The sequence below is a fragment of the Cnephaeus nilssonii genome (assembly GCF_951640355.1).
Source record: "Cnephaeus nilssonii genome assembly, chromosome: 21".
Taxonomy (NCBI): Eukaryota; Metazoa; Chordata; class Mammalia; order Chiroptera; family Vespertilionidae; genus Cnephaeus; species Cnephaeus nilssonii.
Genome location: NC_137092.1, coordinates 41,420,258 through 41,491,107, shown reverse-complemented (window position 1 = coordinate 41,491,107; position 70,850 = coordinate 41,420,258). Strand labels below are relative to the sequence as shown.

At 48.7% G+C, this 70,850-nt stretch overlaps 2 protein-coding genes, 1 long non-coding RNA gene and 1 pseudogene across 4 annotated transcripts in view; 1 reads left to right on the top strand and 3 right to left on the bottom strand.

Annotated features, from left to right (window-relative positions):
* Positions 1–11,629: 11,629 nt before the first annotated feature.
* TMCO1 (transmembrane and coiled-coil domains 1) lies at positions 11,630–42,151 on the bottom strand. The gene is made up of 7 exons (XM_079761966.1): positions 41,942–42,151; positions 41,475–41,552; positions 35,547–35,606; positions 29,547–29,593; positions 27,561–27,628; positions 25,428–25,572; positions 11,630–12,151 (listed from the first exon to the last, which is right to left on the bottom strand). Exons 1-7 carry the CDS (start codon positions 42,009–42,011, stop codon positions 12,053–12,055), a joined length of 567 nt encoding a protein of 188 aa, XP_079618092.1. The 5' UTR covers positions 42,012–42,151; the 3' UTR covers positions 11,630–12,052.
* A 16,184-nt stretch (positions 42,152–58,335) lies between these two features.
* UCK2 (uridine-cytidine kinase 2) overlaps positions 58,336–70,850 on the top strand; it is a 50,966-nt gene continuing 38,451 nt past the window's right edge. The window contains exon 1 of the mRNA XM_079760750.1: positions 58,336–58,512. Within this exon, the coding sequence (XP_079616876.1) occupies positions 58,417–58,512 (96 nt within the window). The 5' untranslated portion in view covers positions 58,336–58,416. The remainder of the gene's footprint in view (positions 58,513–70,850) is intronic.
* On the bottom strand, positions 63,395–66,358 carry LOC307093059 (M-phase phosphoprotein 6-like; annotated as a pseudogene). The gene has a single exon. The product of its transcript is annotated as an M-phase phosphoprotein 6-like (transcript).
* The window catches only part of LOC307093060, a 5,233-nt gene continuing 1,272 nt past the window's right edge, over positions 66,890–70,850 (bottom strand). The window contains exon 2 of the long non-coding RNA XR_013812921.1: positions 66,890–70,850. This exon is cut by the window's right edge and continues 222 nt beyond it. This is a non-coding gene — a long non-coding RNA (uncharacterized lncRNA).

Here is a 70,850-nt window from a genome sequence, read left to right as displayed (position 1 = left end):
GGAATCTCCTGGGGAGGGCGGGGCCTTCCGCGGGGGGGGGGGGGGGGGGGTGTCTGCGGGACTATTGGGGGCCCTCCCTTAGCCGGAAGTTTGGGGTGAGCCTACATGCGTTCTCTCTCTCTTTCTTCCCCTTCCTCCCCTTCCTTCTCCTTCTCTCCCTCCCCTCCCCCTCCTCCTCCTTTTTTTAAAAAAATACATTTTATTGATTTTTTTACAGAGAGGAAGGGAGAGGGATAGAGAGTTAGAAACATCATGAGAGAGAAACATCGATCAGCTGCCTCCTGCACACCCCCTACTGGGGATGTGCCCGCAACCAAGGTACATGCCCTTGACCGGAATCGAACCTGGGACCCCTCAATCCGCAGGCTGACGCTCTATCCACTGAGCCACACCGGTTAGGGCCCTCCTCCTTTTTAAAAAAAAAATATTTTTATTGATTTCAGAGAGGAAGGGAGAGGGAGATAGAAACATCAGTGATGAGAGGGAATCACCAATTGGCTGCCTCCTGCACGCCCCCCACTGGGGATCAAACCCGCAACCAGGGCATGTGTCCTTGACCATCCACAGGCTGAAGCTCTATCCACTGAGCAAACCGGCTAGGGCTTCTCCCTCTCTCTCTCCCCCCAAGAGGGCGGACTTCCTTCTTCCAAACCAGTACCTGCTGCTAGTAGAGGAGTTTCCGGCTACTTCGCTGCAGGTCACTGCCCTGGGATCCCACTCTTGACCCTACCTCCAAAGAAAGGGGAGGGTTGGGGTGCCAGGAACGTTACTTTGGGGGTTACTTCACTCTGAACCCTCCATGCCTTCATTATTGTGCAGACCACGGGCGGGACGTCAAGGAGACCCACGGTGTGCAACTGCTTTGTAAATTCCAGACCGCTCTCCGCGGCACCGCGCACAGGGAGGCCCCGGGGCGCCCGGGACGCACCGAGCAAAGGCCCTCCCAGCAGGCACCGCTCACACCCAGGGGTCGCTCCGGGAGTCTGAGCCCGAGTCCGTGGGCACGTCCACGAACAGAAACTGGCCATGCGGACACACAGCCGTACGTTCTTTCCTCACCGGGGAGTTCAGTCGTTCCCAGGGTCCGTCCTGTCCCGCCAGCACAATATTAGGGCGGTTTGCAGGGTTAGAGTAAAAGAAACGACGCTGGCCCCTTTTCCAGCGCTCTGTGCCACTCTGTGACCTCGCTCAACGCCACTGGAGTGGAAACGCAGTCCTCAAGCTCAGAACCCCGGGCCACCTCAGCCACTGCCTTTGCTGTCGGTGTCCATTGGAAAGGGAACGAAGCAACGAGGAGCTGGGACCAGCACTGCAGAGCTCGGGCGGCAGAGCAAGGGTGGTCGTGTGTGTGTGTGTGTGTGTGTGTGTGTGTGTGTGTGTGTATACAGACCACACACCTCACATCGGGCCTGGGGTGCAATTCCTGTTAAAATCTCTGCCCCAACAAATGCCTTTTGACAAATCATGATTCCTGAAGTTTGTTTAGAAATGTACTCATGATGTCCTTTGATGAAATTCATAGCTTATACAATGACAAACCTCCTCCCAAATATCTAGCTGTTCATCTTAACTACCTGTGCTTTTATTATTAGCACTAGAGGCCTGGTACATGAAAATTCATGCACTGGAGGGGGGGTCCCTCAGCCCAGCCTGCCCCCTCTCACAGTCTGGGAGCCCTCAGGAGCGGGAGGCGACCCAGTGATCAGGGGAAGGCGATGCCCCATCACACCTCTGCTGCTGCCATTGCCAGCAGCACAAGACTCGGCCGGCCCTGGTTACCTGAGCCTCAGGCAGCCCTGGGCAGCTGGGCATTCCCCATCCAAGACTTGCCTGTGCCTCAGGCTGGCCCTGGGCAGTTGGGCAGCTGCCATCCAAGGCTTGCCTGTGCCTCGGGCCAGCCCTGGTTGGCTGGGGACTGAGGAAACTGGGGGATTCCGGAGGCAGGTGCATGGAGCAGCTGGACCCACCTAGGGGCGGGTCTGGCTGTGCCATGCACCTGCCACCCCAGCAGCACTGAGGGGACTGGGCACCACCATCTTGTGGCTGTGGGCCCCGCCATCTTTGAGGATATGACAGTCAATTAGCATATTCCCTCCTTATTGGCTGTGGGAGCTGCCATCTTTTGTGAGGGTGTGATGGTCAATTAGCATATTCCCTCTTTATTAGATAGGCTTATTCAAGCATTACTAACAAAAGCCAACATGTAGACACAGCTCTACAGGGTGTGAAGCCCTCCCACACTTATTTTCTCCATTAATACTTACCATGACCCTGGGAAAGAGAAGGAGACCGCCCCAGGTAGCTCAGTGCAATTCTGCAAGGTTGGTTTGCTCATCGTTGGTGTAGAGGAGGAAACCAGCTCAGAAAGTTGACAACACCCCCACCCCCACCCCTTAGAGGGAGGACCTGGGGTGCAGTCCAGGTGCAGGCCCAAAGCGAGTTCCCCCTCACTGCAGGTCCAGATGCTGTCCTCATGAAGGCTGCCATCAAAATTCACTCTTATTTGGGTGGTCACTTATCAAAGGGAAGGGGAGTTTTGAAACCCAGAAAGCTGGCCCGGTGTGGGGGCAGGGGGGGAGATTTGAAGGACTTTACACTTCGTGAGAGGATCCGGTTGGCAATATTCCCAAAGCAGCTGAGAAGCCACAGAGGGTGGTGCTGCCCGCTCTGCAAGTTCAGGGTGAAATCCAGAGGCACAGAGGCCACAGGAACAGGAGGACCAAGGGAGCAGCAGGGCCTCAGAGGTGCGGCTGGAGGCCGAGGTGGGGGAGAAAGAATGTGAGACGGGCAGGCGTGCAGGTGGCTCCGTCACTTCTCGTCCGGTTCCAGTGGGGAGAGCTTGGCTGCATAGCCACACCGAGCTGCAACTCACGGTTACCTACCAGGAGAGCAAAGTGCAGCTCTGGGGAGTCAGGTTTCTCCAGAGAAGCAGAATCAATAGCACAGAGAAAGAGGGAGGGAGAGGGAGAGAGAGAGAGAGACTGGTTCACAGGACTGTGGAGCTGGCAAGCCTGGAGTCCGCAGGGCTGGCGGGCGGGCTGCCTGGGCGGAGGCTGAGGTGAGACCTGTGCTGCAGTCTGGATGCCAGACCCCACAGGGCAGCCCGCTGGAAACCTGGCCCCTGTTTCCATGTTTTGGAATTGAGGGAAATTCCTTCTTATTGGGGAAATCTCGGTCTTTGCTTTTCAGGCCTCAACTGCTTGGATGAGGTTCCAGTCCCATTAAGGAGGGTAGCCTGCGTCTCCCAGACTCTGCTGATTGTGAATGTTCATCACACCTAGACAGTGCGGGGCGTTTGACGGCACCAGGGCCGCAGCCAGGCTGCCAGGAGACAAACCCGCGTCAAAGGGCCTGCTCGGGACGGCAGTGAAGGAAGGGCCGGCACAGCGTGGGGAAGAGGAGTTGACTTCTGCCATTTTATAAAATTCTAAGTATTTGCATATATTACTTTCTTTTTAAAAACTTGTTTTTAAGAAGGGAGAGATTTTAACTGATGACTAAGTCTGAAAAGAAGAGAGGCTCTTTGAAAACTAGAGGGCGGGGCGCCGACCTGCCTCTGGGTCCTCGGGTGGGAACGCCAAGTCGGGAACAGCAGCCTCTGCTCCGGAGGGGGTGGAGGGCCTGCGCTCTCCATACATGCGGTTCCCTCCGGAGAACGTGGGTCCCCAGGGAGGGCAGGGGAACCCTGTGGCAGATGGAGGGGCAGCAAAGTCTCAGCGAAGGACAGGGCCGCAGCCCGGCCCCTTTGCTGGTTGGATTCCTGGTCAGAGCACGTGCATCCCCAGCAGGGGGCGTGCAGGAGGCAGCCTATCTATGTTTCTCTGTCTCCGCCTCTCTCAAAATCAAATTTTAAAAAATGGTTTTTAAAAATCAAGAAAGAACGTACTGCCTTTGAGACCCCGCTGCGGCTGCGCGTGTTGCTGGGAGTCAGGCCGCAGCGCCAGAGCACGTGTGTGCGCAGAACTGCGGCCCAGGCTCCCTCTGGCGGCCCTTCTAACCCCAAGCAGCACTGCGGCGCACACTGCCCAGGTCGGGTTTTCGGCGGGGGGGGGGGGGGGTTTGACTGACCCAGCCCTTTAGCGGAGGTCAAAATGCTCTATGGAGACATCGGGGATCCTGTGGGCTCTGCTCCCGAGTGCCCCACATTTCCTGTGCTTGCCCTGTAAATCCCTAAGTTAATCGGGGTGTGGGTGGCGGTAGAGAAAGAGGAGAAATGGGCTGTGGCCTTGAGCAGTTTAAGGGTGTGGTGTACTTGACAGGAACTGGCTTCGTCTTGATGTGTAAGAATTTAATCTGGCCTCCAACACCGCTGGTGGGAATGCAGGCTGGTGCTGCCACTGTAGAGAAGTATGGAGTTTCCTCAAAAAACTGAAAATGGAACTCCCATTTGACCCAGTAATCACACTTCTAGGAATATATCCCAAGCAATCAGAAACACTAATCAGAAAGGACATATGCACCCCTATGTTCATAGCAGCACAATTTACAATAGCTAAGATTTGGAAACAGCCTAAGTGCCTATTAGTAGATGAGTGGGTAAAAAACAAACAAAAAAACAAACTGTGGCCCTGGCCGGCTTGGCTCAGTGGATAGAGTGTCAGCTTGTGAAGTAAAGGATCCCAGGTTCAATTCTGGCCAAGGGCACATGCCTGGGCTGCAGCTTGATCCCCAGTGAGGGGTGTGCAGGAGGCAGCCGATCAGTGATTCTCTCTCATCATTGATGTTTCTATCTCTCTCCTTCTCTCTTCCTCTCTGAAATCAATAAAGAAATATATTTTTTAAAAAGCTGTGGTACATCTACACAATGGAATACTACGCTGATGTAAAAAAGAAGGAACTCTTAACATTTGTAGCATGGATGGATCTGGAGAGCATTGTGCTAAGCGAAATAAGCCAGTCAGAGAAAGATAAATACCACATGATCTCACTCATATGTGGAATCTAATGAACAACATAAAGTAATGAACAAAAACAGATCCAGAGACAGAGAATCATTGAACGACCATCAAACCTCAGAGGGAAGGCGGGTGGGGGGGTTGGGGGGGGGGGTAAGAGACCAACCAAAGGACTTGCATGCATGCTTGTAAGTATAACCAATGGACATCTACAGATACTAGGGGGGTGAGGGCATGTGCTGGGGGTGGGAGTGGCCAGGGAGAGGTCAATGGAGGAAAAGGAGACATACATAATACTTTAAACAATAATGAATTTAAAAAAAGAAAGAAAGAACATCAGCCACAGAGGCCTGGATGGAAACCAAGGAGGAAAGCGGGGAGTGGGGGGAGGCGGGGGGGCCTGGGCTGGCAGAGAGACAGAGACTGACAGAGGAAAGGCCATGGGTCCACTGCTCTCTTCTCCTATTTTTGTTTTTTAAATCCTCACCTGAGGATATTTTTCTATGGATTTTTAGAAAGAGTGGAAGAGAGAAAGAAAGAGAGAATATCGATGTGAGAGAAACACATCGATTGGTTGTCTCCTGCGTGTGTCCTGACTAGGGCCTGGGCCAGGGAGGAGCCTGCAACCGAGGTACGTGCCCCTGATCAGAATCGAACCTGGGACTCTTGAGCTCAATGCACTGAGCCAAACCAGCTAGGGCTGCTCTCTCTTTTTAAGGGTGGTTGCCATGTCAAGGGGGAAACAACCGGTTCTGGTTGTTGCTTGTTTTTATGGAAGGTCCTGAGAGGCTCGGACAGAGGCAGGGAGTCTAGGGAATGGAAAGCGTGGTAACAGCTGCGTGCACACACCATGTCTGGCTTCCTGCGCAGCCACAGGAGCGCGCCCGGCCGGGTCCGTCTGTCCAGGACGGAGGCTCGGAGAACAGCCCTCCACTTCCATCACGAGGGGCGATCACAGGTGAGCAGCCCTTGCCTGGACTGAAGGGTAAACGAGATTAGAAAAAGCAAACCTACAGCAAAGAAGGAATGCAAGGATGAGGGCCATGGGTTCAAATATCAATTGCATTTTGTAACATTTTGTTGATTTTTAGAGAAAAACTGACGTGAGAAATAGTGATCAGATGCCTCCCACACAAGCCTGAGCTGGGGATCGAACCTGAAAACTGGGTGCTGTCCTGACTGGGAATCAAACCTGCCACCCCGTGGTGTATGGGACAGTGCTCCAACCCACTGAGCCACACGGGCCAGGGCATCGATTGCATTTTTAAAATCTTTGCCACCAACTTGCTTTTCTAGTGCCCAGGACTTGGTCCTGATGGAAACATCCTGGCACCAGGGGGCAGCAAATAGGGTACAGAATGAGGGTGGGGCCACCAAGGGCCTGGCTGCCCCCCCGCCCCCCCAATCCCCTTGGTCCATTTCCACCTGGAATGGCCTCTTTAAACCATTGTCATACCCCTAATAGTTAACTTCTACCCAAAAGCCTTTCCAGGCTGGGGGGCCCTGGGGAGCCCTGGTTTTGCTCCAAGTGTCTAAGTCCCCCCCCCCCCCCCTCAATAACAAGGACAGATCTTGAGGACACAAGCCCGCCAAGGCGGCCATCTTCCCCTCAGCATCCTTAGGGTTGGGGTCAGACATGTGGCCAGGTCTAGCCATGAGCACTGAGGACGTTGAGGATCTTCTGGGAAATGGGTTTCTCAAAAAAGTCCTAAAGGAACAAAAGCCTTCCTTCTTTTTCCTGCCGGGAGGGAAAATAGGTTTCACCAGAATGCAGGAGGGGGAGGAGGAGTGGGAGGAGCAGTGAAAGCCACCCGGAGCCTCCGGGTCTGGGCCAGCTGCCTCAGGGCCCCACCGGCTACTTTTTGGAAAAGAAATAGCATAGAATATCAGAGTGCTCACAGGAGGCAAATACCGTCCCATGAGACTTCTGTGCCTGGGCTGCGGTAGGAAATGTGCACATGGCTGTGCTGAGCAAAGGCTCGGAGCCTGCTCCAGGGGAGCCCCCTGCTCCGGGGGAGCCCCCTGCACGCCCAGCCTTGCTTCCGGAACGCCTGTCCCCAGCGGAGCAGCTTGCAGGCTGTTCCACCTTCTTGACATTATCTCTGTGTGTTGTTGTTGTTGTAGTTTTATATGATCTCTGTTTTGATTGAATGGACTTTGTTCAGCAAACGGTTGGAGTAACTATTATAAAGCTAAAAATCGATTGTGTAAAAGTAGGCCTTGATTACATTCATGAGCAGCCAGATAGGCCTTGGATCCAAATATAATTTTAAGGATTAAAAAATGTGTTTAGCCTCGGCCTTCAGAAGGTGGCCGTTCAAAATATCATGTCTTAGTAGACAGTTCTAACTTAAAACATACATGCAGCCATTCACTTTGGATGTAGGGCCAAGGTTTGGGTTTTTTTGTTTTTTTTAATCTTCACCCAAGGATATGTTTTTATTGATTTTAGAGAGAGGGGGAGAGGGAGAGGGAGAAAGGGAAACATTGATTGATTGCCTCCCACAGGCCCTGACAGGGAGTGGAACCCACAACCTCTTGGTACGGGATGACACTCCGACCACCTGAGCCATGGCCAGGGCAGGACCCAGGCTTTCCCTCCAGCAGGAGTCCATTGTTTGGAGTCCCCTCGCTGTTGGCTGTTGTTTCGGTTTTTTGGTTGCTGTTTTTTTGCATAAAGCAAACCCAAAATGTATCATCTTCTTTGTTTGTCTGGTGTGGGTTTTTGTTTGTTTGTTTGTTTTTGATTCATCATCTCTGGCTCATTTATTGCAAAGAATCTTTCTTTGTTCTCCATGCACATGTTAGCATTAATACAATAAAATCAAACATTTGCAACTCAAATCAAGGTTCCAAAAATTGGAAGAATTTAAACAGAATTTGTGATAATGAAAACTCCATGTTTCATGGTAGATGTTTTCCTAAAATAAAATGTTTTGTGGGTTTTTTCTTTTTGTTTTTGTGGTTAATTCTCACCGGAGGATATTTTTTCTGTTGATTTTTAGAGAGTGGAAGGGAGGTGGGTAGAGGTAGAGAGAAAAACATTGACATGAGAGAGACACATAGACTGGCTGCCTCCTGCATGTGGCCTGACCAGGAGTCAAATCCGAGACCCTCAGGTCCAAGGGCCAACGCTCTAACCACTGAGAACACTGGCCAGGGAAAAATGTATTTTTAAAAAGCAAAATCTAGCCTAACCGGTTTGGCTCAGTGGATAGAGCGACGGCCTGCGGACTCAAGGATGTCAGGTTTGATTCCGGTCAAGGGCATGTACCTTGGTTGCGGGCACATCCCCAGTAGGAGGTGTGCAGGAGGCAACTGATTGATGTTTCTCTCTCATCGATGTTTCTAACTCTCTATCCCTCTCCGTAAAAAATACCAATAAAATATAAATAAATAAAAAAGCAAAATCTATCACCTCTGATTTCCAGTTTTGGCTTCTTTTATGTGGAGTAAGAACTGAAACACTAAGAGAGCTGAATCTCCGTAAATTTGTTTTACTTTTGCAGCCTCTGTTACTTCACCCACATATGTCAAAGCAACCATTGCTAGCAAGTTGCTTTAATCGAGTCATTCAAGTTAGTTTCCACAGGAGCCATTCTCTGCATTCATGGCCCATTAATTTACATACTATAACGTACATAATATAATTAACAAGCTGCAGTTCGCGGCCGCCGGGCGGAGAGCGCAGGGCAGGGCCGGCAGTGCGCTTGGTGGTGGGGACAGAGGGCCACCTGAAGACTCGGTAAGTGCAGGGTGGGTAAAGGACTTCTGAGGAGTATGGACCCCATTTTCCAGATGAGACTCAGAAAGCTAATAGACTTTTTTTTTTTGGCCCATTTTTAATGGGTGACTCATATAGGCCATGTCAAGGCCAGAGAAAACTTTTATGAGGGACGTGATGCTTGGGCAGAGTCGAGAAGGTAAGAGGAGAAAATCAGGCAAATAAGAGGAAGCCCATCCCAAGCAGACAGAACAGAGGCAGTAACGTCCAAAAAGAAGGTGAAGGATGCAGAATTTGACGGCTAATCCACCTGTCTCGACTGGTGTGTGTGTGTGTGTGTGTGTGTGTGTGTGTGTGTGTGTGTGTGTGTGTGTCGGGGGATTGAGGGCGCAGAACTGGAATGGTTTCCTCTGTTAAATCATTCACATTTCCTTAATGGCTACGGGAGCCACTAGACAACTTTCGTGGGAGGAGCAATGCGATTTGACTTCTTTTTTAGAAAGCTTGTCACCAGGAAGGCGAGATGAGGGACCCGAGTGCAGGGCCTGTTAGAGCCACTGCAGGGAAAGCCGGGGACAGTGATGAGGACGCAAGGGAGTGGGTGGTGACGCCCGCTGCTGTATCCTGTCCCCACAGGATGCCCTGCCTTCGTCAGTGTGTGGGGAAGGATGGGAGACAATGTCATGCAGGGCCTGCATCCCCACTACCGGCTTAAAATAAAATGGTTTCTTGCCAGGTCTGCGTGGCTCCATGATTGAGCGTCAACCTATGAACCAGGCGATCACGGTTCAATTCCCGGTCAGGGCTCATGCCCAGGGTTGTGGGCTCGATCCCCAATGTGGGGCATGCAGGAGGCAGCCGATCAATGATTCTCTTTCATCATTGGTGTTTCTCTTTCTTTCCTCTCTGAAATTAATAAAAATATATTTTAAAAGATAAAATATAACGGCTTCTGGTCATATCTGTTCCTGCCCATCTTCCCACATTTTGGGCTTATGAGTGGGTTCCACGCATGAAAGGAGTGTGATAATGGGCAGCTCGGTGCCCACCCTGTGTAGGTTAAATATACTTTTGTAGGCCAGCCTAGAACCCCATTAAAACAGTCTGTGTCATTCGTATAATTTAAAGAAAAAGAGCAGGCTCTAAAAGTTGAAAATAAAATCACACATATATTCATCCACTTGGTGGCATCGACTCAGAAAAGAAACTATCTGGTGACTGGGAATGGGGCTAACTGGACTGAACAGAGCGGGATCTGAGAGAACACCCACCCACCACACAGTCCAGGAGTCCTGCTGTTGGTAGCGATGTTGGGATTGATACTCTGAGACTCTGAAGTGGACATTTGGGATTATGCTAATAAGTAATTATGCAATATTCTATCATTCCTGGGACTGAAAACTAGGATTCTTAGCATCAGACAAGAGGTACAGATCAAACAAATTAAGTAAAAACTCCGCAGCCCTGAACTTAAGGGGGAGTAGAGCCTCAGTACTAATTCGTGATGCAGTTTATCTTGATGTAACGTTACCTTGGTCCACAAAGGCCTGGCCACCTGGCACCCGGCTCCGTGAGCTCCCTTGGTGCTGAGCCACAGGCCTCCTTGGAGAAAGTGCTGCCTTCGGGCAGGCAGGATGCCCTGGGCATCGCATGCCACTCAGCAAAGATCCACCAGTGACAGCGAGGGTCTCCTCAAGTGGACCCAGGGGCCATTGCAGACCCTCTCATGGCTGGAAAAGGGCCAATCGGAGCAGCCACAGGAAAATTAACTTCAGTGAGCTGAAGTGCCGCTCAGCCAGAAGCAGGGTCACGGCTGGCGAGCACAGTGGCAGTGGTGGGAGTCTCTCCCGCCTCTGCAGCAGCGCTAAGGATGTCTGACGGCTTAGGCCCATGAGGAGTGGGCCTAAGCTGTCAGTCAGCCATCCCCTGAGGGCTCCCAGACTGCGAGTGTGCACAGGCCTGGCTGAGGGACTCCCCGAGTGCACAAATTTTGTGCACTGGGCCTCTAGTGAGTTAATAATTGAAGTCGAATAGTGGGTATCTGGGTGTTCTTTATACTTCACTTTTAAAAACTTATATTTGTGAGATTTTTTTTTTCCATTCTAAAAGTTTAAAACTCAAAGGAAACAATAAATGAAAACCAAAGACTGTAACTTAAGCAGACTTAATCCAAAAGAGGAGAAAGTATGTGGTACTAGTACTTAGTTGAGGACAGTAGTGAAATACACGGAAGTGTTCCGTACACAGAAAGACCTACTACGTACGAGTTTGATTTGGGGCAAGGGGGTCCTGGGTGCCGCTTTAAGTGCGTGACCCGCAGAGGATGACGGGCCACACCCGGTCGGTCAGGGCTGAGCACTCACACGCGCTTTCCACCTTCCAGCTGCCTTCGCTCTGGGTGCTGCCTGGTGAGGACTCAGCCTGGCCGTACTGGGCAGACCTCTGCTACTCCTGCAGAGTTTGAGTGCACCCGGGAGCTACCGCAGGGATGGGTAGCACTTGACTTTTAACTGGAAGGGGACATGCTATCCTTACACAGGCCGAGCAGCCAAATCATGTTTGAGAGAACGGCGTCTCAGGCTGGGCATGTTAACGCCAATGACTCAGTGATGGTCTGCTTGGGTATCGGTCAAATGACTCCTCTTCACATTTTTTCAGGGCAAGTAATGAAGAAAACTGACAGGGAGGCTGCTGCAGGCCTTAGTGCCTCCCGCGTGGACCCTGCCGTGACGAGGCAGCTTTATTTCTTCTGTGTGACATCTTGCCAGGGCCCCTTAGGCTGTGCGGGTGGGGCACCGCTGGGGCGCTGCACAGCTACCCCGGGTTCCCTGCTTCCCTTCCCTTAGGGTTTCCGCTTCCTATGAAGGGGCGACTGTGAGTGTGGAGCAAATGAGCAAACATCTGAGCCAGGGCAGCGAACACTGCGTTAGCCCCGCTGGCAGTGCTTACCTTCACGTCCACATCACTGAGACAGGTACCGAGACACATGGCGAAACGAGACAGACCTCCCTTGTAGGTGAGACAGTGAAAATTTTGGCCTCTTTATTGATCACAGGTCATAGATTTGGCTTAAAACCCCACACGATTAAGAGTCATAACTAACTACCGGGAAACTGGACTTTCCTTCCTGACCGCTAAAAGCTCCGCAGCCGGCTTCCTCGGCACACAGCCGTCTCGCGTCGGTCCCACGGAAATGTTCGTGTAAACAAAACAAGAGGACACTTTCTCATCACAGACGCCCCTCCACTTTCTAGTGGACACGCTGCCGACGGGGTCGCTGGGTGCCGTGCGCATTCCATCACATCCACAAAGTCCAGTACAAAGCGAGGAAGTGGCCCGAGGGCCAAGGCTGCCGGTGGCTCTTGCTACAAAATAGTTGCTCCTCTGATTTGAAGGCCTTAAAAAGTGGCAGGAATTACAGGCTCTTCGTGATTCAGGAGAACTTCCCGGAAGGCGGTGGAGGGCCAAGAAACCCGCCTGCCTGCTTGGTGGCAGCTCGCGAAGGGGCAAGGCCGAGAATCTTCTGGATGTTCTGAGGAAAAGGAATGAAAGCGGGTTTTATTTTATTTATTTATTTTAATACATTTTGTTGATTTTTTACAGAGAGGAAGAGAGAGGGATAGAGAGTTAGAAACATCGCTGAGAGAGAAACATCGACCAGCTGCCTCCTGCACACCCCATACTGGGGATGTGCCCGCAACCAAGGCACATGCCCTTGACAGGAATCGAACCTGGGACCCTTCAGTCCTCAGGCCGACGCTCTAGCCACTGAGCCAAACCGGTTAAGGTGAAAGTGGGTCTTAATACGAGTTACAGAAGTGCCTTCCACAGCCCCCCAGGAAGAGACGCCCCAGCTGAGAGTGCCCTCATGACCGCCAACAGGATGACCGCTCTGTGTTGTTGTGAAGCCTGCAATGCAATGGGGATCCCAAAGCCTCTGGCCTGGCCGGACTTCAGCCCACTAACTCAGTGGTCGGCAAACTCATTAGCCAACAGAGCCAAATATCAACAGGACAACGATTGAAATCTCTTTTGAGAGCCAAATTTTTTAAACTTAAACTTTTAACGCCACTTCTTCAAAATAGACTCGCCCAGGCCGTAGTATTTTGTGGAAGAGCCACACTCAAGGGGCCAAAGAGCCACATGTAGCTCGCGAGCCGCAGTTTGCCGACCACAGCACTAACCAAAGAAGCTGCTTTGTCAAGTTCAGAATCACAAAAAGAGGTGATCTTCTGTTTTATTTTTATTTTTTTTTATTTTTTTTAAATATATTTTTATTGATTTCAGAAAGGGAGAGGGAGAGAGAGAAACATCAATGATGAGAATCATTGATCGGTTGCCTCCTGCATGCCCCCTACTGGGGATCAAGCCCGCAACCCAGGCATGTACCCTTAACTGGAATCGAACCTGGGACCCTTCAGTCCGCAGGCCAATGCTCTATCCACTGAGTCAAACCAGCTAGGGCTGTTTTTTTTTCTACTAGAGGCCAGTGCATGAAATTCATGCACTAGGGGGGGTGGGGGGTCAGGTGAGGGGTCCCTCAGCCTGGCCTGCGCCCTCTCACAGTCTGGGAGTCCTCAGGGGATATCTGACTGCCACAGAGGTGGGAGAGGTTCTGGCCACCGCTGCACTCACCAGCCACGAGCCCGGCTTCTGGCTGAGCAGCACTCCCCCTGTGGGAGCGCACTGACCACCAGGGGGCAGCTCCTATGTTGAGTGTCTGCCCGCTGGTGGTCAGTGCATGTCATAGCTACCAGTAGTTCCGCTATTTGGTCAATTTGCATATTAACCTTTTATTATGTAAGATTTTCGTTTTTGTTTTTTTCATCCCCACCCGAGGATACTTTTCCATTGATTTTTAGAGAGAGTTGAAGAGAGAGGGAAAGACAGAGAGAAATATCGATGTGAGAGAAACACATCGATTGGTTGCCTGACCAGGCCCCGGGCCTGGGAGGAGCCTGCAACTGAGGTACATGCCCTTGACCAGAATCGAACCTGAGACCCTTCAGTCCACAGGCCAACACTCTATCCACTGAGCCAAACCAGCCAGAGCTGACCTTCTGTTTTAACACAACGTGTTTTAACACTCTAGCTACTTCTTGAAGAGGCCTTGCCCTTGATGCGGGTCTGCTGCCTGGAGTTAGTCACTGCTGCACCATCTAAGCGGAAACTGAAATATTCCGATTCCATTTCTTCAAAAGAACGAGAGAACTTAGAATCCTGCCAAGGAACCTGAGTCCAGAACCCTCCTGGGTTTTGAGCACTGCCTCTCAGCTTTCTCAGATCCTCACTTAGACCTGATTCAATAGTTTTTTAAGAAACTCATACTTACTAAACTAGTTCTCATAAAAACGACTATTTTATTCTCAGATTTCATCAGTTAATATAACATTAAATTAAAATACATGAATCCAACAAGTAAGCCAGCATAAACAATTTGGGGACAGACATAATCATGGAAGACAATGATTCAACTGTGGGAAAGACTGGGGTAGGCGGACAGACTCCCGAGTGATCCTGGGGGCAGGGCGTGACAGGGACTAACGGGGATTCTTCAGGAGGGAAGGGAGGGGCTTTGATGCGGAGAGTCAGGGAGCATCAGGTGCTACAGTTCTAGAAGAGGGTGCTACAATCCCGCGCATCCGCACTCATCACTGGACAGTCCCTGAGGGCCAGCTGTGCGTGAGGCACTGCAAGATCCCAGAGCCAGCCGCCCTGACCTTTCATCTCTAAGAATGCTGACCGATGCAGACGTGTGTGTATTTGAGATAACCCCTGTCAGATTACAACAGAATGTAACAGAATATGAAGGTAACCTTAAGAATTCATTGAATTACATTGACTGTAAATACTTCATTGATTGATTTATTCACAATACTATAGCTCATGCTTCACATTAAAAAGAAATCTGGAAACAAGAAAGCAAATCATTTGTAGATCGGGCTACTCTTCTTTAGTAACTCTGGAAAACGTTTGTACTATTTTCATAATAAAAACAGCTCCACATGTCCACCTCTGTAAAATCCATTGGCAAAGCAATGAGAAGACCCAAAATACAATGTCATTCATTTCCAATTGCTTTTAATTAGTAAATATTTACCCACCACCTACAATGTATCCAGGGTTAAGCAAGGCATTATGGGAAGTTACTTTAAGATAAAATTTGAAATAATAAGACATTACCAGATTAGCTGCTGATAAACGGGCTTGTCTAGTCAACAAACACAATAATACAGTCTAGACAAAACAGCCACACTCCCTGCTTGGTTATTCTGTAGAGACAGGGTCAATTAAGTGAGTCGTTATCATTTAGAGATAAAGGCCAGTAAAGCCTCTGATGCCCTTTAAGTTACGAGTTGACTGTGATCTACAGAAGACAACAGAGGCTGTTGTGTGGAAAGGGGCAGCCGGCGGGAGGGAAAGAAGACAAGTGAAAGGAGAGCCACAGAAGGCATCCTTTCTGAAGGGCAGACTGTTGACAGTCTCATTTACCAAGTGGAAACATAACCGGCTGTGGAACGCGAGCGCTGCTCCAGACGGGAAAGCCTAACAGGACCCACAGAGCCACACGATGTCAGAGCCCAGGCATGTCAGCAGCCAGGCCTGCAGGGACGGAACCCCGGGCAGCCCTGTGCTTTGTTCTCCTTGTGACTCTCACTAGGGCCCCGTTGGGGCCACTAAAGTACGTTTGTCAATGCTCCATTACTCAAGTTTTTGTGTTTTAATACAAATTGTTCTACAAGAAAACAAAACAAAGCACAAATTGCTCTGCAATTTCCTTTAGGGAAATTCTAAACAGTCTATTTAAATTCCTAGACTGGACTCTCACAAGTGAGCCAGGTCTCGGGATGGTTTTTCCTGGATAGAAGTCCCCTGCTCCCTGTCAGTGAAGCCTCTTCCTGTGAAACACGTGGAGGAACTCGCCTAGAGCCTGCAGGCGCAAGAGGCCAAGGTGCAGGGCCAACGTCACGCTCTCTCCACCGTGGAAGCAACAGCCTACATGTCTGCGCACTTTCAAGTTTACAAATAGTTCTAAGGACAGATGTGAGTCCTCAGCCGTCCTCAGCTTCGAGATGAGAAAGGGGAGGCAGAGAGAAGCCACAGTCAGGAGAGAACTGACCGACCATCCAACCCAGCTGACCCGGTGAGGGCACTTCTCTCCAGCAGGTCTGATCTCAGCAATAAACAGCCTGGAGCAGCCTGGCCTATTTGTTGTTGTTGTTGTTAATCTCCATCTGAGGACATTTTTCCATTGATCTTTTTTTTTTTTTAAGAGATAGTGGAAGAGGGGGAAAGACAGAGAGAAACACTGATGTGACAGAAACACATCGATGGGTTGCCTCCTGCACGAGCCCTGATCAGGGCCCCAGCCAGGGAGGAGCTTGCAACCAAGGAATGTGCCCTTTTCTGGAATCAAGCCCGGGACCCTGTGGTCCTCAGGCCAACGCTCTATCCACTGAGCCAAACTGGCTAGGGCCTGACCTATTTTTTTTTAAATCACAATTTTGAAGACTGTGTATGAGCACACCACTGTGAACCTAAAATTGCTCTAAACACAAGGTCTATAAAAAACACATATGAACACTGTAAGAATATACAGAAAATAACAGTTGTATTAGTAACAGTAGTCTGCCCTTTTCTTATTCCTTGTCTCCAAGTTTTTGAAGTATCGCTGAACAGGATAATTTAAAACGAAGACGAGTTTTTCTAAGCCCTGCACATGATCTTCTTATTTACATCCTCACAACGCCACGAGGAGGCTTTCTGTTACCCTGGTGTGCAGATCAGCAAAAGGCTCCGCTGTCCGTCAGCACTTCCTGAGCATCACCCGCTGAGCCCCCCTCCCTGAGCATCACCCGCTGAGCCCCCCTCCCTGAGCATCACCCCCGGAGTCCCCCTCCCTGAGCATCACCCGCTGAGCCCCCCTCCCTGAGCATCACCCCCGGAGCCGCCCTCCCTGAGCATCACCCGCTGAGCCTCCCTCCCTGAGCATCACCCGCTGAGCCCCGCTCCCTGAGCATCACCCGCTGAGCCCCCCTCCCTGAGCATCACCCGCTGAGCCCCCCTCCCTGAGCATCACCCGCTGAGCCCCCCTCCCTGAGCATCACCCCCGGAGCCACCCTCCCTGAGCATCACCCGCTGAGCCCCCCTCCCTGAGCATCACCCGCTGAGCCCCCCTCCCTGAGCATCACCCGCTGAGCCCCCCTCCCTGAGCATCACCCCCGGAGCCCCCCTCCCTGAGCATCACCCGCTGAGTCCCTCTCCCTGAGCATCACCCCCGGAGTCCCCTCCCTGAGCATCACCCGCTGAGCCCCCCTCCCTGAGCATCACCCGCTGAGCCCCCCTCCCTGAGCATCACCCGCTGAGCCCCCCTCCCTGAGCATCACCCGCTGAGCCCCTCTCCCTGAGCATCACCCGCTGAGCCCCCCTCCCTGAGCATCACCCGCTGAGCCCCCCTCCCTGAGCATCAACCCCGGAGCCCCCCTCGCTGAGCATCACCCCCGGAGCCCCCCTCCCTGAGCATCACCCCTGGAGCCCCCCTCCCTGAGCATCAACGCCGGAGCCCCCCTCGCTGAGCATCAACCCCGGAGCCTCCCTCCCTGAGCATCACCCGCTGAGCCTCCCTCCCTGAGCATCACCCCCGGAGCCCCCATCCCTGAGCATCACCCCCGGAGCCCCCCTCCCTGAGCATCACCCCCAGAGCCCCCCTCCCTGAGCATCACCCGCTGAGCCCCCCTCCCTGAGCCTCCCTCCCTGAGCCCCCCTCCCTGAGCATCACCCGCTGAGCCTCCCTCCCTGAGCATCACCCGCTGAGCCCCTCTCCCTGAGCATCACCCGCTGTGCCTCCCTCCCTGAGCATCATGCCGTGTGGCAGGGCCATGAGGACATGTTACCCTCTACATCTTCCAGTACCTCCTCCATTAAACTTGTCCTGAGTGTGGACCCACGCCCCTCAATGCTCCTCCTAAAGACCATTTTCAGGCCTACGTAATTAGCAAGATTGAGTTTATAAACGTGAATTCTGCTAGAAGACAGGTGTGCTAACATATTATAAAGATGATGTAGAACACTACTAAGCACAGGTTTTAGAGAAATATAAAACAATTCTTTTGAATTTCTGTCCAGTCCTGGTAACAGGGTCACAACTGAAGAGTGTGTGTCAGAAGGAAAAGCATCTTCCTGCAATCACACCTTGTATTGGCGGAAACCCAGAAAAATGCCACTGCAGGCTCTGCACTCCTTCCTCTTTGCAAAGGCGGGACCAGTGCTGAAGAAGAGGAAGTGGCTTGTTGCTCACTGGACATTTTGGGAAGAACCAGGTCACTGGCAATAAACATTCTGCTAAGTTTCATTCCTTAATCATTTAGCTAAAATAACTCAGCCATGGAAATGGCCGGTTCACTCTTTGTCTCACTGGCAGCTGGCAATCAGGCTTCTCACAACTGATTACAATTGCTCATCAAGTTCCCATAACACAGAATGCAGAGGATGCAAAAAAAATTCTGGACCGAAAATTTATCAAAATTTAACCATCACTGGATGGAGTTGGGGCTTACTCATATTAGCGATGACAAAGGAGTCAGTAACTCTGACAACAGATTAACACAAATTATCCTAAGAACAGAAATAAAATATTTAAAAAAATTAAATAGAGCCTCAGTGTCATATTGGACAATACCAAAAAGACTAACATATAACTAGAATCACAGAAGAAGAAATAATGGGCCAGAAAAAAATATTTGAAGAAATTATGTCTGAAATTTTCTGAGATTTAATGAAAGTCTAGGTAGGATAAAAAAAATTTTTTTAATTCTACACACATCATAGTCCCATTGCTGAAAACCAAACTCAAAGAGAAAGTCAGAAAGCAGCCAGAAGGAAGTGACCTTATCTACAGACATATGTCGGACTTCTCATCAGAATTAATGGAGGCAAAAGATAGTGGAAAGGCATGTTAAGATGCTGAGAGGATTAAAACAAAAACAATAAACCCAGTATATTGTAGCCAGTGAAAATATCCTTAAAGAAAAAAGATTTGCTGTGGAATCTAATGAACAAAATAAACTGACAAATAAAATAGAACCAGAGCCTGGCCAGTGTGCTCAGTGGTTGAGCGTCAAACTCTGAACCAGGAGGTCATAGTATGATTCCCAGTCAGGGCATATGCCTAGGCTGTGAGCTCCATCCCCAGTACGGGGGGTGTAGGAGGCAGCTGATCAATGATTCTCATCATTGATGTTTCTATCTCTCCCTTTCTCTTCCTCTCTGAAATCAATAAAAGTATATTAAAAAAAGAAAAAGAACTATAGACACTGAAGCATGCAATAGACTGACGTATTTCAGAGGGAAGCGGGGAGGAGGAAGAGAGTAACCAAAGAACTTATATGCAAAACCATGGACACAGACAATGGGGTGGTGAAGGCCTGGAGAGGGGGCGGGGTGGAAGGGGTCCAAGGGTGGACATTTGTAATATGTAAGCCACTATGTGTCCATAGCATGTTTTTCTCTCCAACACCATATTGTAAACACACACACACACACACACACGACCAATCACACTCTACAATTACTGTGGGTTTGTTCCCATTGTGAGTTCCACAAGATGAGACACCCTTGCGAATACATCAGAGAAGAATTCTTGCCATGGTGGACAGACTTGCATCAATGTTCAGCCATGACAGGGAACATCTGAATGAGCCTGACTCAAGCACTGGGCAGTTCTCAAGGAGCGGCTCAGATGACGCCTACACACTCTGTCAATCAGCCGTCGGCATCACCAGCGGCCGTGAAGCCCACCACCACACGAAGACGCCTGCCTGCAGGTGAGCTGCACTGGCAGTGAAGACTTACCATCTACGCCTTAGTAAAGTGGCCACAGTAACGATGAGGCCCGACATGGCAGGAGATCTTCCCTCGTTCTGATGACGTTAAGAGGTGCTGACATGACATAACCAGAACCTGTTCTTACACATATACAGGCATATCAACATCCTGGGCCTCCCTAGGAAAGCCGAAAGTGTAAGAGGAAAATAAGGTGTGTACACCGTCATCGCTGTCCTGACCACACACCTGGTCTATGAGACCACGTTAGATTCTCACTGATACCTTTTCAGATTATAGTCTTACACACAAGAGGTTACATATATTTTTAAAATATATTTTTATTGATTTCAGAGAGGGACAGAGAGATAGAAACATCAATGATGAGAATCATGGATCAGCTGCCTCCTGCACGCCCCCTACTGGGGATGGAGCCCACAACCTGGGTATGTGCCCTGACCAGGAATTGAACCGTGACCTCCTGGTTCATATGTCGATGCTCAACCACTGACCCACACTGGCTGGGCCACATGAGGTTATATATTGATAAAAAAGAGAAGAAACGCTTGGTTCTGCATTTCCTCAGAACCACGAATCCTTCTGGATTTCACAACCCCATGGATCTACAAGAATAGACTTGTCTCCCCCAGCTATCGACAGGTAGGTTCACTTGGATTTTTACTGAGATGAGGCAGAGCACTTTATACAGAGATAACCATTCACCCAAGCCACTGACTCACAACAAGGACTATAAAAGCAAGTGCCTTAATTAAGGGGTTAAGGAAATGCCCGTCACCACCCTGGACTGTTATTGACACCTCTCAGGGAAGCTGGCGGCCCTACTGTTTCCACCGCTACAAATCACACAAAGGAAATAGCTGGGGTGTGAAGGTCAAGGCAGCTAATTGTTAATCACCAGACGTTAAGGAAGTAAACAAAAGGAGAAAGATAAAATGAGCAAAGGTTATTACATTTATTTTCAGTTAATATGACATGTCATGTTTTAATCTGAGAAAAGGAACACTGTCCTATCTTGGGCTGGGAACAAATATCAATTTTAAAAACACCCCCAGGATGCGGGTGGGAGGAGAGAGTGCGGCCGTAGGAACAACTGTTTCCGTTCCAGACTGCCATCTGATGGTCACACAAGGGGAGGCTGCCATGGACCCCATGTCACCTCCGTGAAAACAGAGGCTCCGAGAGGCTACAGGATTCCCCAGGACACTCCGCCTCAGTGGGAGCAAGATTCAAACCTGCAAATGCTGCAGTTCCTCAGCCTCACAATGCGTTCTCCCTCTCCCGACCATATTAAAGTAGAAATGGGGCTTCAATTCCATTACACATGGCGGGACAAAAGGTGGTTGACAGTTGTTCATATGGAAAACAATGCAATAATTAATAAGTAAGAATATAAGAATAAGCGATGTTTCACATATTCATAACTGTAAACCTACTTTTGCCTTATCCCAGTAGTCGGCAAATTGTGGCTCGCGAGCCACATGTGGCTCTTTGGCCCCTTGAGTGTGGCTCTTCCACAAAATACCACGGCCTGGGCGAGTCTATTTTGAAGAAGTGGCGTTAGAAGTTTAAGTTTAAAAAATTTGGCTCTCAAAAGAAATTTCAATCGTTGTACTGTTGATATTTGGCTCTGTTGACTAATGAGTTTGCCGACCCCTGCTCTATCCTGTACGATCAGCATAATATTATTTTATTTTCCTTGAAAGCTCTTAAGTCAGTGGTAAACCATAGACTCAATAACATCCTAGAAAGGGAAAATTACATGCAATAGATGAAAACCAGACTCACAAACACTTTGCTGAATCTTTGTTTAATTTACTTAGAATAACAGAAATAAACTTAGATGTACTTCTATGTTCTCATATTCGATAGTGATATTTTACAAAGTGAAGCTACAGGTGGAAAATTAACCTTTTTATTTCAAAAGAAACAAGCCCCATGAAGGCAAGGACCATAACCACATGGTGGTTTGTCTACAACTGCACACGGAGCTCCTGGCACAGAGCCTGGTACATGTATGTGCTCAATTCTGTTGAATGAATAAATGAACAGACGGGGAATCATTACTAATTTGATCACCAGTCTTATGGACAGGGGAAAATGACAGGAGCAGATGGCTACCCTTAATTCAGCCTAATGTCACTCCTCCTGGTGGCAGAGAGCATTCCTGTATGAAGGGGCCAGCGGAGCTCGCTGTTTAATCAACCTTCGCAGGCAGTAGAGGAAGTGGGTTCTGGTTGACCCGTAGACAGGTTATTAACTATACGTGTAAGTGTAGTCATCATCTTTCACAAGTAAAAGACTCTGACAAACAAAAATTCAGGAAACCTGGTGGTCAAAGTATCCAGTCCCTTCAGGGGACACTTTAAAGACACGCTCCTGCCCTAGCTGGTTTGGCTCAGTGGATAGAGCATCGGCCTGTGGATTGAAGGGTCCCAGGTTCAATTCCAGTCAAGGCACATGCCTGGGTTGCAGGCTTGATCCCCAGTAGGGGCGTGCAGGAGGCAGCCGATCAATGATTCTCTCTCATCATTGATGTTTCTATCTCTCTCTCCCTCTCCCTTCCTCTCTGAAATCAATTTAAAAAAGTTTATAAAAAAAATCCTATCTAATAAAAGAGTAATATGCAAATTGACCATCACTACAACACACAAGATGGCTGCTCCCATGTGGTCAAAGATGGCTGCCCCCATGTGGACACAAGATGGCCACCACAAGATGGCCAGCAGGGGAGGGCAGTTGGGAGGGACCAGGCTTGCAAGGGAGAGCAGTTGTGGGTGATCAGGCCAGCAGGGGAGTGCAGTTAGGGGTGACCAGGCCGGCAGAGGAGGGAAGTTGGGGGCGACCAGGCCTGCAGGGAAGGGCAGTGGGCGGGACCCAGGCCTGCAGGGGAGAGCAGTTGGGGGGGACCAGGCCTGCATGGGAGGGCAGTTAGGGGTGACCAGACCTGCAGGAGAGGGCAGTTAGGGGTGACCAGGCCTGCAGGGGAGGGCAGTTAGGGGCAAACAGGCTGGCAGGGGAGCAGTTAGGCATCAATCAGGCTGGCAGGGGAGTGGTTAGGGGTGATCAGGCTGGCAGGCAGAAGCAGTTAGGGGCAAACAGGAAGGCAGGCAGGTGAGCAGTTGGGAGCCAGCAGTCCTGGATTGTGAGAGGGATGTCTGACTGCCCGTTTAGGCCCGATCCTACCAGGATTGGGCCTAAATGGGCAGTCAGACATTCCTCGAGGGATCCCAGATTGGAGAGGGTGCAGGCTGGGCTGAGGGACACACACCCTCATGCACAAATTTTGTGCACTGGGCCTCTAGTAAATAAATAAAAATAAAGACACTCTCCTGTGCTCTATTCTAATTCACTGTGAGAGGACTTCCCCATTAAAACAAGCAAGGCCACACCCAGTGGTGGAGGGAACCACATAAAATATATATCGTTTCTAACGTGCAGCATAAACATTAACCTGAATAAATGAAATTATGGTTTCCACTCATTGAAACTAAAAGATGAGAAATGACTTGCATCTTTTAAAACCCAGCCCCAAGCTGGTGGTGAAGTGCTGGGTAAAAGGGTGCATTGGCTGCACAAAGCCATCTGGTGATTCCTCCAAAAATTAAACATGGAATTGCACTGTAACTCAGCAATTCCATGTCTGAATATAAGAACTCAGACGTTCAAAGGTGGAAACAGAACCTTAACTGGTTTGGCTCAGCGGATGGAGTGTTGGTCTCTGGACTGAAGGGTCCTGGGTTTAATTCTAGTCAAGGGCACATGTCTCGGTTGCAGGCCCCTTCCCCAGCCCGAGCTGGGGTGCGTGTGGGAGGCAACCATATCCTCCAGTGAGGATTAACAACAAAAAAGTGGAAACAGCGTAAGTATTCATGGACAGATAAACAAAATGTGGCCGGTTCATCCACACAGTGAAATAGTACTGGCCTTTAAAAAGGAAGGAAATTCTGAAATATCCACAATGTGGATAAACCTTAAAACATTATGTCAGTCACAAAAGGACAAAAAATATTATATGATCTATATATATAAAAGCCTAAGCGACTGTTTGGTCAACCGGTTGCTATGTTGCGCACTGACAACCAGGGGGCAGACACTCAATGCAGGAGCTGCTCCCTGGTTGTCAGTGTGCTCCCACAGCGGGAGCACTGCTCAGCTGACTGACGGGCATCAGACGCAGGGCTCATGGGTGGCCGCCACGGCCCAGAGACCTCAGCAGAGCAGCAGCGAGCCTATGGAGCAGCGGCAGGCACCGCGGGGCCGGGATGAGCAGGAGCGGCAGGCAGGAGTGGCAGGCAGTGTTGGACTGCCGGGTTCCAGCCTGATTCCCACAGGCCACACTGAGGGACCCCACCAATGCACAAATCTATGCACCGGGCCTCTAGTTTTACTTATATGAGGTCAAATTTACAAATATGGGTAGTCAAATTCATGGAGACAGAAGTAGAATGGTAGTTGCCAAGGGCTGGGGAGGGGACATGGAGAGTTAGTGTTTAATGGGGAAGATTTCCATTTGAGATTTAACCTTTTGCACTTGGATGTCGAGTGTGACTCGACACGGTTAGCATTAGAATAAAGGAATCGAGAAAAAAGCAAGCGAGTGCAAAGGGTTAAAAGTTCTAGAGACAAAGAGTGGTTTTACAATAATGTGGAATGTACTTTATGTCACAAAACTGTACAGTTAAAAATGGTTACAAGGGTCAATTTTATGTCCATTTTCCCACAATAAAAAGATTAATAGCTGTAATTACACAGGCACTTTAAGAGACACACAAACTAAGAAATCACTACCTTAAAAAAAGTTTCAGAGGAAAGGAGAAGACTATTAATGAAAATAACAAGAATAACTCTGAATCACTATGAAGAAGACACGGAAAGAATCGTGTTCAAATTCACTGCAACGCCAACTGAATGGCAGTATGTCCGAACACTGAGCAACGCCCTGAAATATAGAATTCTTGAACCTGAGACTTTAATTAATTAACCCGTCACTTTTTAAAAATATATATTTTTATTGATTTCAAAGAGGAAGGAAGAGGGAGAGAGAGACAGAAACATCAGTGAGGAGAGAGAATCACTGATCGGTTGCCTCATGCACGTTCCCCACTGGGGATGACCCCTCAACCCGGGCATGTGCCCTGACCGTGAATCAAACCGTTACTTCCTGGTTCATAGATCGACGCTCAACCACTGAGCCACTTCGGCTGGGCACCCCTGTCACTTTTTAAAATCCCACCTCAAAAGCACTTCCCTCTTTGGCCCTTCCTGCCTGAATCCCCCGCTGACTGAGTGGTCTGTCTCCCAGGCTCCCTCGGCCTCGTTCATTCCCTCAGCCCTCGTTCATTTCCACTATGAATGTCTGGTCCTGTGGTGGCTTGATCTCAACCATGAACAACTTAGAGTGACCAAATCATTCCGCTCACTTGTGCATGCAGTGACAAAGGCGCTGGTGTACAGCAAAGAAGAAATCACAGAAGGAAGGGCAGCCCACGCCGCACTCCTGTACCTTCAGACAGTTGCCCCAAGGAAGGAGTCTGAGAGCTCTGAGGACGCGTGTGGAAACCACGTCTAGTTTTCCAGCCACTGCCCAGTCCTAAGGCTCAGTAGTCTGGACCGCACACATTTAAGGCAGCTCTGGACGGCGCACTGGAGTTCTAAAACAGAACCTGGGGGGCTGCAGAGCAACAGGGGACACCTGCAGTGTTCCAGAGCAAAAGCTAATGCAGGGACGAGAGTAAGGAAGGATGCACAGTCACGGTGCTTAACGACGGGTCACATTCTGAGAAACGCATCCTTAGGTGATGTCCTCGTCATCTAAACATCAGAGGGCACCTACACAAACCTAGATGGTGCAGCAACTACACACCCAGGCTCTGTGACATACCAGTGTCATACATGCGGTCTGTCATCACTCCCGAGTCTGATGTGGCACATGACTGTCCGTGTTGACAGTGGGTGTGGTCACTCACCTGCCGAATGGACATGGTGCAGAGGATATACAGGAAGATGAAGGAGCAGTCTGTGGTGTCGTCCCCCAGCAGATTGCGATGGGACAGTCCTTGGATGTAGGAAAGGGGCGTGAAAGGGAGCTTTGCCACCACTCTGCCATCAAATCTGAAAAGGAAAAAACAAAGATCGTTATTTTTAGAAGCCTGACGAGCCTCTTAGTTCCCGAGAAGAATCTGGAACAGAAATAGAACTTTAAGTCTTTTGATCTTTAAAAAACAAGAAAAGGTGATATTCTAAAAAGAGACCTGACGCACACAGAGATAAGGAAGGATGTAAACTGTTCCCGTCGATCTTTTTCTAAACTAGTGACTCTTATTTTTTCAGTATCAGGATCCTGGCAGAGGTTTGAAGCCCTTCCCATAGAGCAGCCTTTCAGACGTGTGTGCGCGTGCACATGTTGGCTGAGACTGTAAGGCTGTTTAGTGCATTGTGTTCATAAACCATGTTAAGGAGGGGAATCAATCGCATGAATATAAGGCAGTATTACTACTGGCAGAAATGGCCAGTTATTTCCTAGTCAGTCTATTTCATTAGAACTCATCTGTACATAAGACTAAGGAATAAAACAAATACTGAACTTCAAGCAAAACAGGACCCAAAATTGCAGTAATTACACAATAAAGCCAAGGCCAACAAGAAAAACTACACACACGCCACTAAAGCTATAAAAATACCATTTTAAAATCAGAAGTGTGAGTGATGGAAGGAGACTTGACTTGGGGTGGTGAACACACAATACAATACACAGATGATGTATTATAGAATTGTATACCTGAACCTATATAATTTTATTAACCAATGTCACCCCAATAAATTCAGTAAAAAAGTAAAAAAACAAAACAAAAAAAAACCCAGGAGTTTGAGTACTTAGCACCTCTACAGTAAGCACTGAGCCAGAATGTGGCAAGGTTAAGAATACATGAGAAAGGAGCTGTACCAATGAAGCGTACTCGTCAACACTCGTTCAGTGTTCAGTTTGTCTGTTCATTCACTGTGATATGCACCCAAGAAATGAGAGAAAGCACGGCAGTGAAAAAAACAACACTGAATTTAAGATTACATGCTAGAAATTACGAGACTTCTGGAAACGGGCAAGTTGTTGAATATTCCAAAGGTCCTTCACTACTAGTTAAGGGGAAATTCTGCATGAAAACCATCAGATACTCTCTGGCCCCTCCCCTAGGCAAAAACAGCCACTTTGTCTTCCCCCTACTGTACTCCACACACACATTTCTGTTATAACACCCATCATGTATCTGTCTGCCTTTTCTTCCCATACAATGTTGGTATCACCAAGGGCAGGGGCACACCTGGCCTGTTATAATACCTGGCACCATGCTTGGCACAAAGTGGCACTTAACAGATGGGGAGAGACGAACAGACTGGGTGGGGGGTGCATTTACAGGGAGAGGGAGAGACAGACAGACAGACATGAAGCCGGGGAGGAAGAGTAAGAGAAAGGTAAGGAAAGGTGAGGGCAATTCCTATCCTCGTGGGAGGGTCCAGTGAGCTCTGGGGGTGATAAGTGGTGCCTGTCATTTGGGCACTTGCCCAGCCCGTTAGAGCAGCTCCGCCATTACTCCAGCCCACTCGTGCTGGTCAGACACAGTAATCTGGCTATCATTAATGAGATTACAGTTAAAACTCTATTTTAAGAGTGAAAATATCTTTATATGTCTACCCTCCCTTTGAAGGCCCCACAATACCCAGTCTTTGCCTTGTACATAAAACATCCTCACTATTAAGAGCATGAAAAAGTTATCATATAATTGTATTCTATCAAAATTCAATTTCTGTGATTTCGATAACTGGGTTGGGGTTATGTATGAGGATGTCCATGTCCTTAGGGAACACACGCTAGTAAGTTATGATAAAGGAGCATGAAGCATACTCTCTAATGACTCAGAAAAATACAGAAATCATGTACATATGAGGACATACATGATATGGAGAGAGAGAAAAAGAGAAGGTGAATGGGGCAAAACGTTAACATTTGTGAATCTGGATAATGGACATATATTCTTGTAACTTTTCTGTACATTTAAAATATAAAAATACAATATTATCACAGAGCAACAGTTAGGGATACTCACATGGAATTGAACATCCCCATCAGGGCAGTAAAACAAAAGCCAATTGCAAACATGGATTTCATTCGAACCTGTAAGGAGACCGACACACTGTCATTTCACACTGCAGAGAAACCACCGCCGGAGCACACCCAAGTTACTTTCATGCCATTTTTAAAGGAGCCCCTTTGCCGAAACTGGTTTGGCTCAATGGATAGAGTGTCGGCCTTTGGACTGAAGGGTCCCAGGTTCAATTCCGGTCAAGGACATGTACCTTGGTTGCAGGCACATCCCCAGTAGGAGGTGTGCAGGAGGCAGCTGATGGATGTTTCTCTCTCATCGATGTTTCTAACTCTCTATCCCTCTCCCTTCCTCTCTGTAAAAAATCAATAAAATATATATTTTTAAAAATAATAAAAATAAAGGAGCCCCTTTGCCAGAAGCTGTCTGCCGGCTACCACCCCACCTGCAAGCCCTCTCCTGGCCGCGTGCTGGGGGCCAGGAGACAGCTCAGGGTGGGAGGGACCTGCAAAGGGACAGGCGTGGCGAGCAGCCATCCTCGGGCCTCACGCTCACTCCTCTTGCTGGAATGGAGAGCACGGAGCCTGGCGGTGCGGCACAGTGGACCTAGACGGCTGCCTGTGTCGGTGACATCCTGACCGCAGAGCTGCCTCCAGCCCAGGACACCACCTCAGACTCCTGGAGCAAGTGAAAACCCTTTATCTGCTTAAGTCTTTGTCAGTCAAGTGTTGTTACTTGAAGCTAACTTCTTTCTTAATCACTATGTCATAAAATATAAATAAACCAAAGATTACAAAGATGTAAGCTTAACAATAGTTGTGTCTGGACCTTTATTTATCTCTTTTTACAGTAGTTTCCAAATTTGCTATGGTGAATATGTAGTAATTGTGTCAAAAGAAAAGCTTTTTTTTAAATTCTCACCGGAGGATATTTTTCCATTGATTTTTAGAGAGTGGAAGAGAAAGGGAAAGACTTAGAGAAACATCGAGGTGAGAGAAACACATTGATTGGTTGCCTCCTGCACAAGCCCCGACCAGGGCCCGGGACGGGGAGGAGCCTGCCAACTGAGGTATGTGCCCTTGACCGGAATCGAACCCGGGACCCTTCAGTCCTCAGGCTGATGCTCTATCCACTGAGCCAAACCAGCTAGGGCAGTGGTCGGCAAACCGCGGCTCGCAAGCCACATGCGGCTCTTTGGCCTCTTGAGTGTGGCTCTTCCACAAAATACCATGTGTGGGCGCGCACATATAGTGCGATTGAAACTTCATGGCCCATGCGCAGAAGTTGGTTTTCGGCCTGGGCGAGTCTATTTTGAAGAAGTGGCGTTAGAACACTCAAGGGGCCAAAGAGCTGCATGTGGCTCGAGAGCCGAGGTTTGCCGACCACTGAGCTAGGGCAAGAAAAGCCATTTTTAAAAAATGCACCTCTAAATTAGAATCTTTCTTAATAAGAATTTCAAGATAAAGATATATAGCAAAGGGCTCTCAGCAAAAGATAACTGTTGGAAAGTTAGAATGTCCTATGTTAAATATACAGAAATGAAGTGAAAATTTGGGCACACCATGTCATAGCCTGCCGACGCCTCAGACAGACATGCTTGGACAGACTGTGTGTGCTCTTTATAAACGAGCAAACGGACAATGAAATCACTATCCTCACACGTTATGGTGAGTCTGCCACTCAGAACAGAGGCTCTCGCAGAAAAGAGGCAACAGTGAAGGCCCCTGTAACACTCCAACCCCTGTGCTGGGACGACCATTCACCAGAAAACCAAAGGTGCAGCATTAACGTAAGAAGACAAAGATAAGGGGAGCCATCACCGGAGTGAGGTCCCAGCCCACAGTCACTGCTCTCGGGTGGCCCAGGAACCCCCGCGATTATCTGCAGCCTGCAGCCTGTGCAGTTCTGAAAGGTGAGTGTGGTGTACCTAACGCAAATGTTTTGCTAAAACACATTATGTTTACAGGAAGTAACATTTGGGACCCTCACCATGGACAGGTCTCTGTTGTTGTTCTTCAGCTTCTCTTCTTGCCTCTCTGAAAAGAAGTGACGAGACAGTTAATACACAGAGTGCTAAGCACATGGTCCGGGTTAAATCCTCACTGACTGGAGACACAAACACACCTGTTTCACTGGCGCTCGTTTCAATAAGACGAGCCGAACACCTCGCACATGATGTACTTTGTACTAACAGAAAACGCACATGCAGCAGAGCACCAGAATATTTCAATGAAAGAAAGAAAACTCTTTCAAGTTTAACTTTATTTTAATGTTTTGTGTTTTTTTTAAAGAGAGAGGAAGGGAGAGTGATAAGAGACAGAAACATGGATGGTGAGGGAGAATCACTGATCGGCTGCCTCCTGCACCCCTCCCTCTGGGGATCAAGCCTGCAACCTGGGCCTGTGCCCTGATCTGGAATTGAACCGAGATCTCTTGGTTCCTGGGTCAATGCTCAACTGCTGAGCCATACCAGCCGGGTCCAAGTTTAACTTTTTAAAACTGCCTCTGGTACTGTTTTAACGCTGTACATGAAGAACCACTCTTGTATTACGTCAATAGGAACCAATGAAAAAAAGGCAGGTATCCCACGACAGTCCTGCATTCTGAGCTGTCTCGAATGGAAGACCAATTAATAATATCCCTGAAATGTCATGGAGATTTGCCATGGAGAACAAGCAAAATTTAAATTATCTGCCTGATGCAGCCTTCTTTTGTGGAAAATAGCACAAAGGCGTAGAACGAATACATAAATTAAATCTCAGCAATGTCCCACCATAATGCCAAGTCTCTAGGAAAGGAGACCCCCCACACTCAGTCAAGGGTCAGAATGCCTGCCCTTCTGTCCCCAGCCATGGGCTCTGCTGAAGGTCAGCATGGGAATGTTCCCAGTACTCCCCTCCCACCACTGTTGACCTGAGGCAACCAGTCCATGACTTCCGGCATGAAAATATGAGCTAAGCTTGGCCGGCATGGCTCAGTGATTGAGCGCTGACCTATGAACGAGGAGGTCATGGTTCGATTTCAGTCCAGGTTTTGAGCTCAATCCCCAGTGTGGGGTGTGCAGGAGGTAGCCGATCCATGATTCTCTCTCATCATTGATGTTCCTATCTCTCTCTCTTTTTCCCTTTCTTTCTGAAATAAATAAAAAAATATATTTTTAAAAAACGATGAGCTGAGCCCATTGGATTATTTCTCTCAACCAGCTGGTGTGGATCAGTTGGTTGAGCGTCGTTGCATTCACCAAGAGGTTGCCAATTCGAATCCCTGTCAGGGCACATGCCCGGGTTGAGGGCTCGACCCATGGTGGCGGGCATGCTGGAGACAGCCGATCAATGTCAATGTTTTTATCTCTTTCTCCCTTTCTCTCTCTCTCTAAAAATTAATTTTTAAAAACATATATCTAAAAGAACTTAAATCAGCCCTAACCGGTTTGGCTTAGTGGATAGAGCATCAGCCTGCGGACTCAAGGGTCCCAGTTTCGATTCCGGTCAAGGGCATGTACCTTGGTTGCGGGCACATCCCCAGTGGGGAGTGTGCAGGATGCAGCTGATCGATGTTTCTCTCTCATCGATGTTTCTAACTCTTTATCCCTCTCCCTTCCTCTCTATAAAAAATCAATAAAATATATTTATAAATAAATAAATAAATAAATAAGAACTAAAATCAGGAAATTATGTCAATTAACTGTGGGAGCAGAAATAGAAAAATTACAATATAGTGCTGGCTCTCAAACTTCAGTTTACCTATGAATTGTCTGAGAAGCTTGTTAAGAAAGCAGATTCCCACCCTGGCCAGTTTGGCTCAGTGTATAGAGCCTTGGCCTGCGAACTGAAAGGTCCCAGGTTCGATTCCAGTCAGGGGCACATGCCCAGGTTGTGGGCTCGATCCCCAGTGAGGGACTTACAGGAGGCAGCCGATCCACCATGATTCTCTCTCATCATGGATGTTTCTCTCTCTCTCTCTCTCTCTCTCTCTCTCTCTCTCCCTCTTCCTTCCTCTCTGAAATCAATAAAATATATTTAAAAAAGAAAGCAGATTCCTGGGCCGCATGTCAAGATGGTGATTCAGTAAAGCCTGGGACTCAACTCAGCCCCTACGTTTTAACAAGTGTCTGGGCCGTACTGACGTGGTGGCCACGGAGCTGTGTGAGGAGTGCTGGTGCAGAAAGACCCCAGGACACCAGAGGCAGGTGAAGGCAACAAGCGCCTGCTAGACGAGCACCACCGAGGCCGCGGGGCAGCTGGACAGCAGGAGAGGGAGAAGCGAGTGTTGGCGGCGGAGCCCTGACAACGAGGAGCCCCCTGGCGGCCTCACCTCCAGGCTCGCTCGGCCTGACACAGTCCTGCCTTCCTGGGACCAGTCAGTTCAGCCTTTCCGGAGGCTGGATCACATACGCCCCTAAAATGCATCCCTCGTTACTTCAGGTAACACGGCTGCAGCCCCAGAGTGAAATCAAAGCCATGTCCAAGAGTAAACCAGTTCCTCTTCTACGAGAGGGAGGTGGAAAATAGCCACAGCCCTGCAGGGGAAGTAAGAACAGGGCCACACAATCCTCCATGGCTGTGCAGGTGCCTCGGTTCCAAATTACTGGCTCTACCCGCGCTCCATCAAAGAGCCTCCCGGGTAACGTCCACGGCGTCTCTCCCCTGGGCGCGGGCACTGCCCACCAGCCCCCCTACTGAGAACCGCTCCTTTCAGGGCAGAATCACCCTGCACAGCCCAGCCAGCACTATGCCTATTTTTGTAACTGACTCAAATGGGGACTCTGAGCAGAGAGGAAGGCGCAGAGCAGCACGGTGGACGCAGTCAGCACAGAAATGCGGGATCCACACCCCTCTGCCGTGCTCACCAGCAGCCGGGCCAGCGTCCATCAGTTCAGTGTCCACAGGTAACAATCAATGAGAAGCACTGCTCTTCTTAACATTGAAAACTAACATGTCCAAACAGCCACCATTGCTTGTAAAAGAGCACCATGGGGTGCTCTGGACAACACTCTCACGAATACCCCGAGTAGGACTCCCAAGGACAGGAGAAGCTTTACCAAGTCCAAAAGAAGGCAGCTTAGGTTACAGATTTCCGAGCGTCGGGCTGAATCTAAGAGTAAAACTTACAAACTAGAAAACGGATAGGTTGTTTTCCTTGTAAGCAGTGCTTAATAAATATTATGTCTTTAACTCCTGAGGAGACTCTGATACTCAACTCTTCATAAATATTATTTCTCTTCACTCTTAATGATATTCTTTGGTGAGCAAACATTCAAGGCCGCATTCCATGTTAAGATAATGTTGAGTTTAGATCCTGTGTCATCGATCGAAGGCAAAGCTACTTGAACTGTCCATGTTCAAGGTGTCAGTTGCTCACCTTGCCTGCTCTCCCTAATCTACCCAATCTGGCTCCTGCCTTTACCGTGCTGTGCCGCAGAAATCACTCTTGCTAAGTCTCAATAGCCTCCATTCTGCCCCGCAGGCACTTAACACCCACCTTCAGCCGCTCCTGTCCCTGAAACTCTCCCCTCAACCTCCCCTTCCAAACTGCTCGGGCTGTGCCTTTGCAGAGCTCCACTCCCGCAGCCCTCAGACACTGTTTCCTGAGGCCTCTCCGCCCGCAGCCTGGCTTTTCTTACTCTAGACAGTGTCCCTGTGATCTCATTTACCTGGTGGACTCGATTACCACTTATCAGCCTATGATTCTAAAATCTCCTTGTAGCCTTTACCTCCCTGCCAGCTCCACAACCATCCACCCATCCACTGTGTACCCACTGTCACACGGCACGGCAAGCCCTACATGATCAAACCTGAAATCTCCTTCTCTCTCTCTGTTTTAAAATTTTGTATTGATTTCAGAGAGGAAGGGAGAGAAACAGAGAGATTAGAAACATCAATGATGAGAGAATCATTGATCGCTGCCTCCTGCAGGCCCCCCACTGGGGATCAAGCCCGCAACGTGGGCATGTGCCCTGACTAGGCATCGAACCATGACCTCCTGGTTCGTAGGTTGACACTCAACCACTGAGCCACACTGGCCAGGCTGAAATCTTCTCTTCCCCACCCCAATCTGCTCCTCGTCCAATACTTCTTCCTCCAAACTGGAGATCTGGGCTCCTCTGCCCTCTCTCTGTACTTCTCTGATATCCGCTGAATCTAACATCCACTCCAATCCCACGGCCCAAATGCAGGTTCTTGCCACTTTTATGCCTGGGGTACTTAAAAGCCTTATGACTTTCCTACTTCCAGAACAATCCCCTCTCCAGTTTATACTCCATGCTGCTGCCAGAGTTGACTTCCTTAGAATCTGATGTCAAGCCTGTTTACATCCCTTAATGGTTACAGGAAGCCCTCTGGAGTTCAACGCCTTGCCCTCCTGACCTAGAGGCTACTTTCTCCAGCTCCTCTGCCTGTCCTTCCCACAGCTTCTTTTATCTGTTATAGTAACCCCCTCCAGTTCCACGTGTGCTTGTGGATCCCTCTGTGCCTAGGGCACGGGGCTTATTAGTGCGGAGTCTGCAGTGATGAAGGACCAGGCTGTAGCCCTGCTCTGCACCGACTTCACCCTCATACCACTCAGCACTTCAACCACAGTCTCCCGTCTATGAAAATGAGGTAACCCTTCACAACCATGCGCGTTGTTAAGAGAATTTAAAAGTACGTAAAGTGCCCGGCTGGAGTGGCTCAGTGGTTGAGCATTGACCCAGGAACCAACAGGTTACAGTTTGATTCCCGGTCAGGGCACATGCCCAGGTTTTGGGCTCGATCCCCAGTGGGGAGCATGCAGGAGGCAGCCGATCGATGGTTCTCTCTCATCATTGATGTTTCTATCTCTCCCTTCCTCTCTCTGACATCAATAAAAATATATATTAAAACAAAAGTATGTAAAGGGCTCACCTCAGTGTTGCAGAGAGTGACTGCTCAATAATACTGACCAGCACTTCTGTTTCTATTTTGATTTCACTAACTCACACCAAAGCTTCAAGATTCAGCTAAAGCATCAGCTCTTCACGAACACCTGACCCTGTAGGTTGGTTTGGAGAGACTTTCTCTTTGCTCTCAGGACACTCAGAATGTGTCTCCACAAACACACAGTGCTGCCCGGGTCTGTTCGCCGTCTGCACAGACCTCCTAAAGGACAGAGCCGCCTCTGCCTTGTTTCTCCAGTGCCTACCAGCGAGACCGACGCGCACAGAGCGTCTTGCCACGGACCCAGATGAGCGGGCCACGTAGAAACCCTGCCCCGGCACTGAGCTGAGAAGCTGCCTTGGTCCCAGAGGGGACCAGGCAGAGGCCCACCTGGCAGGACTCCCTGCTGGGATGTAAGAGCAGTGCCCTGGGTACAGAAACATCGCTTCTGAACCAAACACATGCTTTTCCCGTATTTCGGAGTTAGGAAGCATCATAAGTACAAAGCACATCTAGTCACTTACAGATGGTCTCTTTGGAACAGAATTACATTCGGTAATTACATTCTACAACACACCGAAAAACCGAAGTCACGTCATTATCTTTCAGACGATATAAAAATTCCTCAGCAGAAAATTTCCGGTCCTTGGTGGGTTTCCATCACCAGTCAATTCTCAGTAAGGAAGCCACGGCAATAACATAAGTAGCTCAGACTTACTAGCTCAGACTTACCTGGAAATAATCATTTCAGGCATTAAAAATAATGTGCTTTTGCAAACTACAAGAAGAACCCTCAGCAAGTTCAGAAGCCACAACTGTCAACATCATTTACTAAAACTGAAATTTTGAAGCGAAGACCCAAAAGGAGCAACTGCCTGAACATGTCCCACAGAACGGTTGAGAGAATCGAGGAAGAGAACATAGCAAGTGCTCGGTGAACCATACAGTCACACACACACACACACACACACACACACACCACACACACACACACACACACGTTACCACGGTCAGCATCTTTATATAGCATCATCACCTGAGAATTTACTTCTTCCAAGAAAACCTAAATTTTGTGTAGACCAATAACTCATCTTACCTATTTTCTTTTTCTGTTGTCGGCCAGCTGACTCTGTTATTGTTTCCTTCTTCTTTTCCACTGTAAACAACACAGTAACACAGCACAAATTAATTGCTCATTGTACTAAAGAAACAAAAGCTCCTTTCCACAGCTGAACCAATGGAAGAATCTTACAAGAAAGTTACACGCTGACTTTGATTATGATCATGATTAAGTCAACTGGTCTGCTCTCACACCTGCTGACAGTAAAAGGTGGACACAACATTCTAAGACTAAAACAGCAATATGGTAGCATCTTTAATCAAATACCCACGAAGGATTGTAGAACACAGTCATAATCTAAACAATGAGTTTTCAGACCATCAGTGGAGGGTGACTGCCTCAGGGACAAGAGTCCAAGCACATTTTGAGTTCTGCTCTCATGTAACTATGGCTAATTGTAGTTACATTCTCATGTTCACTACAGAAGATAGGACCCACTCATTCAGCTATTGGCTGCCTACCTAACAGGCACTGTTCTAGGTAGATAAAAAGATAAATCCAGTGAGGGGAGATAATGAAGTAACAATTATAGTCTAGAAAATAGGCAAGACAGACACATGCACTGGGTAGGAAGAATACGAGGGCCAAAAAAGCTAAGACCAACTTTAAAATTTTTTTTTTAATTTTTTAAAATTGATTTTAAAGGGAGAGGAAAGGAGAGGGAGAGAAACATCAACGTGAGAGAGAAGCATTGACAGGTTGCCTCCTGTATGTGCCCTGACCGGGGCTCAAACCCGCCACCTCGTATGTGGCCTGAATTGGGAATAGAATCCGCAACCCTTCAGTGCACAGGATGATGCTCCAACTGAGCCATACCAGCCAGGGCAGACCAACTTTTTTTTTATGTATTTCAATTAATAAGATAGAGTAGCCATGTGTATTTAAAGAGGAATAGTGAAATATATTTATGTTTTATAGTAACTATCTTTAATCCCCATTGAATAGATTAAGAATAAACATGTCAAAAATGACCTTCACTTGGTTTATTTATATGATCTGTTCCATATATTATCTCAGTGTACTTCCTTCAATAGGAAACAATACAGTGCATGTATTATTTCTAAAAGTTGCATTAAAGAGCTGGCAGGTAGGATACTTTCCCTCATTACATTAAGTATGCTGCTGAGTTCTAAAAGCAAAGTTGGTATTCCTGCTTTATGAAGGTATAAATTTCCATTGGACTGCAATACTGCAAATTAAATGGTGAAGTGCTGACTAAAATAAAGTGTGTGAGAGAGAGTGTGTGTGTGTGTGCGCGCGCGCGTACACACACATGCACGTGCACATATTGGGCATCAGTGATTGAGCATCCACCTAACAACCAGAAGGTCACCGTTCAATTCCTGATCAGGGAACATGCCCAGGTTGCGGGTTCAATTCCCAGTGGGGGGCACGCAGGAGGCAGCCAATTCATGATTCTCTCTCATCATTGATATTTCTCTCTCCCTCTCCTTTTTTCTCTGTGAAATCAATAAAAACATATTTTTTAAACAAGATAAAACACTATGGTGGAGAAAGAGAGATTTAGAATAAACCTACTTAGGAATAGATCATAAGAAGAAATTAAATCAAATTTTATAAGATGCCACAGAAATAACATTTTTTAAAAAACAGACAGAAATTGAATGGTTTACTCTGTATCATTATTATTAAGAAACAAAAATATTTCTTTCCCACCCAGGACTAACTACGTGGCATTTAACTATAATGGTGAAAAAGCAAGGGGGCAAGAGACAGAAGGCCAGAGAACAGAAAGTAAGGTACTCCCTGAGCACTAGGCCGTCTTCCAGCAGACTGGACTGAGACAGATAAATCTTCTCTAGGGATCCGATCATCTTTTAGCCTCCTGTTTTCCTAACCCTTTTGTGTTGATATTTATTCACCAGAGACTCGCCCCATAACAAGCAGCGGAGATGCTGGAGTTGAGAGATAAAATGTGCACCCTGAAATGCATTTTGCCCATGACCTGGCATTGCTGCACTCTGAGTTCCAGATTCTCTCAGCTATAAATTACTTAAAAAAACTCCAGCCTGTTCTTCTGCAAACAACGGAAGCACTTCACACTTCATAGTAATTTGTACTCAGTAAATGCTCCCATATAATTCTGTTACAGCAGTGAATTACACATACTTTAATCTTTTTCTTACTGACATATTCTTTCATTGGTCTCTACTGGGAAAGGAGACTTTCTGATCTTTAGAGAGCACTTGACTTTACTGAAATTCACAGATCACCTGAATCAACCCACTGGGTGCCTTTAAAAAAGCATCTTTTGTCAAAGGCCAGCCACAGCAGGGCAGCTTTTTGGAAAATATCAGTAGTATTCCCCAAATAATGTCAAGGATCAGATCAGCACAAGAATCTAATCCGAAGTCAAATCTATTTATGTTTTTTGTATTTCTCAAAGGCCCTACAAACTTTTCTTGCCTAGATCCACACCACCTTCTGAATAGAGGATGTCAGAAGAGATCATGTATTTGCAACTAGGACAGTGGTCAGCAAACTCATTAGTCAACAGAGCCAAATATCCACAGTACAACAATTACAATTTCTTTTGAGAGCCAAATTTTTTAAACTTAAACTTCTTCTAATGCCACTTATTCAAAATAGACTCACCCAGGCCGTGGTATTTTGTGGAAGAGCCACACTCAAGGGGCCAAAGAGCCACATGTGTCTCTCGAGCTGCAGTTTGCCAACCACGGAACTAGGACATTCGTTCAAAGAGGAACTTACCTTATTTCTTCCTGTGAAACATCTCCCGTGCTCAATATAATAGTTGTCCATTTGATTATAACTATCTAGAAGACAGGCTCTATGCCCATTTATTTTGTACTAGAGGCCCGATGCATGAAATTCGTGCAAGAGTAGGCCTTCACAGCTGCGGCGGCTGCCTTGATCCCGCAGCTGCAGCCCCAGCTCCATCTGGAAGGTCGTCCGGAAGGACGTCAGAGGGTCGTTCTGTCGATTTGCATATTACACTTTTATTATAGACTAAAGGCCCAGTGCACAAAATTCGTGCACTCAGTGGGAAGGTCCCTCAGCCTGGCCTGCGCCCTCTTGCAGTCTGGGAGCCCTCGGGGGATATCCAACTGATGGCTTGTATATAGTTGTCCCTAGCTCTGCCGTAGAGGCAGGAGAGGCTCCCGCCACCACCTTTGGGCTCGCCAGCCATGAGCCTGGCTTCTGGTTGACTGGCGCTCCCCCTGTGGGAGCGCACTGACCACCAGGGGGCAGCTGCTGCACTGAGCGTCTGCCCCTTGGTGGTCTGTGCACATCATAGCGACAGGCCATTCTGCCATTCGGTTGATTTGCATGTTAGCCTTTTGTTATATAGGATTGCACTCATCATGATTAACTCTACACACAGCATGCTATCAAATGTCAACTGATCAGACAGGCAAGTAATACACACTTACTGAGTTTCCATAGATCCCCCAAACTAGAGGACCTGAGACTATGAGAAATGCAGGGGTCATTCCAATCATCAGCCTACCTCATACTTACCTTCACAGCAGCATAGTAAAGGATTATATTAAAAAGTGCAACTATGGGAGCTTTGCCTGACAACTACTTTACTTTGAATTTGGGTGTAGAGTGAAGGCAACTGATTTCTATAGTTCAGATAATTAGAAACGAAGCAATCAGAGTGGAACTAAAGACGCTCATAAGCTATTCATGTGAATAATTAAGGTAGAGAATATTACCCAAACAAATGTGAAACTAAATGGAATTTGTTTCCTAAGGCTTCTCACTGACACAGGAATGAAAGGTGTACACAGACACCATCGCATGGTGGCCGACTCGTGTATGATCACAGCAGAACAGGTTCTCACAAAGAAAGCAGGTCAGTGTGGGTGGAACAGGTGAGTGGCAGGGAAAGTGTATCAGAGCGGTAACAGGGGAAGGTTATGGCCACTAGAAAGATTTTGTTAATCCTCGACCAAGGATATTTTTCCATTGATTTTTAGGGAGAGTGGAAGAGAGAGGGAAAGACAGAGAGAAACATAAATGTGAGAGAAACACATCCATTGGTTACCTCCTGCATGAGCCCCAATCAGGGCCCAGGCCGGGGAGGAGCCTGCAATGAAGGTATGTGCCCTTGACTGGAATCGAACCCGGGACCCTTTGGTCTGCAAGCTGAAGCTCTATCTACTGAGCCAAACTGGCTAAGGCCACTAGAAGGATTTTGGCTTCTCTGATTGAAAACGGAACACTATCATAGGGTTATGAGCAGAGGGACATCATCTGATAGGCTTTTGAAAGGATTATTCTGGCTGTTATCTTGAGAACAGACTACAAGGGGACAGAAACACTTGTTGGAGGCTATTGCAATTATCATGCAAAAGATGACGGTGCCTTGGACCATGGAGGACCAGTGGAGGTGATGAAAAGTAGTCGGATTCTGGATATATCTGAAGGCAGCCCAACAGTACTAGACGTAGACTGTGAGCAAAGAGTCAAGGACAGCCGAAACCGGTTTGGCTCAGTGGATAGAGCGTCAGCCTGCAGACTCAAGGGCCCCAGGTTCGATTCCGGTCAAGGGCATGTACCTTGGTTGCGGGCACATCCCCAGTAGGGGGTGTGCAAGAGGCAGCTGATCGATGTTTCTCTCTCATCGATGTTTCTAACTCTCTATCCCTCTCTTTTCCTCTCTGTAAAAAATCAATAAAATATATATTAAAAAAAAAAAAAGAGTCAAGGACACCACACAGGGATGATGGCCTGAACAAGTGGAAGGACAGAACTGCCACTCAGCACAGGCATGAAAGTTACCGATGCAGCAGGCTTGGAAGCGAGGAACAAGAGTTCGGTTGGATGTGCTGGGTTTGAGATGTGTATTAGACATCGCAGTGAATCGACAGTTAAGAATATGAATCTTGTATTAGAGAGAGAGAGTAGGAGCATAAATTTGGAGGTCATGGCAAACAGAGCACACATATGAGTTCACCACTGGCAATCAACCCCAACAACAGGAGGTCAAGAAGAGGAACCAACAAGAAAACTGCAAAAGAATGACCAGCCAGAGGAAAGCAAGACCAAGGAGTGTGGTGTCCAGGACCAAATGAAGAAAGTGCTCCAGGGCCTCGGGCCTGCACTACTGGAGCATGCAGGTACCTTCCCCAACCAGGGAAATCCTGAGAGAGGCTCACACCTGTGCAGGTAAAGATAATGAACCTGGGTTTAGATATGTTGGGGTGCACTGTCAATAATAAATAAGGGAAGGAACAGTAAGCTGTAATTTAAAAAGCTGAGTATGTCCAATTCTTTATTTGTTCTGTGACCTTATTAAAGCCTCAATCTCCTTTCCTATAAAGGAGGATAATATTCATACAACCGACCACAAATGGTTGTTATGTGGATCAAATGAGACACTGTAAGAAAGAAAACATAAAGCTCTTATAAGACACAAAGCCCCGCGGAAATTCCTTCTTTATTTCAAAGACAATAAACTCTACTTGTTCTTAACCTTTTCGTCAAACACACCTTCAACCAAATGAAACGTGACTTCTCCAACAGGACACCACTTACCTTGATACCAATCATAGTGACTGTTGTTCACCAAACACATCTTAGTCCTTAAAATACCCCTCCTTTTGCATCTATGCTATTTCTTTTATCTGGAAATCCTTCCCCCTTCTCATTCTCCACCCAAATTCTAACCACCCATGAAGGACTGCAAGGTCTCCTGTGTCACAAAGGTTTCCCTGCACATAACACATACCTCTCACGTCACTGACATTTTGCACAAAAGCCATATTCCTAATTAGACTTCAAGTTGGAATCGTCTCTGCGTCCCTACAAGGTTTTTGTATGGGCTTGTGCTACTCAACTATTCACTATCAACATGCGCTTCAATGAGATTGACCCGTTGAAACTACTTCTGAAGGGAGCTGCCATACTCACATTTTTTACTCTGTTTTTCCACTTCCGCCTTCAGCCTCTTGTACTTGTCTGTCCTGTAAACCAGAACCCAGGTGATACCTGCAACATGAAGCGCAACGTGCTCATGGAGAAATGTTTGCAATGGTTCCAACCGCTGCCATTAGTGGCCACGGTTGGATAAGGAAGGATTTCAACTCTTTTGCTTTATAGGCGCCAGTAGTTAAAACGACGGACTCTTAACCAAAAGCACCTGTAACGTGATGACAAGGTGTCTCCGCAGACACTCAAGTGACCAAAGAAACCCGGACACCGCGTGCACACGATCCCTCCCGCCCGAGTCGTGCACGAGTCGCCGAGGTTCGCCGGGGTAGAGTACATGAGCCCCCGAGCAAGCAGGGCTGACCAACTGCCCGGTGTGGCGCCGGAGACCCCAGGCCTGGGACCCTCCCTCGGGGACAGCTCAGACGTCAGGGAAGCAGCGCCCTCACCCTCGGCGAGAAGAGCCGTGCACACGGAGATGAACACGATGAGCAGCGTGTCCGCGAACATGGTACTCATCCTGCACTTCCGGCTCTGCACTCCCACCCGCCGGGGGGAAGCGCTCGACAGCCACGGAAAATGAGCTAAAAAGGACTTTCCTAGACTTCAGGACCACCAAGCAGCACCGCGCTTCTGACAGATAGGGAGCCACACTTCCGCTTCCGGGGCACAGCGCCGGAAGGGCTCCTTCCGGAGAGCGGGGCGTGGCCCTCGCGGAAGCGCAGCCGCGCTCAGGAGAGCCTCGCGAGAATTGGAAGTTGGGCGGCTGAGGCTGGCGGTGGCTTGAGACCTGGCCCTCGCCGTGGAATCCGGGGCCGGGGGCCACGTGGCCGCACTCGGCGGCCCTCCGTCCCGGTCCGCACCGCCTCGGCCCAGCTCCAAGGCCTATGTTTGCGGCAACGTGAGAGACTGAGTTCCTCGCGTGCGACGCGCACCGCACGCTGCCGGGGCCGCGGAAGAGGGGCGCCGCTGGCCTCCGGGAACGTCGCCCTCGCGGAGGGCCTGCGCGGTGGGACTGAGGTTCGTAGACGTGTGCGCAGCGGCGACCCGGGGCGGGGCAGCGCTCGGCAGCAGACGAAGCAGGGACTCGGAGGAGGAGCGCTTCTGGGTGGGCAGGAGAGTGCGCGGAGCGGTGAGGGGGGTGTCAGGAACCCAGTGTCGGCAGGGGTCACGGTAAGTGCTCCCGCGCGCCGGGCGGAAGGCAGCGGCGGGAGGCACCGGAGGAGTGGGGGAGCACTGCCGTCTGAAAGGAGCAGCCGATACATCCAGCCAGTTCCCCTGCGAGAACGAGCACCCGTTTCCAACATCTCCCCATTTTCCAGAAGGTCCAGAAGCCATGATGTCATGTGAAAGCTCAATTATGAGTGCTGGTAGCTCATTAGAATAATAATAATAATAAAGACCTGCTGTGTGGGGTAAAGAAAATGTCTCAGCAGCCTGTTTTCAGCCTGATTGTGTGTGTGCACGCGCCTGCGCTATCATTGGCTCTTGTAAACTCCAGTGCGCTTTCTAGTGCTCGGGCCCCACCGCTTTGGCCTGATTATAGGTGCGTTTCTGTGTTCTCTTTACACTTAGAGGCAGAGACCCTGCTCCTTCGCAGACAATGAGTTCCTACCTGGGGCCGGACGGGGGTGGGCACTGTAGGGCCAGAGAGGGTGGCACGGGTACTATTACGTTTCGCATTGTAAGAAGGGGTAATAGAGGTAGGTATTCATAAAATGTAGGAGCACTCATGAGGGCAAGATCGCTTCCTGGAGGAGTTGGGGAAGCTTTTCATTTGAGCTACACCTTGAGGCAGGATAGGTTTTTCGTCAGCCTTGCCTGGCCCATGGTAAATGTGGAGGTGCAATGAGAACGTGACCTTGAAGTAACACCTGGTTCTATTCTGGCTGTGTCATTTGACAGTCGTCCTGAGCATATGGTTAAATCCTTGAGCCTCAGTTTCCTTATCTGTGAAATGTTGATAATAACACCAGCTTCGTCTACTGTTACAGAGATAGCATGAGGAAGAGTAAGTTATAAAGCTGTTCCTGGCACGCACAGTTCATCAAATCCAGCATGCTGTTGACTGGAAGATGGGCCGTCATTGTATATCCTGCTGGGAAAGAAAATAAACAACGAATGAAGCCATGGCACCCCATTGGTTGGAAGATGCATTTTATTCTCAGGTGTTAAAATATGAGGGGAAAGTAGCAGTCAATGAAACGGAAGTGAAAAGCATTGCCCAGATCCTGAGCACGTTTACTACAGAACCAGGCACTGCTAGGGCGTTCCCTTCTCCAGGGCACCAATGTCGTAGCCTGGGCCCCACGTTGAAACCAGTGCTAGAGGCAAATTCATATAACAGCTTTTCTGCATCCTACCAATTCCTTTGTCATATTTTCAGGTTTTCCCCCTGAAGACCACCCACCAGGGTTCACTGTCCTCCTATTTCTATGACAAGGCTTTTGTCCTGAGACTTTCTTTTACATCCTCTAGGGTAGGATTTGCTGTTCCCTGGATCCGCATCTCCCTCCTTTGTCTATACTTTGTTTATGTAGTACATCCTCAGGTGACTTCCTGTGAAAAGTAAATGACAAATACACCTGCAGTGTTCTCACATTATTAGTGGGCTTAGTAATAATAATACTGTTCTTTTAAAAAAATGTTCAGTACTAGGCTAGGCATTGTAAAAAGTTAAGAGAGAAATTTAATCCCTGTTTATAACAGGTATGAAAGGATACAGGCTTCAGGGTTTTTTTGTTCATTTGTTTTTATATTTTTAACTAGAGGCCTGATGCAGGCAATTCATGCAAGGGGCTCGGCCCTCACACCCCCGACTTCATCCAGAAGGTCATCTGGATGGTCGTTTTGCATATTACTCTTTTATTATTATCGATTTTAGAGAGGAACAGAGAGGGAGAGATAGAAACATCCTATATAATAAAAGGGTAGTATGCAAATTGACCCTAACGGCAGAACAACTGCTCGACCATTCACTATGAGGTGCACTGACCACCTCTCGGTCCCTCCCCCTGGCCAGCAGGCTCCGATTGCCTAATGGTGAATAGGGAACTGGGGGTGGTTGGTGACAACGGGGAGGGCTGGCTGTGGGCAGCTGGGTAAAATGGCCCTGATCACAGGCCAGGCCTAGGGACCGTACCTCTGTACAAATTTCGTGCGCTGAGCTTCTAGTCGAGAGAGAATCATCAATTGCTTTCTGCAGGCCCAGCACTGGGGATCAAATCCACAACCCCGGGGCATGTGCCCAAACCCGGACTCTAACCATGACCTCCTGGTTCATGGGTCAACCACAATCACTAAGCTACACCAGTTGGGCAGGGCTTCAGGTTTGACTCCTAACCCAATTCATGCAAGCTGTAGTACTTGAGCAAGTGATTTAATTTCTATGGGCCTCATTTTTAAAAAACCTTTATATAGCACTCCAAATGAATGGCACAATATGGATTAATCCTAGAAATACAGGGTGGAGCAAAAGTAGGTTTACAGATGTAGGTACATGAAACAGTTTATTTTTGTATTATTATTATTTTCCATACAACTATAAACCTACTTTTGTCCCACCTGTATAATATAGAGTGAAAAGAGTAATTTCTTAAAAATTATATACAGCCCGCATTAAACTTTTCATAAAGTTAATAACTATAAAAATTCCCCCCAAAACTGTTTAGGATGTTAAAAGAAAAAGCAAGAAAATGATGATTTTGCTGGTGTTGCCTTGAATGGGGAAAGGCTGAGTAAGGTAATGGAGCATCAGAGGTGAATGTAAATGTAAGTTTATGTCCTAGTTTCCCTGTTGGTGATGATGTCATGGGAATGGCAGCATGAATGAATGCACTGGTGAAGAGAATGCCATGAGCCAAGAATAATGATGAATCTGGTTTTCTGCATCTGAGGTCCAAATTGTTTTCCTGTCGCATTTAACTTTATACCTGATTGATATAAGAGAAGCAAGGGGGGGCAGTAATCTTTTAAACTACATGCCATCAGGTAAAAAGGCTCTTTTAAAAAATGTCACATTTCTTTTGTGGCTTCACTTACCCTCTGGTTGATTGCTACTTTTTTGTTGTTAATCCTCACCTGAGGATATTTTTTCCATTGATTTTTTTTTTTTATTTAGAGAGGGAGGGAGGGAAGGGGAGAAAGAGAAACATCAATGTGAGAGAGAGACATCAATTGGTTACCTACTGGGGCCGGGGATTGAACCTGAGTTCGTTCAGTGTGCTTGCTGATGCTCTTAACCACTGAGCAACACCAGCCAGGGCTGATTGCCACTTTTGCCTGGGCATTTCAGCTTCCCGATTTCAGAAGATCGGTGATAGTGGAAAGATCAGAATATCTTAAGCTGGATGGTAAGTTTGCAAAATAAGCAGTGTTTTTGTTTTGTTTTTAAAATATATTTTTTATTGATTTCAGAAAGGACGAGGGAGAGAGAAAGAGAAACATCTTTAATGAGAGAGAATCATTAATCGGCTGCCTCCTGCGCATCCCCCTGGGGATCAATCCTGCAACCGGGGCATGTATCCTGACCAGAAATCAAACTGTGACCTCCTGGTTCAGAGGTTGACACTCAACCATTGAGCCACACTGGCCGGGCAACAGTGTTGTTTTTTAATTGGTCTGGCAGCTTTAAATAGGGTGGATTAATTTGGAGCAATATTGCATCAGGAAAACCAGCTGTCAAGCTGTCACTGTGACGCAGTTTTCAAGTGAGGAAGTTCTGAACTAAACAAGTAGAATCAGCAGAAATTGAGGAGAAAGAGCAAAATCCGAGATAACTGTGAAGACTGAAATAGTAAACCTTAGAACCAAATAACATGAGGTGAATAAGAAGAAGACGAATTCTCAGGTTCCACCAAAGGCATTTCTAAGTCTTATGTGACCTGAAGCTTATACAGTTCTTGGGGCTCTCCTTAAGAAAAAGAATATGGACTTAGAGTCAAAGTCAGGTACAAAAGTGAGTCCCTAATTAGGGGGCCAGTGCACGTGAGGGTCTCATTGATTTCCTGGTAAATCTGTCCAGACTGTAACCGGTGTGGTGACAGCCTGACAGAGTGGCTGGGAGAAGTAGCCTTTTAAGAGAGGGAAATATAAAAACTTCATTTTAACATTAAGCTTCTGTAATATTAGAATTACAAAGGGCCTTTGAAAATATTTAAATACCTAAATTCACATTTTTCCCTCATGGGTGAGTCTGGGTCATCTTAATAGAAGCCTACAATTAGAGGTGATAGTTCCTGCTACAGATACACACTGTCACGCTTACTCAGGGTTCCTATGATATATTGTTGGCCAGTAATCCACTTTTACTCACTAAATAGACTCTTACCCTTCATCTTAGTGAAACCGGACAGCCATTGGGTCTGGGCTGCCTGTCACTACTTGAGCCAATTAAGCAGAGACGGGGTTGAATCATGTATGAGTGTTTATTCCAATACTGCCGATAGCATAGGAGAGCAGCAGGTCATCCATGCAAATCTGCTCTCACCCCTCCTCCCCCATAAAACAGCTGCTTATATTGGGTAGAAGGACAAAGATTCCATGGGGAAGTAGGAATTGCAAGCATGGGAAGTAGGCAAGGTACAATGGTGGCAGGTTACAGGCAGTGCGGGCAGGGCTCATGAATACGGACACCTGGGACCAGATTGTTTTGGCAACAAGGTGGTTAATCTTTCCCTGAGGATAGGCAGTTCTCAGAAAAGGGGAATGGACCGCAATGTGCTTTCTCTAATCAGAACAGAACAATCGCAGTTAACAGAGCATGGTTAGTACTTCTTACAACCATAGCTACTCCTCACTATTCTATTTCTGCCCCTAACATTAGTGGTTCACTTTGCTGCCGAAAAGACATTGATTTTATTCACGGAGACACACAGATATAAGCAATTCTGCCAAATGCCCTAGCCCTGTGGTCGGCAAACTGCGGCTCGCGAGCCACATGCGGCTCTTTGGCCCTTTGAGTGTGGCTCTTCCACAAAATACCACGGCCTGGGTGAGTCTATTTTGAAGAAGTGGCGTTAGAAGAAGTTTAAGTATAAAAAATTTGGCTCTCAAAAGAAATTTCAATCGTTGTGCTGTTGATAATTTGGCTCTGTTGACGAATGAGTTTGCCGACCACTGCCCTAGCCTCATTGCTCTGGCTGCGGGCCTTTACAGGAGCTCAATCTCAAACTGGTCTCTGCATTGCCTGGACAGTGTGGCTCAGTGGTTGAGCATTGACCTATGAACCACGAAGGTCACAAGTCGGCACATGCCTGGGTTGTGGGCTCAATCCTCAGTGGGGGTCATGGGGGAAGCATGCGAGCAATGATTCTCATCATTGATGTTTCTATCTCTCTCCCTCTCTGAAATCAGTAAAAATATATATTTTTTAAAAAACTGACCTCTGCATCTAGCACAGGGCGCATTAGCAGACACTCAAACATATCTGTGAAAGGTATACTTCATGTGCCAAAGCGCTCCACCAAACTACAGGGAATTTCTAACTTCTCCTCCACAGGGTTCCGATCCCGTGACCTTTTCCCAGGCATGGGGAAATTGCTTTTCACGGGACACAGCCCTCGCATTCACCTCTCTATGCTTCTCAGTTTTCTGAGGTCTGTTCTCTGGATCCTCTCTGGAACCTATGCAGATAATCCTTCCACAGGTTCTAATGTGCAGACAGGCCACGCAAGCATTGCTCCTATGGAGGCCGGAGGACGGTGCTACCGGAGACAGTAAACTTCAGGACAAGCGTACAGCAAGGACAAAGACGTCCCTTCATAATAAGAAAAGGGTTGGTTCAGCACAAAGACCTGCCAATCTTAAATAAGTCTGTGCCTAATTCAGAGCTTCCAAGTTCATGAAATAAAAACTGACAGACCTAAAAGGAAAAATAGATAAATCCACAATTCTAGTTTGATACAAGTAGACAGAAAATCAGTCAGGATATTAAAGACCTGAAAAACAGTATTAGTGACATACATTTGAGACCTAAATGTGAAAATGTTATACAAGTCCCACAAGAAACAGGAGTTAATTTTTTTTATTTTAAAAATATATTTTTATTGATTTTAGTGAGGAAAGGGGAGAGAGAGAGAGAGAGAGGAAGAGAAACATCAATGATGAGAGAGAATCATTGATTGGCTGCCTCCTGCACACCCCCTACTGGGGATTGAGCCCGCAACCCAGGCATGTGCCCTTTACCGGACTGGAACCTGGGACCCTTCAGTCCATAGGCCTATGCTCTATCTGCTGAGCCAAACCAGCTAGGGCAGGAGTTAATTTCTTTAGAAATGGGATTAATTCTGGGTTAAAAAACATTTGCAAGACAAAAAACACCATAAGTATAGCGTAAGATAAATGAGAAACAAAATGATTTCTGTAAAACAGTGAGATCAAAAGCATAACAGCACAATGGACAGAATTCACCAATAGATGGTCCACCAAAAATAGTACCTGCAACCAAAGAAAAGATGGTTGTGCTCAGCCCTAGTAAGAGAAAGTCACTTCAAACAACGCTAATGATGCCCTAGCCCAGTGGTCGGCAAACTCATTAGTCGACAGAGCCAAATATCCACAGTACAATGATTGAAATTTCTTTTGAGAGCCAAATTTTTTAAACTTAAACTTCTAATGCCACTTCTTCAAAATAGACTCGCCCAGGGTGTGGTATTTTGTAGAAGAGCCACACTCAAGGGGCCAAAGAGCCGCATGTGGCTCGCAAGCTGCAGTTCGCCCACCACGGCCCTAGCCGGTTTGGCTCAGTGGATCAAGTGTCAGCCTGCGGACTAAAGGGTCCCAGATTCGATTCCGGTCAGTGCACATGCTGCATCATGGGCTCATCCCCAGTTGGGGGTATGTGGGAGGCAGCCAATCAATGATTGTCTCTCATCATTGATGTTTCTATTTCTCCCTCTTCCTCTCTGAAATCAATAAAAATATATTTTAAAAAATAACAACACACTGATGGAAGGACCTGGAGAGGATTATGCTAAGCAAAATAAGCCAGTCAGGCCCTAGCCGGTTTGGCTCAGTGGATAGAACAGCAGCCTGCTCACTGAAGGGTCCCGGGTTTGATTCCGGTCAAGGGCACGTACCTTAGTTGCAGGCTCCTGGCCCTGGTCGGGAGCATGCGGGAGGCAACCGATCAATGTGTCTGTCTCACGTCGGTGTTTCTGTCTCTCCCTCTCCCACTCTCTCTTAAAAAAAAAGGGGGGGGGGGGGGAATATCCTCTAGTGATGATTAAAATAAGTGAATAAATAAATAAAAAGAAATGATATAAAAAAAAACAAAACCTTTTATCAAAATAAGCCAGTCAGAGAAATCACATGATCTCACTCATGTGGAGCCTAATGAACAAAATAAACAGAGACATGGAAGCATGGAAGACATTGATGAATCTCAGAGCGGGGGGGGGGGGGGGGGGGGGGTGGTAGGGAGAGGTTAACCAAAGAACTATATGCATACTAGAGGCCCGGTGCATGAAAATTCATGCACTGGAGGGGGGGTCCCTCAGCCCGGCCTGTCCCCTCTCACATCCTGGGAGCCCTCAAGGTCAGGAGGTGACCCAGCGATCAGGGAAAGGTGACGCCCCATCACCCCTCTTCTGCTGCCACTGCAGGCAGCGAAAGCCTCGGCCGGCCCTGGTTACCTGAGCCTTGGGCCGGCCCTGGGCGGCTGGGGGCTGAGGGGACTGGGGGACTCTGGAGGCAGGCATGCAGAGCGGCCTGGCCCGCCTGGGGGTGGGCCCAGCCTTGCCGCACTCCTGCCGCCCCAGTGGGGCTGAGGGGTCTGGGCACTGCCATCTTTGAGGGCGTGGTGGTCAATTAGCATGTTCCCTTCTTATTGGCTGTGGGCACTGCCATCTTTGGGGGTGGGGCAGTCAATTAGCATATTCCCTCCTTATTGGCTGTGGGTGCCACCATCTTTGTGATGGCATGAGGGTCAATTAGCATATTCCCTCTTTATTAGATAGGGTATGCATAACCCATGGACACAGACAATAGTGAGGTGAAGGCTTGGGGGGTGGGATCAGGGTGGAAAAGGTCAATGGAGGGTAGGAAAGGGGGATATCTGTAATACTTAAAACAATAAAGGTAAATTAAAAAAACAAAAAGACCCCTAGCCACTGGTGTGTTCAGTGGTTAGAGCATTGGCCCAAGGACTGGTGGGTCGTGGGTTCAATTCCAGTCAAGGACATAAACCTCAGTTGCAGGCTCGAGCCCCAGAGCTGGTTGGAGCTCGTGTGGGAGGCAGCCAATGGATGTTTCTCTCTGTGTCTCTCCTCCCATCCACTGTAAAAATCAATGGAAAAAAATATCCTCAGGTGAGGATTAACAAAAAACAAACAAAAAACCCCACTGAGAGACACCATTTCTCAGCCATCATTTCATCTAGACTCTCAGATTGTCAGAAATCCAAAAGTGACCACCTAGCATGGCTGTGAATTATCAGACACCCTCATATATTACTGATTGCAATGCAAAATTGTGCAGCCCATGCAAGGGAATCTAATGGAATTATATATGCAAATCAATTTTCAGGAAACCACCTTGAAGAGACAATGTGAGAGAGAAGAAAAAAACAATTCAGTTCTCACTGGAAATATCCATTTCTGGGCATTGGCCCTCTTACTTACTCCGACCGCCATGTCTTCCATTCAGGCACGGCTAAGCTAGTGTCTTCCCCTCGGGGGCTTCTAGTACTCAGGGTAAGTCCTGGAGTCCAACATCCTTCTTGCTACTACAGCATCTTTACAGTTGGGTTGGAGGAAGAAGCCTTCGGCCCAGGTTTGCCATGTCCCCAAAGGTTCATTTTTGAAGGATGTTTTACTTTTTTGAGGACAGTTTTGCTTATTGAGGTGTAATTGACCAAGTTGCTAATACTGTTAACATGTGCATGCTGATGGCTTGATACTTGTGTACATTGTGACTGGCTGCCCCCATCCGGATAGTCAACACCTCCATCCCCCGAGTCTATATCTTCTCTGTATCTCTGGGGAGAAGCTGAAAGTTGCACTCTTAGCAAAGTTCAGTTATACAAGATTACAGCATTCTCAATGACAGGCACACGTTTTACATAGCTCCTCAGGCCTGGTTCACTTTATAGCTGAAAGTCTGTACCCTTTTACTAACCTCCCCCATTTCCCACCCCCAGCTGTTGACAATACCTTTCCTATGCTGTTTCTATGTTTGCTTTTTTCCCCCACTTAGAGAAATGCCCTTAAGCTCCACCCATTTTGCACAAATGGCAGGATTTTCTTTTTCCTCATGGCTGCATAATATTCCATTGTATGTATGACACCACATTCCTTTATCCACTCATCTGTCGTTTTCATATATTGGCTATTGTGAATAATGCTGCAAGGACATGGGGATATGGATAGCTCTTTGATATCCTTTTCCTTCCACTTTCCTTTGGATGTATATCCAGAAGTGGGATTGCTGGATCATGTGATAGCTCTATTCTTTATTTTTTTGAGGAACCTGTTTTCCATAGTGGCTGCACCCTGGGGGCCGGGGATGTGAGTGGACACCTGGGCGGAAGCCTGCGGACGCTGCCCCTGCAGCCTCGGTGCCCGGACCTCGGTGTGTGCAGGTGGCCATGCTCCCTCACAGGAGCTGCATCCTCCCCACCTCCTCTCCTGGCTCCCGGGCTGGCTGGCAACTAACGGGCTATGCTGGGTGTGAGTAAATTATACTCAAAATTCTACTTACGTGCGTGTGCACACATGTTTTCCTGGGAATCTGTGGCTTCCGTTCGTGTTTGTAGTCTCTGACTAAAAGTAGTTCTGAAACACTAGGTCCCCTCCCTGGAAGCCTTTGGCCCCGACACACTGTACTTACATGATAAAGCAGAATCGAACTCCTTTTCTCTCCCAACGACTTGGGGAGAGTTTGCTTCCAGAGCCAAACAACTTCCCCCACGTGCCATTTGACCCCTGGACAGACTAGCCCGCTCCCTCAGCTAATCTCGATTGTCCTCTGATGCCAATTAGCTCCTCAGCGCATTACCCCAGGAATATCGAACCTGCCATCCTTGGCCACCAGTCTCCACCCGCGCCACCCGACTGTCACTCTTCCCCTGCCGCGGGCACCGCCAGCTGCACGTCCTCTGATTCTCCTCTCCTGGAGGCCGGTCTCCCGGGCTGGGGGGTGAGGCCCTCAGGCACACGTGGAGGGGGGCTCCTTTCTAAGGCCCACCCCACATTGCAAACCAGGGTCAGAGGCTCCTGCACATCACACCCTGGGTCCTCCTGCCTCACCTCAGTCCCAGCACTCACACACCAGTGCATCCCTGGTCACCCAGGCGAGGGAGGGACAGACATCGGTTACTAGGTGGTTAGAGAAGATGAAGGACGTCCTTGCAGAAAGTGGGATGGCGAGGGTGGGAGTCTGGTGACAGGAAGAGAAGCAAAGGTCAGATATGGGTCTGAGATGAAAGCTGGGAACTCGGTGAAGCTAAAGGCTTAGAGCACGGACAGCTGGCACATGGGCATGCGCTCTTCTGGGGCGCTGGGCAAAACAGCTGAACTGCCTTTAGCTCCAACTCATTTTCACAGAATCACCTTGGAAAGTTCCAGTATGAGCAGAAGCGAGAAATGCCGAAAACCTCCATGGAACTACCATGTGTGTGTCTTGGCCCACGTCTGGGAGGGCTTCTTGGGGCGCATGGGACTTCCGAAGGTGGGCCAGCGGAAACGCGGAGGTCCATGCGTGCCTGCACCTGCTGTCTCGTGGGGGAGAGGGTGCAGGTGCACAAATCAGGGTAGCGACAGAATTCAACAAAATGAGCCACTTGCATTGGAGTCACGTTTTGTAGGTTACGAATTCCTTTGACCTTGTCATTTTAATTCTGTATTTTCTGTGTCTTTGCCCACTTCCGTTCCCCGGTCCTAAAAATTCCTTTCCCCTTCCAGCCTGCTGGTTGAGACCTATTTTTTAAAAATATATTTTTATTGATTCCAAAGAGGAAGGGAGAGGGAGAGAGAGATAGAAACATCAATGACGAGAGAGAATCATTGGTTGGCTGCCTCCTGCACGCCCCTCACTGGGGATCGAGCCTGCAACCCAGGCATGTGCCCTTGACCAGAATCGAACCCTGGGACCCTTCAGTCCACAGACTGACGCTCTATCCACTGAGCCAAACCGGCTAGGGCTGGACATTATCTTTTAATTTTTACTTTATTGTGCCCTTGGGGGTTAGGAATCCTTACCTTGAACTCCTAATCCCTATGCAGTGGGGCTTCTGTATAAATCAGAGCTGCGGTAGAAATAGAAGGGGGAGGGACATGATGTTTATTTAACAGCTACTCTGTGACCACGTGTCTGCATATTCCCATGACCACTCTACACACCAGGTATCATGTAGCAGTTGAAGAAACTGAGGCATATACAAATTAATAAACTAGCCAAAGAAAAAGAAACTTGCTAAAGGTTATAAAGTTTAGTCTCAATGCAAAAATGTACACCTTACTTTTCTGCATAGAACTTACCTTCTCTCCACTAGGTCAGTAGTTCTCAAACTTCCAGGGCTCTGGAGTCACCCGGAGGCCTTGTCACCCCCGCCCTCCCCTTCGCCCCGCGCCCTGTGGAGTTCCCATTCACTGGTTCTTGGGTGGAGCTCAAGGACTGGCATTCCCCATGTTGCTGGTGCCAATGCTGGAGACGCACCACATGCCTGACCATACCTGAGAGCGATTAAGACCCCAGAGCCAGGTGTGAAGCGCATTAATGTCACCTGGTCATCCTTTCCGAGCAGCACTGAGGGTCTGTCAGAGATCAGAGCAGGCTGACTGACAAAAGGAACAAAGCAGTCTCTTTGTGAAGTTTGTGACTGTCTAAACACGATGCTGTTCATCCGACTAATACAAACTAATGTTGAATGTCACCTGTAATTGAAAGGGAATACATTTTTTTTTAAGGCAGAAAGTAGAAAGGCAATACAGAGAACTGAAATGCTTCAGAGACATGCTGAGGTGTAAGAACATATTTTCTGCTGGGAAATGTGATAAGAAATTAAAGAATTAGTCACGGTGTGAAGCACCTTGGGGGAGAACTTTCAGGCAACACGTAATGTTCCTTGTCTAGCTGGTAACTCGAGCTACATGGGAGAGAAGTGGGCAGGTGGGCACTGTCAACAGCTGTGTCTCTACCTTGGCCACAGCCGCAGCTGCACACTCATGCTGATCTCATCTCTGTGTGAACAAGGCCAGAACTTGATCAGGCTGAAATCTGCACTTATATAAGAGATGATCACAGATATCGAGAAAATGTGTTTCCTTGAATCTGTTCGAACTCTGGATTTTATTGAAAACCTTCCCCTCCTGCCCTCCCCGCTTAGTGGGAGGGGGAGGAGGACAGAAAACAGAATCACTTAATTCAGAATCCGCATTGTAATTGCTACGGGTAGGCTCAGACGTGACTTGAACATCTTGAGCTCTGGGATTCAGCGGCCAGGCTCCCCAGAGAGGATGACACAGCACAGGGAATAGCAGGCTGCCTGCCTTGCTTTAGAGAGCAAAGATGGGAAAGTCCTTGTTGAGGTCACCAGCGCTGGGATGCGCTTAGTAGTTTAAATGGACGTGGGTAGCTTCTGTGTGGGGAAGCCAGCCCTAGGGACAGGAAAGAGCCAACATGCAGCACAGGAAAACACGGAGTGCAGAGGACAGCTGGGAATGTAGGTTTAGAGGCCTTCCCTTCATACAGACAGCTTTTGTTCTATGTATTTTAACTCATGCACGAAGGGCAGATATTACTATTAAACGGTGCAGAGACGTGTAATGAGTTAGCTTAATTAACGAGTTGGTTCAACTAGTTCGTAGATAGTTACTTAGAATGCCAGGAAAACAGTCGCAGCAGCATCAATATGATCTAGGGCAGCGGTCGCCAACCTTTCAGACCCCTCAGACCACCGGTTGGCGACCGCTGATCTAGGGAACACCTTTCCTTCCAAAGAGGTGAAGTGGACTGGACTTGGTACTCTCTTACCTCTTCCACATTTGTTCATTTATTCCTTCCTTCATTCATGTGACATGTATCGGATGCTTCCTGCTTGCCCCTCATTGTGCTCAGTGGCCCTTGGGAATCTACAAATGATACATGGTGGCTCTTCATTCATTCAAGAAATTTTTATGAAGGTCCTACTTTGTGCCAGAAGATGCTGAGGATATAGTAATGAAATACAAACAAACAAAAAGCAAGAAATGTATCAGCCTGTTTAAGCCACATAAAACTAGTAAAAGCAAAAGAGGGAGGGGTAGATGACTAGTGTGGAAAAGCAAGCACAGTACAATGTGAACCAGAGAATCTAGGTGGTACTTACTGTAAACTCTTCCAACTCTGTTTGAAAATTTATGAGATAAAATATTGTGGGAAAAGTGGTAGGAATGATAAGGAAGGTGGGAATTTGGGCGAAGTTCACGGAGGACATGGCATTGTTTTATCTAGCTCTTCTTTCTCTCAGCTACTTAATATCCCCTTAGCTGTGGGTCAGTCAAGTTCAAAATTCCCACAGGCCCGATCCTGGACTTTAAACACCTCTGCAAAAGTCCTTGAAGACTGTCAGATCTCTAGTGGAGGAAAGACGGGGGAGAAGAAGCTGACTCACAAATGAGCACAAACACACTCACCCCACAGCCATTTGGGAAGGCACCTCCTTCTAGCTAACTTCAAATATGGAAAGAACATTTATGTTTTCTAATACTCTTGATTTTCTTTAGTATTTCCCCCCCCCCCCAACATGTTCCTGAATTTAAGGAAATGTACTATTTAAGCATCCTCTTAGATTGTAGGACCCTATCATCTCATTGATTCGATCCCAGAATCACTGGGGCAGAGGCTGGAAATTACTTGTCTAGGCCAGTGGTCAGCAAACTCATTAGTCAACAGAGCGGCAAACCGCGGCTCACGAGCCGCATGTGGCTCCCGAGCCGCAGTTTGCCGACCACTGGTCTAGGCTGTCCCCGCAGCCCCAACAAAAGTTCCCTTCTCAGTTTGTGTGTGTGGGGGGGGGAGCCACATGCTGACCTGACAAGCTCAGGGAAGGCCTGCATGGCGGTCTTGCAAATGCAGAGACCTAAAGTCACCACAAAGAATGGTCTGAAATTAAACTTTAACTAAAAGCAGTTATGGTGGTTAGTTACATCCTAGGCATTGAAAAGGTCAACCTTTACCTTAACTGAACCTATGTGTCTTTTTGCACCTGTGATAACATAGCCTTGAAATGTCTGGGTAACTTGTAACTTCCCTTTTTCGGACCTCTCCAGGCACAACCTAATGTGCTGGGCATCAGACAGAGACCACAAATTCCTTCATTGTCATTGTTATCATGTTAGCAGAGGCCCAGTGCACAAATTCGTGCAGGGGTTGGGTCCGGCCGGCCCACCCCATGGGGCCAATTGGGCTGGGCTGGTGAGGGGGAGGGGCCACCGGAGGTTGGGACCACAGTGCGCATCATAGCGACTGGTTGTTCTGGTCACTTGGCTTTTATATATATATATATATATATATATATATATATATATATATATATATATATATAGATTGTTGACTGTTAACTATCCTGCACCCACCTAAGCATGTGTCTTTTACTTCTTATCCAATCCCAGGGGTTTCCCCCGCTTTGCTTTCTTCTGCCTCCCTAATCTACAAAATAGATGAAAAAGAACCGCCATTTTCTGGAGCATTATCTCAATCCATTGAGGTTCTGCTTCCTGGCAGTTGTCCACAGTTTGGCTCAAATAAACTCACAAAAATTCTTTACATGTTTGGATGTCTTTATGTTAACAAGTTTCAGCCTTTTTCTCTTCACACACTTACAATATGGTCTAGAGTCAGCGTTTGCCAACCTTTCGGACCTCAGGGACCACCAGTGGTCTGTGGACCACCGGTTGGCGACCGCTGGAGACTGTGCCAGGCACTGTTGTCAGAACTGCCAATATAACAACTCATTTGCAGCTCACAGCACTCCTGGGCTGTGCCTGCCATCACTGCTCCCATCTAGCAGATCACTGAGGCTGGAGCCTGACTGCTCCCAAATGCAGAGATCTGGCTCCGGGGGTGCAGGCGGCGGCGGAGTCCAAGGCAGACACTGCCTTTCTCGCCCGGAGGCCCGTCTCTGGAAAAACAGTTCAGTTAAAGCTATTAATCGTCCACAGGGCATGTTCGCACTACCCCTGACTCCGCAGGAACTTCGGGTTTCAAACTGCGGTTTGAAAGGGCGCTGCCGTTAGGAGGGAGAGTGCCCCTCAAATTACCCCTTCTCCATGGAGTCGCTGGTGGAGGAGGATGGTGTTTGGGGGTTTCCAAGAGGAAATGTTTCACACCAGGGGCTGACATTACTTTGGCCAACGGGAGGGGCAAACATTCTAATTTTCGGAAAGCGCGTTTTCAGCCTGGGTAAAATGACATTAACTCTTTGTTTCATCTTAATTTTCCAAGCTTGTTCTCATTTTGCTCCTAAACCTGGGCGCGCCCTCCAGGACCTGACCCGCCCTTTCAGCCTTTTATCCTTTTGGAAAGAGGTGGCGGCATCTCTAATTAAAGCCCAAGGTCGCCGGGAAGGGTTAACCGCCGGGACGGGAAGGCGGTCGGCTCGCACCCTCCCGCGCCCGCGGGCGGCGGCCGGCCGAGGGCAGGGCGGGGGCTGGGCCAGACGCCCGCCGCCGCCGCCTGGGCGAATCGCAGCGCGTCGCCCGCCGGATTGGAGCAGCGGCATCACGCTGCCCGCCCCGGGGATGTAAGGGCCGCCGCGTGCGCACAGGCAGGCGCTCGCTCCTCCGGGACCGCAGCCCACACCGGATCCGAGCGGCTGGCGGCGGCGGCCTCCCGGGCGGCGGCGGCGGCGGCGGCGGGGCGGAGGGAGCCGGGCGCGGCGGGCGGGCCGGGAGCGAGGGCGCGTGCGTCCGCGCGCACAGGCCGCGGAGGAGGGGCGGCGCGAGTCATGGCCGGGGACAGCGAGCAGACCCTACAGAACCAGCAGCCCAACGGCGGCGAGCCCTTCCTGATCGGCGTCAGCGGGGGCACGGCCAGCGGCAAGGTACGTGGGTCCGCGCTTCTGCCGCCCGGGCCGGCGCGGCGCCCGTGGGCAGCGGCCGCGGGCCGTGTCAGCTGCTGCAGCCGCCGCGTGGCCCGCGCGCCTCGCTGCTGGCGGCGCTCCAGCGCGGACTCGGGGTGCGGCGGGGTGGCGGGCGGGTACCGGGTGGTCGAAGACTCGGGGTGCCGGCCACCCCCGCGGGGTCTTTTTTCCCGGCGCCGCTCACTCGTGGCCCGGGTCCTGTGGGGGAGGGGCGGCGGCGGCGGATGCTTATTGTTTTGCAAGTCCGCTCGCTGTTGGGGAGAGGGCTCGGAGTGGGGTCCCCAACGAGCCCCCAGTGCATCCCTTTCCTGGCCTCGCGGGGACACGCGCCCAGCCGCGCAGCCCGGTGCCGACGGCGGAGCGATCGGGACCCGACCGGAGGCTGCGAGCGCGCGGGGCGCGTCCCGGGAAGGGAGCCCGGCTCGGGCTGGGATTGCAGGGCTTTCCGGGTAAAGTCCTGAGAGCCACAAAGATGCGGCGGCATCAGTGCGATGGCAACAGACGGGGCTTCCCTTTGTGGCTGCAGAGGAGACGTGGCCGGCTTCCACGGAAAGTTCATTGGCGCCACGCTCCGCTGCCTGCGGCGTGCGCGCTGGGACCCTCGGAGAGGGGCCGTGTCCGCGGGAGCCCCCTTTCTTTGTGCTCCCTGCGGGGCGAGACCGGGAACGCTTTCCCCTGACCCCGGGCTGCTGCTGCCGGTGGGCGAGGGCGGCGTCCTCCCAGAGGTTCCTTTCTTTACGCCCCGAGCTGCCTGTGAGGCGGCGGCTGCCCATGCCGTTCCGCCACCTCCGTCCAACCTGGCTCGGAGAGGGCTCCCCCGGGGCGCCGGCCCGAGGTGCCGGGCGGAGCGAGCTGGGAGCGGCCGGCGCCATGAGAAGCCACCACGCGGCTGCCGTCCCGGAGCCACTCGCCGGGGCCCCTCCATTTTGGTTCCACGTTTTCCCTCCGGGTCGGGGCCAGACGCGGCCTCTGGCCTGGGGGCTTCCTTCCCGGTGACGTTGGCCTGGTCCCCAGCTCCCGGGGCCAGGCATCTGCCCGCTTGGGGTCCCTGAAGTTGATGCTGCGTTTGCCGCCGCCTGAGTGCATTTCCTAAGAACCATTTTCCCTCTTCGTTGCTAGTGTAGCACTCTTACTGGTAATTCAAAGCCAAACCAGGATTCCCGCTCTTTCGGGAAGCTTGACCCGTTCTTAGAATTGTTTTTCCGTAGCTCATTCCTGTTCCTGGGACCTTTTTTCCGGTTCTTGGGCGCGTTCCCGGGGTGCCCAGCTTGGTGCCTGCCCTATAGTTGGGCCTGGGTGCTAACCTGAGGCCAGTCCTCTTGGGGGAGGAGGGAGGGGTGCAGCTTTTAGAAGCAAAATGACCTTGGTAATCCTCTAAATAATTCAGCCCCTACAGAGGTGGAAACAGGTCCTAGGACGTGAAATGACTCCATTCTCCTGTGTTTCTCAGTCGTCACCTTTCGCAGTTGATGGTCTAAGAAGGCAAACTGTCAAGTGGGAGGGAGCCGAGAGCCATTGGGGGGCGGTGGGTACCCGCTGTCCCCAATTCCAATTGTAGAAACTCTCAAAAAGGGTCTGTTTTCATAGCCTGTTTACATTTTTTGGCATTGATAAGTACTTTGTCATTGTTTAATAATTTTTTTTTAAAAAGTCCAAAGGAGCATTGGACTTCTCAGATTCCATATTGTAGCCCCCATGTTGTAGGTATACTTTAATTACAGTCCTTACTGCCTTTCCTTCAATGAATTCCAATTTTCTCTTTTTTAAAAATCCTCACCCGAAGATATTTTTCCATTGATTTTTAGAGAGTGGAAGAGAGAGGGGAAGACAGAGAGAAACATCGATGTGAGAGAAACACACATCCATTGGCTGGTTGCACAGCCTGCAACCAAGCTACGTGCCCTTTACCAGAATTGAATCCGGGACCCTTTCGTCTGCAGACTGATGCTCTGTCCACTGAGCCAAACCGGCTGAGGCTCAGTTTTCTTTTCTTTACCAATCTTGGTCAACATCAACAAACTGGACCATTTTTAGAAGTCTCGGGCCTGAGCATTGTAGTGCTGGGGGGTCTGGAAGCAAGGTTGATACTCCACCCCCCCGGGGTATTTTGTTACAGATGAGCCTGTTAAAGGAATTTGGGAGAAGACGGCCTAAGAGCATCATCAGAAATGACAACTTGAGCCCTAGCAGGTTTGGCTCAGTGGATAGAGTGTTGGCCTTTGTACTGAAGGGTCCTGGGTTTGAATCCAGTCAAGGACACGTGCCCGGGTTGCAGGCTCAATCCCCAGTAGGGGGCGTGCAGGAGGCAGTCGATCAATGATTCTCAACATTGATGTTTCTATTTCTCTCTCCCTCTCCCTTCCTCTCTGAAATCAATAAAAATATTAAAAAAGAAATGACAACTTGAGCCCTGGCTGGGTAGATCAGTTGGTTAGAGCACGGTGCCCGATAGGCCAAGGTTGTGGGTTTGATCCCTGGTTAGGGCACATACAAGAATCGACCAATGAACGCATAAATGAGTGGAACAAAAAATCGAAGTGTGTGTGTTTTTCCCTCTCCCTTCCTTTCTCTAAAATCAATGTTGAAAAATGTGGCTCAGGGATTGAGCATCGACCTATGAACCAGGAGGTCACAGTATGATTCCCAGTCAGGCACGTGCCCGGGTTGCAGGCTCGATCCCCAGTAGGGGGTGTGCAGGAGGCAGCCAGTGATTCTCATCATTGATGTTTCTATCCCTCTCCCTTCCTCTCTAAAATCAATAAAAATGTATTTTTAAATGTCACCTTGAGAGGTGGAAGGCAGCTCAGAGCCTCTGGAGCCCAGCACTTGGTTGATCACTTGGAGATGGAAACAGTGTGCTCAGGTCTGTATGTGGTGGCCCAGCCAGGGCGCCCGGTGCTGCTGGCCCCTGCTGCCCCATCTTGTTTCAGAAGAATGGGCTCGGCTTTTGGAGAGGCTGCAGGCTGGTTTCCGAGGTTGGCTGGGCTGGAAGTGGAAATGTGGAAATGCAACTGTTCTCCCTCCTCCCCCCATAGGAAAACCAACTCCCCGGCCATCTCTCTAGGGCTCTTAATGTGTCTCGATATTGTGGCTGCCCTGGGCATGAGTATTTTATCTCAGACTACATTATTTTGGTTTGGAGAAGGCAAAAATATTGAGTGCCGCTCCACAGATCACACTTCCTAGTTTGCTTTGTAAATAAAGAAGTAGAACTTTCGAGGAAGCTTTGCTAGGCTGACGTGGCCCATCACTGTGGGAATCGCATGTTAAAATTGAGGGTTGAGAAAGTCTGATCCATGTGAAAAATCAGATTCTTGTTCCTCTCCCTGAGGGAGCGGTCTGGAGAGAGCAAGAAGTAACATTGGAAGGGAAACAAATAAATAAAAAATAGTTTAAATCAGATTTCTTTTTTTTTTAAAATATTTTTATTGATTTCAGAGAGGAAGGGAGAAGGAGAGAGATAGAAACATCCATGATGAGAGAGAATCATGGATTGGCTGCTTCCTGCAAGTCCCCCACTGGGGATCGAGCCCACAACCCAGGCACGTGCCCTTGACCGGAATCGAACCTGGGACCTTTCAGTTCACAGGCCGACGCTCTATCCACTGAGCCAAACCAGCTAGGGCTAAATCAGATTTCTTTGCCTGTATCTCCTTTCCTGTTCATTTTAAAAAATATATATTTTTATTGATTTCAGAGAGGGAGAGGGAGATAGAAACATCAATGATGAGAGAGAGAGAATCATGGATTGGCTGCCTCCTGCATGCCCCCTACTGGGGATCAAGTCTGCAACCTGGGCATGTGCCCTTGACCTGAATCGAACCCGGGACCCTTCAGTCCACAGGCCGACGCTCTATCCACTGAGCCAAACCTGCTAAGGCTCTCCTGTTCATCTTTGCTGCCGTTGCCCTGGTGACTTCACGGTCTGGCCAGCGTGGTCCACCGAGGGTCTTCCTGGGCTCAGGTCCTGCTGTCACCAGGCTTCCTGGAAACCTTTATGACTCCCCTTGGCCTGGACTACAGAGCAAACCAGCACAGCGCATATCCCCTGGCCCCCAAATGTGCTCCCAGACTTTATTTTCCCATCTCGCCTCCCCGCGCCCAGCGGCACACAGGCCTGTGGGAGCTGCGTCCAGCTCTGGCGCACGGACCCCTCTTTGGAAGGACTCCGAAGCCTTTCAGGCCTCAGCGCTGTGAACACTTCCTCTGGGGAACTTTGTTATCTGTTTCCTTCACAGAACCATTTTTTGTCTAATGCTTCCATAGATTTCCCCCATTTTGCCTTTTACTAAAGGGACTTGCTATACTGTGGCAGAAAGTTCTGAGTGTCGCCCTAGCTCCGTGGTTGACAAACTGCGGCTCGCGAGCCACATGCGGCTCTTTGGCCCCTTGAGTGTGGCTCTTCCACAAAACACCACGGCCTGGGCGAGTCTATTTTGAAGAAGTGGCGTTAGGAGAAGTTTAAGTTTAAAAAATTTGGCTCTCATAAGAAATTTCAATCGTTGTCCTGTTGATATTTGGCTCTGTTGACTAATGAGTTTGCCAACCACTGCCCTAGCTAGTTTGCCTCAATGGATAGAGCATCAGCCTGTGGACTGAAGGGTCCCAGGTTCAATTCCAGTCAAAGGCATATGCCAGGTGGCAGCCCATCAACGATTCTCTCATCACTGATGTTCGGGTCCTTGCTGAAGGGGTGCTCGTGTGGATGCCGTGTTCTGTGTGTCCAGGGGAAGCGGGACATAAGGAAAGAAGAGGGGAGGGCTCAGCCCGTGTTTGAGCCACATTCACCATCGAGCCGGTGTGTTACAAAGGCATTTGCCTGTCTCTTCCTTTTGAAGTCGGCCCGGGGTCCTCGCTGTTGATGGGTGACATTGGAAGATAAGGCTCAGAGAATGTTTTAGAACTTGGAGTAGAATCACGATTTTTCCTTCACTGAGCTTTCTCCACAAGCAGCGACCAGTCCTCAGAGGTGTTTTCAGGGAGGTTGGTCTGGCGGTGAGTAATACAGATCAAAGGGGGACAGTGCAGTCCCTCTGTCCCCTCTGAGCTGTGGGCTGTCAGCTCAGCTTCCCCGTAGTCAGCATCTGCCTTGGGGGATCTGCTTGGGAGGCATCTGCTCTGGGACATCCTGCTCCAGATGTGCGGCCGCGGCTCCCACAGCCCTGTTCCTGGGACTCAGCTGCCACCCATCTGGCCAGACCACTCAGCTCACACCCTCCTATCAGGGGCTCCCAGGACCAGGAGTGGGCTGGGCCTTCTGTTTCCTCCGCTGGCACCGTGCCCACCATTGCCCAGGCCATCAAGCCCAGGTTTGCGTGGCCCCGCCACTCTCCCCGGGTCCCCGGGCTCTGTGCCAGCCACACCCCCTGCCGGGCACGCCACACTGTCCCCCTGCCCAAGGATCTTCCACTAGCTGTTTGCTGGGCCTGGAATGGCCTGGTTCGCTGCATCAGCAGCTGACGGAGCCGGTGGGCTGAGGACCACCAGCCGCCTTTCTTGCTGTGCTGGCCCCACCCAGCGGGTCTCCCTGCGGTTCCCGACCCTCGCTGTGCTCACCTGGCTCCACTCAGGGCCCAGTGTTTGCTTCGGCCCGATGTTGGCACCTGGTGTAATTGGGCTTTTATGAGATCCTGGGATGGAGACAGATCGTTGGGGAGTTCACTGCTGATGGCCTTTTTGCCAATGGGCTCTGAGGCGGTGCTGGTGGGACTGCTCACGATCGCCAAGGCCTTTTAGAGATGAGTCTTAGTTTTTTTTAAATTTAAATTCTTTATTGTTTAAAGTATTACATGAGTCTCCTCCCCCCCCCCCCCCCTTTGACCTCTCTGGCCGCTCCCACCCCCAGCACATGCCCTCACCCCCCTACTCCATTGGTTATGCTCATGTGCACGCATACACGTGCTCTGGTGGATCTCTTACCCCCTCACCCCTGCCTTCCCTCAGAGGTTGGACAGTCTGTTTGATGCTTCTGTGTCTCTGGTTCTATTTTTTTTTTTTTTTATGAAAACCGATGTTTATTACAGAACATTATTATTTTTTTCTTATTAATTAAAAGCTTTAAACAAAACCGCTTAATTCCACAAACTGACTTGGTTGCATGCAAATATTTTAGGCCAGAGAGGCATGTTTGTTCTTGATGAATTTACAAAGAATAAATTCTCACGACATTTGATTCCAAAATGCATGAAATGACTTAACATTGTTAATAATTTTAAGTAAAATGCAAACATAAGGACAATTTAAACACTATTATTTTTAAAAAATATATATTTTATTGATTTTAGAGAAGACGGGAGAGGGAGAGAGAGATAGAAACATCAATGATGAGAGAGAATCATTGATTGGCTGCCTCCTGCACACCCCCTACTGGGGACTGAGCCCGCAACCCAGGCATGTGCCTTTGGCCGGAATCGAACCTGGGGACCCTTTAGTCTGCAGGCCGACGCTCTATCCATTGTGCCAAACCAGCTAGGCCTAAACACTATTATTAAGTTATGTGTCAATTTAAGGTCAGCAATTGAAAATATATATTTAAAAAAAAATCTGGAGTAAAAAAATTTTTAGGAAGCAAACATTGCCTTTGTACATTTGAAGATCAAGGGCTGAAAATCCACTCTTGATGAATACCATAGGATGTATAACATCCATCATATATCTGTTTCAAAAACAGCATGTTTTCAAAATTATACATTTCTTTACAAATAAACATTACAATATTGATAACTATAGAGAAACCATTGGAATGAGTTCCAAAATATGTTAACTCTCTTAAGGCATCTCTGAGCCATATCTTAAGGCATACATTTTAATCTTGGGGCTTTAAGAACATCTTTGCTTTAATTGGTTTTATGTCTCCATTTTCATCTTCATAATTGGCACCGTCTCTTCTTGGCAAACTTTTCCCCCATTGTCCCCACCAAGGTCTCCTATCTTCTAGCCGTTTCTTCACCTGGCACATCACTGTTTCATCTTCAACTTCTTCTCCTTTGTTCTTAGCATTCATCTGAAGCATTAATTTCTCAGCCTCAGGATTAAGTCCTCTGAGCGACATTCTTCCATAGAGAAGATCTGCACATAACGAGAAACTCCGCTCTTCTGTTATGAAACTCTTTCTCGTTAAGCTCTGGTAAATCCAAATACCAGTGTCTTCACTAATGATTTTCTTTTCTTCCTCTTCTAGTTGTCTCTTGGTTTCTGAGTCATGTCCCCTTTGCATGAACGTCATGCACAGCAAATTCTTGGACAACTTAGTCTTACGCTTAGCCGCCATCCTGGCTCCTGCCGGGGTCCGGATCTCCGCTACCTCTGGTTCTATTTTTGTTCATCAGTTTATGTTGTTCATGATGAATCTTAATTAAAAAAAAATTTTTTTTTTTTAGTTATTGATTTTGAGACATCGATTTGCTGTTCCATTTATTTATGCACGCATTGGTCGCTTCTTGTATGTGCCCATGACCTTAGCGAATCAGGACGATGCACTAACCAACTGAGCTACCCAGCCAGGGTGGGTCTCAATTTTTTCGATCAGTAAAATAGGTTGGAGGGTGTATTCTTGCTAATAGTTTATTGATTTTTTTTTTTTAAGACAGAGAGGAAAGGAGAGGGAGAGAGACATCTATGTGAGAGTGCAACATCGATTGGCTGCCTCCTGCACGCCCCTTCTGGGGATCCAGCCTGCAACCCGGGCATGTGCCTTTGACCGGGAATTGAACAGACAACCTCCCAACCAGTGAGCCACACCGGCCGGGGCAACCCTTTGATTCTTACAAAATTATTTTTTATTTGTGACTAAAACACATTTTATATATTTTTTTTAAATTTTTATTTATTTATTTTTTTAAATTTCTTTATTGATTAAGGTATCACATATTTGTCCTCGTCCCCCCATTCCATCCTACACCCCTCCCCACACATGCCCCCACCCCCCTGTTGTCCTTAACCGCCGGTTAGGCTCATATGCCTGCACGCAAGTCCTTTGGTTGATCTCCCCCTTTACCCCCACCCTTTCCTACCCTCCCCCTGAGGCCCGACAGTCTGATCCATGCCTCCTTGTTTCTGGGTCTGTTCTTGTTCATCAGTCTATGTTGTTCATCATTTCCCCTAGATGAGTGAGATCATGTGCTATTAGAAATACACTTATAAGAACCGAAAATGAGACAAGCAATAATGGTTATGGTGACAGGCAAATGAATCAGTGTGTAGTGAGTTTCTTTCTGGGCCAACAGTTCTTTTGAGACCCAATTTCAATGTCCAACAGTTCCTTATGTGTACATGTCAGCAATGATATTTCAGTTCTGGATGGTGGACAAATGGTGGTAATGCAGGTCCGACTCTGTCCGGTAAGAACGTTTTATTTTTAAAAATCTTGTTTTATACACGGGGTTTATGGACCTTGGATGATATTGGTGATAATCGCCTTGGGGATAATGCAAGGCTGAGGGTTTGGTTCTATGTTAGTCTTTTGACTCTTGATTTAATGACCATCAGGTTTGGAAAAGTCCTCTGAACAGATCCAAGTACAAGAAGCTCATCGTTTGCAGGGCTACACCCCACGATGGGGCCACCCACAAGGATGGCAGTGGCTTTTGTCAAAAATGAGCCAGAAAATGTTCATCTTCCCTGTTGTCCATCAATTGTTTTTGTAAATTAAGGTGCTTCATTTGTAGTTTTTTACGTAATATATTCAAAACCCACTGAAACCCTCATTTGGAATGTTTTGCAAATTCTTACAAGTTTCTGTTTGCGAGTTTTATAGGCGCAACAAAGTTGCTTAACAGTGGCAACATTTTCAAGTATCTTTGTAGTGGATAAATTGATCATTTAATTTTTATACATGTAGCCCTGCCCTGGTGACTGGGTTGGAGTGTCGTCCTGTACACCAAAAGGTTGTGTGGGTTTGATTCCCGCCCGGTCAGGGCACGATCTAGGTTGCCAGTTCGATCCCTGGTTGGGGCGCGTACGGTGTCTGTCTGTCTCTCTCCCTCCCCCTTCCTCTCTCTCTAAAATCAATAAAAACATAATCTCAGGTGAGGATTAAAAAGTAATTTTAATACATATTTTCTTTCAATCCTACATACAACAGCAAGTCAGAACTTTATTTTTCAAAGTAAAATATTTCCAAATGAACAAGTAGCGGCAAAGTGTCCATGAAAATAAAAAGGAAAAGACAGCATTTTCTCAGACAGAATCAAGGTGTTAACAGTGTCAGGTGTTGCTAAAAAGTCCTAGGCAGCGTTCAGTGCACGCGCAGGGGAGTCCGTCTAACGTGCCCGCTCCCCAGAGGAAGCCCGCGCACGCACAGCCGGAAAGGGCCGTCGGCAGGCTGTTCCGCACCATTAGCCGACAGCGTGCGGAGTCCTAGCAGCACGGGGCTCGGGCCCTGGAAGCAGCCGCTGGGTTCTGCATCGGCTCCGACGTGAACTGCACGGCTTCGAGGATTCCGAGTGGTGATTGCGCTGACTCCGGCGGTTAGAAAGGACCTTCCTATAGGATCGTTTCTGTTTGTTTTAAAGCATTTGTTTTCACACGCTGCTCCCCAGGAAACCGCAGGAAAAGTGTCAAGACTCTGTGACCTCGTGCTTCCTGGAGGACCTTCGTCCTCTCGGGGTGACGGCGGCCCCTCGACCACAGCCTGCAGGACGGGGGCCACACCTGCTCTTGCTGTCCTGGGCGTCCCCACACCTACTTCACAGTATTCGTGGTGGAAGAGCCGTCACCCGCCCTTCGGGTGACTTGTGGCATGTTACTGTAGGGCTTTTTTTCTTTTTTTTTAAATGTTTTTATTGATTTCAGAGAGGACCAGAGAGGGAGGGAGAGAAACATCATTGACGAGAGAGAATCATCGATCCTTCTGCACGCCTCCCACTGGGGATCGAGCCCAGAACCCGGGCATGTGTCCTGACCAAGAATTGAACCATGATCTCCTGGTTTATGGGTCGAGACTCAACCACTGAGCAACACCGGCCAGGGCACTGTGGGGCTTTTATAAGAACTTTGCCTGTATGTCTGTGGTGGAAGCGTGGGAATTCTGTGGGGTGAAGCAGGGCTGGGCTGATGGCTTTCAGTCCGCTGTCTGTCTGTCTGCCTTTGGCTGTTTGCTGCCCTGGGCTGAAGGGCGGCTTGGTCGGGCTTGGCGGTCGGTCTGTGTGCGCCTGCCCACCTGGCAGCCAGGGCCTGCGGGTGGTGCTAGGTGCCCGCCCCGCAGCGGAGGGTCAGGCCGGTGGCCTCTCTGGACGGAGCGCTTGTGGTAGGCTGGGTGCTAGCGTGCCACCGTGGTTCTGGACTGTGGTCTTCAAACAAGTTGGTAACCATAAGATGCAAAGAAACTTTTGGTTGGGAAAATGCTTTATCTTATCGCACATTTTTGTTCTCTTATTTTTATTTTATTTTTCTTGTTTCTGTCGCACATTTTGACATCAATTTTTTTCATCCTGAGTAAAGAGTTGCAAACTACGTGATTTTTGATATATTGTAAACATTAACATTTTACAATAATAATTTCCATTCTTTTCAATGGACCTGGTAGGCTCTGAGCACTGTAATAATTTCACTCATTGTCACCCGTTTAAACATTGATGAATAAGCTCTCACTTGAATCAGAAAAGTTCATTTTTCTTTTTTCGCCTGGATACCCTGTTTCAAGGTCACGTCCCCCACAGTGTTAGTTTCACTCACTTGGATGCTGACGGTCCTCGGATCAGCCTGCCTGCCTTGTGCAGAGTCTGTGCACTGGGTGGCTGGTTTCCTGTTCTCCTGAGCCTCCAGTGTTCAGCTCTTTTGAATACATCACTGTGGTGTTAGCGTAAATTAGCCGAAGCTAGGTGCTTTCTGATAAGTCATTCAACGTGAGAGGTGGACTAAGGTCGTTTGTTTGTGTCGAGAGAAACCTACAGGCAGGGGGCAGTGGACGGCCTCTGTCGCATCAGTCGCTCCGTTTCACCTTTCACGTTGTGTTTTGTTTTTGTTTTTAATTTTAATTTTAATTTACTTATTTTTTTATTTCTTTATTGATTAAGGTGTCACATATTTGTCCTCGTCCCCCCATTCCCATCCCACACCCCTCCCTAGCATGCCCCCACCCCCCTGTTGTCCTTAACCATTGGTTAGGCTCGTATGCATGCACACAAGTCCTTTGGTTGATCTCTCCCCCCTACCCCCACCCTCCCCTACCCTCCATCTGAGGCCCGATAGTCCGATCGATGCCTCCTTGTTTCTGGGTCTGTTCTTGTTCATCAGTCTATGTTGTTCATCATTTCCCCTAGATGAGTGAGATCATGTGTTACTAGAAATATACTTATAAGAACCGAATGTGAGACGAGCAATAATAGTTATGCTGACAGGCAAATGAATCATTCTGTAGTGAGTTTCTTTCTGGACCAACAGTTCTTTTGAGACCCAATTTCAATGTCCACCAGTTCCTTATGTGTACATGTCGGCACTGACTTTTCAGCTCTGGATGGTGGATAAATGGTGGTAATGCATGTCCAACTCCCTCTGGTTTGGTCTCGCCCGGACCCAGGGGTGCGTGGCCTCACCCAGACCTGGGACCCAGCATCACCCGGGCCCCGGGGCGCGTGGCCTCACCCTGACCCAGGGGCTCACGGCCTCACCAGGGCCCAGGGGCGCGCGGCCTCACCCGGGCCCGGGACCCAGCCTCATCCAGACCCAGGGTCGCGGCCTCACCCGGATCGCGTTGTGTTTTTATAAATTTTTATTACTGATTTTACAAAGAGAGGAAGAGAAAGGAATAGAGATAGAAACAACAATGAGAGAGAAACATCATTGATACATAATCCATCGGCTGCCTCCTGCACGCCCCCACTGGGGATCGAGCCGCAACCCGGGCATGTGCCCTGACTGTCAATCGTACCAGAGACCTCTTGGTGCCTGGGCCAACTGACCCTCAACCGTTGAGCCACACCGGCCAGGCGGGACCGGATGTATTTTGTGGAGTAGCCAGCTTGCCCCTGGCTCCTTTAATTTTGCTGAAAACGGGAAACTGGAAACCTTGTGAAGGGCCTGTTAGTCACTGTCCCTCACGTTGTAGCGTCAGCGCTGTGTTTCAGTCCCCCTCTGTGCGGCCACTGGCTTAGGCACCTGGGCTCCAGCCTCACTGTGCCAGTTTCTGGCTGGGTGTCTGTTCAGTCGTCTCTAGAAGGGGGTCCTCTCAGCCCCGATACTTCATAATTCTGCAACTGGCCGGGAGTAGCCTGTACGTTCTCAGTACGGCTCGCACACACCACGTACTTCGTGAGTCCTCGGTTCCTCCTGCTCGGTGCGGGTGCCTCTGTCATCTGGTG

Excerpts from the sequence above, each read along its gene's own strand:
- TMCO1 (XM_079761966.1), bottom strand. The coding sequence starts at position 42,011 with ATGAGTACCATGTTCGCGGACACGCTGCTCATCGTGTTCATCTCCGTG. Across the intron at positions 41,553-41,941 it reads CACGGCTCTTCTCGCCGAGG|GTATCACCTGGGTTCTGGTT; the intron begins GTGAGGGCGCTG and ends TTCATGTTGCAG. Across the intron at positions 25,573-27,560 it reads ATGGGGATGTTCAATTCCAT|ATTTGATGGCAGAGTGGTGG; the intron begins GTGAGTATCCCT and ends TTTCCTTTTCAG.